This window comes from Eurosta solidaginis, chromosome 1, assembly GCF_040869045.1.
Source record: "Eurosta solidaginis isolate ZX-2024a chromosome 1, ASM4086904v1, whole genome shotgun sequence".
Lineage (NCBI taxonomy): Eukaryota > Metazoa > Arthropoda > Insecta > Diptera > Tephritidae > Eurosta > Eurosta solidaginis.
In genome coordinates, this window is record NC_090319.1 from 377964673 (window position 1) to 378025620 (window position 60948).

Sequence of the window (60948 nt, forward strand, 5' to 3'; positions counted from 1 at the left end):
GAAAGCCACGAGTAGTTTCTGGAATATAGTTCAGTTATAGATTTTTATCAGTTGTCAAACATATACATATATAGTTTCATAATAAAATGTCGTGGCTTGCTCTTTCAATTGTTCATATAAATTTATCACCCGTGTTGCTTGATCCTCTGTAAATGCAAAAATTATATTCTGACATACTTTTCCATATCTAAGTATATACACAATAACGTCAGAAATTCCTGCAATATACTTTTGTATAAAAAAAAGGTTGCTAAAAATATGCAAGCCGGCATGTTACAGTCATGTCAATTTTAATTTAAAGGCAGTGTGTCTACCGTCCATACAAATAAACGCAATATCCTCATTTGCTTACATATATAAAAATATTTATTCAACAACATGTACTTTTACCAATACAAGCCACATATATCTGTACATGTGTGTGTAGCTGGGTAAATGATTATTCTCATTTTGATAAAAATCGAAGCACTACATTTTCCATCCTTACAATGTTGCACTGTTTACACGATCCGCACGATTTGTCACAATGGCGACACATAAATACCACCACGCTTTACATGCACACATATTTACGTGCTTACCTGTTTGTGTGAATATGAAACATTGAAAAAATTTCAGGATATGGGTTATTGTCCATTATTACATTGACAAGGGTTTGTGGGGTTGGAACAAAATGTTCACATTTTCGCTTAGGCTTTGGGACAATTGTCAAGCTCCATCACATTAGAAGCTTTTAACTAAAGCGCGTTACATCAAATATGCACGAACATGTGTGCGTGAAAAGAACGTGATATGCATACACCTACGTATATGTATTTATAATTAAACTAAAATGTCCACTCGCCATTCTACATACAGTGGCAAGTAGCAAAAATGCAACGGGCATGATACAATTTGCGAAAGAATGTATTATTTTTATTACTTTTGAAAATACAATAACAATTTTCCAAAAACCTCCAATGTTCCAATTTTTTTTTGAAGCTCGACCTATATCAGCGCTGCCACCAGGCAAAGTAAACATTATTATTACTAGACCTCAATGCATTGCAACCTTTATTTAGATCTATTGTTCTTAACTTTTCAGCCTATTACTGTATGTGGAGGCTTTAAATATAATTGAGCACCTCTTCAGGATTTTTAATCCATATTACGCAGGGTTTAAAAGTCACACCACTTAGATGTGAGAATGTCTTGCCAGAGCAACACATTGTGAGAATGTGATCCGGCATTTCATTGTCCAGCTCACAAAAGCGACAGAAGATAGATTTAATTTATTAAGATGATAACGTAGACTACAGTGTTTTGTATAGCACCCGCTGAGAGTTCGTAGGTACCCTCTGCTTATATTAGCTTTACATCTACATATATACGTTTACGCTTAAACTATATATGGACTGCTAAGCGTTAAACTTTATCTACTCTTCTGAAATAGCTGCGCAGAAAATTATTACTCCTAAATTTCAAGACGCATTATACTCAGATACCCCTGAAATATGTGTCTATGTTTTTCACCTCTATGTATTACCTCAACAAATGGTGTGTGCCCACTATTCATCGCATCCGATTCAGCTATAGGTTATACAGTATGAACAACGTAGGCTTGTATCTCCGCTTTTCGGTACAACATGTTCTGTAGCTAGTTGCCGCTAGATGGGTCTCCTAAGCATTATCTAAGTGAGGTTAAGCGATTTGTTTACGCGCAAACGTAGACGTATGTACGTGTAAAAAAAAAAACACTGCTATTATTAAGTTTAGTTGATATTCCCTTTGCCGGTAGCATAACAATATTTTCCTGTTTTTTTCCTGGGCATTGAAATCAGTGTTGTGTGAACTGCTTTGTTTCCCAGTTTCTTAATGTTTTCCTTGTTTGCGTCTTCGTGAGTCTACAGAAGGGCTCTGGACCATAGAATGCAACTCTAGCACCCTTCTTGACTAGGTGGTCTACCCAAAGCAAACATACTGGTTATGCATTTTTTTTTAACACCATTGTACACTTTTGTTTCACTAAGTTCAATGATCCACGCTAATGCCTAGCATGTTGAGCATTCATTTTTGTTTTATAATAAAAATTTGTAATCTTACCGTACATGAAAATATTAGATACCACATACACTGCAGTTTATATTTTAATCCAAGGATATAATAATTGCAAATACCATGTCATTGACGTCAAAGGCAGCTAGCAAACAACTTACGTAATTTTTATACTCAGCGTGCTTTGCACACAGAGTATATTAACTTTGATTGGATAACGGTTGGTTGTACAGGTATAAAGGAATCGAGATAGATATAGACATCCATACATCAAAATCATCAGTATCGAAGAAAAATTTGTTTGAGCCATGTCCGTCCGTCCGCCCGTTAGCACGATAACTTCACCAAATTTGGTACACTAGCTTATCTGGACCCAGAATAGATTCGTATTGAAAATGAGCGAAATCGGATGATAGCCACGCCCACTTTTTATATATATAAAATTTTGGAAAACACCAAAAACCGGATAATTTAGTAAATAATACACCTAGAATGTTCAAATTTGACATGTGTACTGATATTGAGACCCTTGATAAAGATTTGAAAATTTTTTTTAAATGGGCGTGGCACCGCCCACTTGTGATAAATTAAATTTTTCAAATATTATTAATCATAAATCAAAAATCGTTAAAACTGCCGTAACAATATTCGGCAGAGAGGTTGCCTTCACTATAAGGAATGATTTGAAGAAAAATTAACGAAACCGGTTAAGGACAACGCCCACTTTTATATAAAAGATTTTTAAAAGGGTCGCGGACGAATAAAATAAGCTATATCTTTGTAAAAAAGAGGTTTATATCAATGGTATTTCATTTCCCAAGTGGATTTATAACAATATATAGGAAAAGCTTCAAATTTAACAAAATGGGCGTGGCACCGCCCCTTTTATGACTAAGCAAGTTTCTATGTTTCGGGAGCCATAACTAGAAGAAAAATTAACGGATCGTAATAAAATTGTATACATATATTTTCTTTATAGCAGAAAATATTTCTAGTAAAAATGGACCGGATCGGTTAAAGGACACGGTAACTTAGATATAAAACAATTTTAAAAGGGTCGTAGACTAGAATAATAAGCTATAACTTAGCAAAAATTGTTTTGAATTAATGATATTTCACTTATCAAGTTTTACTGTAGGAGAAAAGGGGAGACATTTTTCTTTTAAAGGGGCGGTGCCACGTATTATATAGAAAAGTAATTTATCTGAAATGAAATGTACAATTGAAGTCCACGCTGAGTATAAGTGTTTGGCTACACCCGAACTTAGACACATTTACTTGTTTTTAAATGGGATTATAATAAAGTGGCTAAATATGAAAATGGTTTGAAAATTAATTACCTCCAAATTAAATAAGGTCGATAAGGACACTTCCCGAAGTCCTTGGGAAGTGTTATCGATGTTGATGGTTCTTTGTCGGATGCAGATCCGGTACGTTCCGGTACCAGGCCCGACCATATCGGGAACGATTTTTTATGATTACATGCGACCTTCTAGGCCATACCGCCCTCCCACCCCCTAGATCAATGAGGAGTTCGAGGTCGGCAGCTTTCGCCACGGATAGGTGAGGTTGACGATTGGTTTGGAAAAGCTATATATTGCGCTGACAACTTGAAAGGGTTGCGCTACGCAACCCCTTGAATCTTATGAGGTGGGTTTTGTCTAAGGCTGGGGTAACGCTCAGTCAATCCAGAGTCGAGTAAAGGTCCCACAAACCCCTACTGAATAAATACACAATATTTAGGTGTTACGAACACACGCACACACGGCTGGAGATATTAGGCGGACAGCAGCTTTCCGTCGCAAGATGGCGAGGGGGGCGGAGCGTCGACTAACGGAGGCTCGGTAGGGCGGCTGAACGGTCGGGTAACGGACGGACTGGTACGGCGGTACGGAAGCAGCGGCGGGATAGAAGCAACGGCTTAACTGCGGTAGGATGGCAAGCGGCCAACGGTCGTCGTCGCAGTGGCGGGACGGATGCAGCGGCTTAACGGCGGTAGGATGGCGGACGGCCAACGGACGTCGTAGCAGCGGCGTGACGGATGCAGCGGCTTAACGGCGGTAGGGTGGCGAACGGCCAACGGTCGTCGTAGCAGCGGCGTGACGGATGCAGCGGCTTAACGGCGGTAGGATGGCGAACGGCCAACGGTCGTCGTAGCAGCGACGTGACAGATGCAGCGGCCTAACGGCGGTAGGATGTCGGACGGCCAACGGACGTCGTAGCAGCGGCGCGACGGATGCAGCGGCTTAACGGCGGTAGGATGGCGAACGGCCAACGGTCGTCGTAGCAGCGGCGGCACCAGAGGGGCGACGATGCGGCGGTGGGCTACGGAGCGCGTACCAGGGCCGTGGTGAGAGGGGAGATGGGCTGGCGACGGGGTTTACCTGGACAGCGGCAGCGTGTTCCGGGCGGGGTAGGATGGACGTACCAGCGGACTTGTATTGGTCGGTCGGCTTCGGCAGGATCGGGCTGATCGAACGTCTTCGGCAGGCTCGGTAATCGGCGGGGTCAGTCACCTGCGGGAGAAACTGCGAGGACTGGGGTTAGTGCTGGTTTCACCACTGGACACCCCCGCCTCCCTACTTGCACACTAGTAGAAGGTGCGTAAGGGGGGTGGGGTTGTACCAGCCGAGGCGCCGTGGGTCGACCCGTGGCGGAGGGGAAGTGCACCTTAACGGCACAGCGGTAGCCCCTTGTGCGCACGCATCGGCTCACGGCCGAAACCAGAGCTGCGGAGAGGGGGTCGTGCGGTCGTTCCGGCGGCGAGTCATTCCTTACCAGACCAGGACGACGGAGGGAAGGGTAGTCCGAAGACACCACTCGCGTCATCCTGGTGCAGCAGGGGGTGACTCGCGCCACGGCCGCACCCTCTTCTCCCCAGCTAACTAGAGGGAGTGGTTCCTCCGCTCCGGCCAGCCTACTAAAATCAGAGCTGAGGGGGGAGGGGGTTATTTGGTCATTAAGGCAGCGGGCCGCTCAACACCAGGGTGGGCGACGGAGGGAAGGATAGTCCGAAGACACCACTCGCGTCGTCCAGCCCAGGTGAAGGGTGACTCGCGCCATGAGAGCGCCCCTTCCGCTCAGTCCGAGCCGCGGGGGAGGGGGGTTATTTGGTCATTAAGGCAGCGGGCCGCTCAACACCAGGGTGGGCGACGGAGGGAAGGATAGTCCGAAGACACCACTCGCGTCGTCCAACTCTGGTGGAGGGTGACTCGCGCCATGACAGCGCCCCCTTCCACTCGGCTAGCTAGCCGGAGTGGCAATTTTGTCTTTAAAAAGACAACCACTCCCGCTGGCTCACCTGCGAGGACTGAATTGCAAAAATGCAAATTCAATGTTTATATGGGTGGTGCCGCAAACTGGTTGAGAAGTCAACGCACCATTATTGTGCTTTTTCATTCGTTTGCTATCAGTGGTTGTTGACTATGCTATACAAGTGGTTTTTGGCTATGCTATAGAAACTGGTTGAGAAGTCAACGCACCATTATTGTGCTTTTTCATTGGTTTGCTATTAGTGGTTGTTGACTATGCTATACAAGCATAAGTACAAGTGGTTTATTGTAACGCTACGTTACAGTCCCCCTCCCACTTCGGTTGACGGAAAGCTGCGGTGGGGAAAGATGGATCTCCAGGCATGGCCTAGGTCTTGTGCCGGTGTGCATGTGGGCGAAGCACTTTATTTAAAAAAAAATTTTTTTTTTTCCAAAAATATACAGAGTCATTCCACTTATATCTAACAGAGTTAATGTTATTGTAATTGTTCAAAAAAAATGTTCCACTGTTTTGTTGTTGTTGTTTTTTTTTTTTTTTTTTTTTTTTTTTTTTTTTGTCGGGGGAGGAGTCGTACTAAACTGTGTCCGTTGTCGTACTTCTCTTGTTCCCCTTTTAATGTTATGTAGATATGTATGTATTTTTTTTTTTTTTTTTTTTTTTTTTGTGAAAATAATTTACAAATCATTTCTGACTTAAATCTAACAAGTTTTTGTATAAGGTATGAAAATATAAAAATATAAAAAAGAAATGCGGCGGCCTCTTCTCTTGCTGTCTCATTCGACTTGTACCATTCGGTTGATTCCCATCAGCGAGACTTTCGCCCGGTTCTCGCCCATCATCTTCACCTTGACGCGCTGGTTCTTATAATAGAATTTCCAGCACTTTTTGCTCAGTTTTGTCGGGCGTTTTAGTTTTAGTTCCCCGAAAAATTGTTCGGGATCGGGGTGCCCCTCTTCGCATGACGTTTTCTTTGTTTCGATGTATTCGGTGTCGCCCCGTCCCTGTGGCTCTGGTTGTGGGTCTTCTTTTATGGCCATTAGTTGCTCTATTGGTGGCCCATGAAAAATTTGGATTCTCTGAATCTTCGGTTTGTTTGCCGGCCACACTGTTGCCTCAAACGGCGGGCGCCACGGGCGTATCGGTTTCGGTGAGTCCGGTGGTGTGGGTTGCCGCTGTTTTCGACTCATTGTTGGACGGTTGGTTCCTGCAATGAGTGAGCAAAACGAGGGTTGTTTAGAATTTGTACGGCTTTAAATCTTGCAAGTGCGCGTGTTGCTGCTTTGTTTGCCCCGGGTGGCCTACTTTCACCGTGTTCGTGGAAACATATTCCATCACCAAATATGGGCCGGAAAATTTTGGTGCTAACTTCTGGGCGAATTTGTCGGCCGCGGATGAGAGTGGGTGGTCCCTTTTCATCACCTGCTCGCCTATGCGTGGCTTCCATTGCCGTCTGCGTAAGTCGTAGTGTTTTTTCTGTTGCTTTGAAGCTTTGGCTAGGTGCCCTTTTATCTCGTCCCATAACTTGGTGATGGACGGTGGTACGGTTGGTGGCTCTGCTGGTACTGCTCCCTCCGTGCGCACTTGCTGCGGTGCTGTAAGGTCTCTACCGAAGTTGATTTCTGCTGCTGATGCTGTTGTCGACTCGTGGCTAGCCGTGTTTATCGCGAATGCTATTTGCGGAATCTCCTGGTCCCAGGTGCGGTGGTCGTCCTTGCATCGCTGAGCTATCATGGTTTTCACGACTCGGTTGGTTCGCTCGGTGGGGTTTTCGTGCGGGGCGTAAGCTGCCGTAAACTTGTGATCGATGCGGTGGTCGTTCAAAAACGCTGCTAATGCCTTCCCGACGAATTGTTTACCATTGTCGGTGAGGAAGGTTTTCGGGCAGCCAAATCGGTATATGACTCTTTCTTGGAATGCTTTGATTACGCTTGTCGTTGTCGCTTGGCGCACTGGGATCAACTCCACCCACTTGGAGAATTTATCCACCATGACGAGGAGACAAGTATTTCCTTGCTTGGAACGGGGCAGTGGTCCCACGAAGTCAGCGGTTACTATTTCCCACGGCCGTGATGATTGCATGGTTGCCATCAATCCTGCTGGGCGTCTTTGCTCGACTTTGTATTCTGAGCATCTGATACACTTCCGTACGTGTTTGAGGACATCGCGGAACATCCCGGGCCAGTAATAGTTCTGTTGTGCTCTCTTAAGCGTCTTCTTCACCCCGAGATGTCCGGCGGCGGCGGCGTCGTGGACTTCCTGTAGTACGTCCTTTCGTCGGTCGGCTGTGATGCACAGCTTCCATTGCGGTGACCGCGAAAGTTGATTTCTCGGGGGAATGTGGCGGAAGAGTCGGTCATCGACGATCTGGTAATCTGGATGTGCTTGAGGTTTTTCCCGCACCTGTCTTGCTTTCCTCTCGTGCCAGTCGTTTGTTCCGTTGGTTATGGTGTACAAAATGTCGTCATCGGCGTGTTGTAGCGGGCAGCGGGAGAGTGCGTCGGCTACCACGTTCTGTGCTCCTTTTCGGTATTCTATCTCGAAATTATATTGTTGCAATTCCAGTGCCCATCTTGCCAGACGTCCAGAGGGGTTCTGGAGCGAGTGCAGCCATTTTAGTGAGTGGTGGTCGGTGATGACGGTGAAGTGATACCCCTCCAGGTACGGTCTCATCTTACGGATACCCCATAGCACGGCTAGGCATTCCTGTTCGGTGGCCGAGTATCGCTTTTCCAGCTGGGTTAGGCTTCGGCTGGCGTAAGCTACTACGTTCTCGTGGTCGGAATGGCGTTGATAGAGCACGACGCCCAGGCCCTCTCCGCTCGCGTCGGTCTGGAGAAAAAACGGTCGAGAGAAGTCCGGACAACAAAGTATTGGCGCGCTGGAAAGCTTATCCTTGAGTGCTTTGAAAGCGTGATTTTGTTGCGCCTCCCATTTCCAGACTTGTCCCTTTTTCAGCAGTTGGTTAAGCGGCGCGGCGAGCATAGAGAAGTCGACCACGAAGCGGCGGTACCACGACGCGAGTCCAAGAAAACGGCGGAGCTCTTTGAGTGTTTTCGGTGCGGGCATCTCTTGTACAGCGGATACTTTTGCTGGATCGGTGTGAATTCCTTTCGAACTGATGACGTGTCCTAGGTAATGGAGTTGTTGCTGGACGAAGCTGCACTTTTCGAAGTTTACTTGCATCCTGTGTCTTTGTAGGCGCTCGAACACTTCCCTCAAGATCGCCAAGTGTTCTTCGAAGGTATCTCCCAATACGATGATATCGTCCAGGTAGGCGAAAACTTTTGGTTGGAGTTCGGGCCCAAGTATCGAATCCAGAGCGCGTTGAAAGGTAGCCGGAGCAGAGTGTAGGCCAAATGGCATGACTTTCCACTGGAACAACCCTCTGCAAGGAACTGTAAATGCGGTGTATGGTCGGGATGCTCTGGCGAGCGGGATTTGCCAGTAGCCGTTCTTCAAGTCAATGGTCGAGATGAATTTCGCCTCTTTCAGCTGGTCGAGAATGGCTCCAATTTGCGGCAACGGGTAAGCGTCTGGTTCGCTGGCGGCGTTGAGCTGACGGTAATCTATGCACATCCTCCACGTGCCCTGTTTTTTGCGGACTAGCACGATTGGCGAGCTGTACGCGCTTCGTGATGGTTCTATTCTTCCTCCGGCTAATAACTCGTCTACCTCTTCGTTGATTACTTGTTGCATGGCCGGGTTGCGGGGGTAGTATCGTTGCTTCAGCGGTCGGTTGTGTTTGAGACGAATCGTATGCTCGGCTGCAGTGCTCGGTCCGATGATTTCGCCAAACCGCTTTTGGTGATGCGCCAGGAAGTTTCCCAGTTCCGTGTTTTGTTCGTCGCTCAGGTGTTCTCGGCTCGTCAATGCACATAGCGTATCCAGTTCGGGTGCTCTCTTGGTCACGGTGGCCTCTAGCGGCTGGCCATCCAGCGTGAGGATGATTCCCCTCTTTCTTAGGAAGTCCATTCCGAGGATTACCTGTTCGGCCAAGTTTGGGATAACGGACAGCATCGCGTCTGTGGCTCGTCCTTGATACACAATCCTTGCCGGGTAGGAATTTGAGGTAAAGACGCACGTTTGGTCTGCCAGCTGGATACTTCGCTTGTTGGGGCGTGCCTTGATGTTGTTCTTTTCTAGGTGTTTCCGTACGGTGTCATCTACATAGGATAGGGTGGCGCCGGTGTCCACTAGTGCGCGCACGCTCATGTCCTCGATGACCACTGGTATATAGAATCGGCCATCTACTTGTGTTTTTGCGGTTGATTTGCTGGCGGGTGGTTCCCTCGGCTTCTCTGGTCGGACGTACGGTGCTTGGCGGCTTCCTTTAATAGCGTTGGACGGCGTTCGGGATGCGTTCTCGGTAATTGGGCTAGTCGGAGGGCATGGGCAGTCCCTGGAGAGGATGTTGTCTTGGCCACACCGGGAGCAGAACTTCCTCCAGGGGCCCTTACATTGGAAGCGGTGGTGTCCGCGTTCCTTGCAGCGCCAACAGCACTCTTTGCTGTCGTATTCCATGGGTAGGTGGTATAGGCTGTGTGCCACCATTTTTCCCTGTTTCGCTTCCTCGCCTCTTAACAGCTCATACTCTTCCGTTAGCTCCAGGAGCTCCTCGATCGTCCTAAACTCGCTGCGTTTGACGAAAAGGCGGTATTACACGCGTAGACCATCATAGGTCCGTTCGAGGTGATTCTCTTCGCACATCGTCGGGTGTTGGCGGATCAGCGTTTCCAGTGCGAGGATGTAGTCCTTGGCCTTCTCTCGGCCTTGCTGTTTGCGTTGTCGGATGGCCTCTTCCAAATGTCGTATGTGTCGCTTAGGTAGAAAAAAATTTTGCACCTCCCTCCGCAGATCGCTCCAGCGGTGTATGTGTTGCTTACGGATGCGGTACCATTGCAGTGCCTTCCCACGTAGAAGCTCCGGCAGTGTTGGGAGGAGTCGCTCGACGGGGATGCGGTAGCATTCGGCAAGCTCCTCTATCCTCTCAAGAAATTCGTGCAGTGACTCCTCCCCCGAAAAGTGCAAGTCCCAGCGGCGAACGGTATTCATAAGTTCACCGTCGCTCATTTCGTCTCGTTTCGGTAGTGCGTTCTCTCCCTTTCCTCCGTGCGGCTGTGGGCTGTTGATCTGGATTGTAGGGATCGGCTTTGTTGTTGGCTGGGGTAGCGTAGCGAACTTCCCCTCTTCCTCGTTCACTTCTCGTTCCAGCTCTTTCAACAGGTCTTCACTGGATTTCCTGGCGCGGTTCGCTCGCACGTAAGTACTCAGTGCGCGACGCAGCTCGGCTACGGTTTGGCCTTCCACGTCGATTCGGTGTTCCTTACACTCCTCGATCAGCTTCTCCTTCCTAAGTAGGTAGATCCAATTGAGCGAGTCGGGGTTCAGCAGCGTGCCTTCCGGAGTCTGTGTGTGTGTTGTTTCTAGCGATGTGTTCGTTGAACCCGCCCCGGCAGGGTTGGTGGTGGTTGCAGTTGTTTTTCCACGGTCATCTGCGGAGGAGGGTCCCTGCTCGGGCGCCATTTATGAGGTGGGTTTTGTCTAAGGCTGGGGTAACGCTCAGTCAATCCAGAGTCGAGTAAAGGTCCCACAAACCCCTACTGAATAAATACACAATATTTAGGTGTTACGAACACACGCACACACGGCTGGAGATATTAGGCGGACAGCAGCTTTCCGTCGCAAGATGGCGAGGGGGGCGGAGCGTCGACTAACGGAGGCTCGGTAGGGCGGCTGAACGGTCGGGTAACGGACGGACTGGTACGGCGGTACGGAAGCAGCGGCGGGATAGAAGCAACGGCTTAACTGCGGTAGCATGGCAAGCGGCCAACGGTCGTCGTCGCAGTGGCGGGACGGATGCAGCGGCTTAACGGCGGTAGGATGGCGGACGGCCAACGGACGTCGTAGCAGCGGCGTGACGGATGCAGCGGCTTAACGGCGGTAGGGTGGCGAACGGCCAACGGTCGTCGTAGCAGCGGCGTGACGGATGCAGCGGCCTAACGGCGGTAGGATGTCGGACGGCCAACGGACGTCGTAGCAGCGGCGTGACAGATGCAGCGGCCTAACGGCGGTAGGATGTCGGACGGCCAACGGATGTCGTAGCAGCGGCGCGACGGATGCGGCGGCTTAACGGCGGTAGGATGGCGAACGGCCAACGGTCGTCGTAGCAGCGGCGGCACCAGAGGGGCGACGATGCGGCGGTGGGCTACGGAGCGCGTACCAGGGCAGTGGTGAGAGGGGAGATGGGCTGGCGACGGGGTTTACCTGGACAGCGGTAGCGTGTTCCGGGCGGGGTAGGATGGACGTACCAGCGGACTTGTATTGGTCGGTCGGCTTCGGCAGGATCGGGCTGATCGAACGTCTTCGGCAGGCTCGGTAATCGGCGGGGTCAGTCACCTGCGGGAGAAACTGCGAGGACTGGGGTTAGTGCTGGTTTCACCGCTGGACACCCCCGCCTCCCTACTTGCACACTAGTAGAAGGTGCGTAAGGGGGGTGGGGTTGTACCAGCCGAGGCGCCGTGGGTCGACCCGTGGCGGAGGGGAAGTGCACCTTAACGGCACAGCGGTAGCCCCTTGTGCGCACGCATCGGCTCACGGCCGAAACCAGAGCTGCGGAGAGGGGGTTGTGCGGTCGTTCGGGCGGCGAGTCATTCCTTACCAGACCAGGACGGCGGAGGGAAGGGTAGTCCGAAGACACCACTCGCGTCATCCTGGTGCAGCAGGGGGTGACTCGCGCCACGGCCGCGCCCTCTTCTCCCCAGCTAACTAGAGGGAGTGGTTCCTCCGCTCCGGCCAGCCTACTAAAATCAGAGCTGAGGGGGGAGGGGGTTATTTGGTCATTAAGGCAGCGGGCCGCTCAACACCAGGGTGGGCGACGGAGGGAAGGATAGTCCGAAGACACCACTCGCGTCGTCCAGCCCAGGTGAAGGGTGACTCGCGCCATGACAGCGCCCCTTCCGCTCAGTCCGAGCCGCGGGGGAGGGGGGTTATTTGGTCATTAAGGCAGCGGGCCGCTCAACACCAGGGTGGGCGACGGAGGGAAGGATAGTCCGAAGACACCACTCGCGTCGTCAAACTCTGGTGGAGGGTGACCCGCGCCATGACAGCGCCCCCTTCCACTCGGCTAGCTAGCCGGAGTGGCAATTTTGTCTTTAAAAAGACAACCACTCCCGCTGGCTCACCTGCGAGGACTGAATTGCAAAAATGCAAATTCAATGTTTATATGGGTGGTGCCGCAAACTGGTTGAGAAGTCAACGCACCATTATTGTGCTTTTTCATTCGTTTGCTATCAGTGGTTGTTGACTATGCTATACAAGTGGTTTTTGGCTATGCTATAGAAACTGGTTGAGAAGTCAACGCACCATTATTGTGCTTTTTCATTGGTTTGCTATTAGTGGTTGTTGACTATGCTATACAAGCATAAGTACAAGTGGTTTATTGTAACGCTACGTTACAATCTCTTTGGTATTTTAGTCGATTCTTATGATAGGCATACCTACCGCGGGTATATTCTAGTCCCCTAACCCGCTGGCAACAGGTCTTCATTCTCCGTAACTGATCTGAGCTTTAAAATAAGCAACTATCAGTCTTTTTTTTGCCTCGCGTAACTTGACACGATCCCCGAATAAGTCCTCGGCGATCTTATTAACGTCGTAGAAAAAGCAAAAATCAACACATTTATGGGATATCCCGTCGATGGCATTATCGTACCGACTGTCCACATCAAAAAATAATGGTACGTTTGATAATGAATAAAGTTCAGAGCCGCAAGAAAATACTCAAAGTCTCTCGCTAGCAACACTAGTAGGAAAGACAAAGAAACTTTGACAGCTACTTTTGAAGCAATTGATCTGCCCCTTTTGCGCTGCGAAACTGTAGGAGGAAAGCAGATTCCCCATTATATAAACCGGAAATTTGCTTGAATGGCAATTTCGAACCTATTGGATAGGGCGTTATATTCTTATATAAGAAAAATAAGAAGGATTGAAAGATTGGAGTATAATAGATATATTATGTTATAATATAAAAATTTATTTCTCGCTTCTAGACATTAAGTTGTCAGGGAAGCTCAACGTAGAGGAGAAAGTGAAAAAGGCCCTAACGCATGGAAAATAATGCTGCGGTGTAAGTGGGGCTCTACACTCTCTCTAATTCTCATGGCGGAGTTACAGTGATTGTTAAGTCTATCCTATACTTTGGAGTAATTGTGTGCTGGACTGACACACTAATAAGAACCTACCTCACTGGAAGAAAATTGCTTGAACTGCAGCCGCGTCAACTTTCTTATTGACAGTCAAGCAGCAGTTAAGGCAATAATCTCGCATAGCACATCATATAACAGTTTTGGATCCCCGGGCTTCTACCCAGTAAGTCCATTAACTCATCGAAAACTTGCAACTCATGCCTTAGGTAAAAGAAGGTAATTTAAAAGCTTTGTAAGCTGTAATTTGGCAGTCATTGAAGATATCGTGATGAAATTTGGCAGCAACGTTACCCCTATTACTATATGTACGCTTAAGAAAAATTAGCAAAATCGTTAGACGAACACGCCCACTTTTTAAAAAAAATTTTTCAAGTCAAATTTTAACAAAAAATTTAATATCTTTACAATATGTAAGTGAATTATGTCAACATTCAACTCCAGTAATGATATGGTGAGGCAAAATACAAAAATAAAATAAAATTTCAAAATGGGCGTGGCACCGCCATTTTTCATTTAATTCGTCTAGAATACTTTTAACGCCATAAGTCGAACAAAAATATACCAATCTTTGTGAAATTTGATTAGATTCTATGACGATAACTGTTTTCTGTGAAAATGGGAGAAATCGGTCGAAGCCACGCCCAGTTTTTACACAGAGTCAACCGTCCGTCCTTCCGCTCGGCCGCTAACACGATAACTTGAGCAAATATTGATATATCTTTACTAAACTTAGTTCACGTACTTATCTGAGCTCACTTTATCTTTGTATTAAAAATGGGCGAAATCCGACTATGACCACGCCCACTTTTTCGATATCGAAAATTTCGAAAAATTAAAAAAAAAATGCCATAATTCTATACCAAATACGAAAAAAGGGATGAAACATGGTAATTGGATTAGTTTTTTGACGCAAAATATAACTTTGGAAAAAACTTTGTAAAATGGGTGTGACACCTATCATATTAAGTAGAAGAAAATGAAAAAGTTCTGCAGGGCGAAATCAAAATCCCTTCAAATCTTTGCAGGAATATTGTACGTGGTATTATATATATAAATAAATTAGCGGTCCCCGACAAATGATGTTCTGGGTCACCCTGGTCCACATTTTAGTCGATATCTCGAAAACGCCTTCACATATAAAACTCAGGGCCACTCCCTATTAAAACCCTCATTAATACCTTTAATTTGATACCCATATCGTACAAACACATTCTAGAGTCACCCCTGTTCAACCTTTATGGCGATATCTCGAAAAGGCGTCCACCTATAGAAGTATGGCCCACTCCCTTCCAAAATACTCTTTAATACCTTCAATTTGATACACACGTCATACAAACACATTCCAGGGTTACCCTAGGTTCATTTTGCTAAATGGTGATTTTCCTTTATTTTGTCTCCGAAGCTTTCAGCTGAGTATGTAATGTTCGGTTGCACCCGAACTTAGCTTTCCTTAATTGTTTTATTTACATACATTAAGTTAAAGTAAAAAAAAAATAGAATATAAGAGTTTTCCTTTATCATGATTAATAAACGCACTAAACATATTTTGGAAGGCTGGCCTTTGGAATCTATTACATGTTCAACTCAAGGGCTAAATAATCAAGGTAGATGTTTCCTTTCAATTATTCTCAACATGTTCACATATCTTATTCCCGCATTCGTATTCCGATGAGTGCCATAGATTACGCACATATTACAGTATATGTTTAAGTACCACTAAACCCGATTTAGTTTTAATATGGGCAACAATGAAAATTTACTTTTTTGAAAAACTCTTGTATATACATCTTATATATAAAATTCTCGTGTCACAGTGTTTGTGATTGAGCTCCTTCCAAACGGCTCGACCGATTCTCAAGAAAATTTGTGAGTAGGTTTGATAATCCAGTCCCAGTCCCAATCCCAGTCCTAGCGCAAGTTCCAGTCCTAGTCATAGTCGGTCCTTGGCCCATTTCCTGAAAAAAGTACCGTCAATACTAACCTAAGCAAAGGGCTGCCTATACAAAAAATGCCAGGTAAATCAAACCATGAATAGATTTTCTTCGAATAGATCGGTCCCAGGTCTACTTCCTGAAAAAAATTATTGTAAATACTAATCTAGGCAAAGGCTACCTATATACCGAATTTCAAGCAAATCGAACATTTTATAGAATTTCTTCTAATAAATTGGTTCCCGGTCTACTTACCGGCAAGAAACTTGACATGAACACTACGGGTTGCTGTGAAGCTATCCCGTAAATTTGAATGAAAACAGCGGAGTGTTTTCAGAGTCCATAAACTGAATACAAACATACATCCTTCTTTATACATACATAAGTAGATGAGCTAGGACACATGTGAAATTCTTTACCTGTTGCTGGTCTCGCCTGATTGTGCACGAATCCATTGTTTGTCGTCCAAATGCGCTGATTTTCGAACCCTTCATCCATATTGACGCACCCGGAAACATACTTAATTACAAAATTCAAATGCGAGTATTTATGCCAAACAACAAAGCAAGAAACACTTGCGCCGTATTTGCTAAACGGGCGCTCAACTTAACTACAAACTATTACACTGTTATTATGAGACTTGGTAAAAGCACTTCTTTTTTTTTTTTTGTTGCTAAATTTGTTTTTAGTTGCCAATGTCACGCATTTTTGGCAGGAAAGTGAAGCACTTTTGGCATACTAGCCCAATTTCAAGCCAAAAACTAAAACCAAAATCAAAAATCACAAGGTTAAATCACTACTTAAATACACAAACAAACCACGTTGTTGTTGATTTTCAACCGCTTTCATTGTATGCTCGTCACATTGTACCAATAACAACAATAAAATCAGCGCTTTGTTATTTAATATTTGAATTTTCTTAAATTTTTCGCTTCAGCCAGCTGTTCTAGACCTTACTTTGTTCTGCTATTGTAAGTTGACCTAGTCAAAGTGAGTAAAACAACTTAAAGAGGGCAATAAAATAATATATTTATTGATTTTGCCATTTAGGTAGGATTTGCTCCATCCTTTTGTTTACTTTCAATTATTATTTTTTTTTATTGAGTATAAACGTAGCACTCGAGAGTCTAGGAATCGTAGACAAGCTTGCTGACAAACCGTAACATACTAAAATACTTAAATACATTTGGCTAGACACCGTCTGCCATTGAATAGACAAATAGATACACCGAGGGTTTTGGCGACATGCCGAGTCCTGTGAATGCCGGCGCGAATTTAATCGAACTGAATGTCGGCATGGCGTATTTATGAACAGAAAAGGCTACAATAGTCAGTGGAAGATAGTCAAGTAAAAATGGTAAAGGCACGTGTTCAACACCTGCCAGTGGGTGGGGATCTCAGGAAGGGGTTGGATGTGTGTATGAAAGCGAGTACCTATGCACATACATACATATGTGTACACATATTACAATAGATAGTTAATGTTTATCATGGAATAGAGAAATTGTTTATGTATATATGTATGTATGTATGTGAGTAAACAAATCAGTTCATTCATTCTTTCATTATTTCCAATGGAGCGTTAACATGCAAATGTGACCTGTAATAATGATAATTACAGGCAAACATAGATATACACATCATAATCAAATAAGGAAGGAAGTATTAAATATACTTTAAGCATTAGGGTGCCTGCGAGCTTTAAGGAAAAATTGGTTCTGTTGATGTTCCGAATATTGTGCCCTAATTTTTTGGCAATTTAGTGCGGGTTGGAGGAGGAAACGATCGAGCACGTTCCGTGCTCGTCTCCTGCGCTTGCTAGGCTAAGAAGTAGCAAGTGGCTTGGATCCTAGGAAGCTTCTAGTGTTTGCCAAGAGGACGGACTTATTTTATAACTTAGCCCCTGATTTTTGATAGGGTTTTTCAGTTTAGTCGTTAAATCAAACTTCTGGTAATACTACGGACTCATTCAGCCTATGTGAGGTCCTCATGGAGCGGCCAGTTACATGTAACCTAACCTAGTGCTTTATGTCAAAACATAGCCTCATTTTAGGTCGAAACATTTAGTATTGTGTTTTTCTCATTTTTAAATTCTCCAAATTAACAGGATTTCCCAAGGCTTAGAAAACAGAAAATCATCATCATTCATCATTAATTAACGCTTAACCGTCTATGCGATTGTGATCGTTTTGTAGCAAGTCACGCCAGCTATCAATATTTCGCAGTAACTGACGGCAATTGATAGCACCAAGGGAGGTGAAGTCTTCCTCCACCTGCCTCTACCAACTCAATGGAGGTCTTCTAATTTCTCTGATTCCAAGCCGCGTTGCCGTACAAAGTATTTGCATGGCCGGAGCGTCTTCTTTCATTCGCATAATATGACCTAGCCAGCGAATTTTCGGTTCTTATTCGCTGCACTATCGTCATATCTGCGTAAAGCTGATACACCTCATCATTATACCTCGTTCGATACTGGCCGTCGCCACCACGGATAGGACCATAAATCTTCCGATGAACTTTTCTCTCAAACACTCAAAGAACCACCTCATCTTCTCGCGACACCGTTCATGATTCCAAGCCATACATCAGGATAGCTATGATAATGGCGTTTAGAGTATAATTTTTTGTTCGTCGAGGGAGAAGTTTATTTTACAATTGCCTACTCCGTCCAAAGTACCACTTGTTGGAAAGAGTTATTCTCCGTTTGATTTCTAAGCTGACATTGTTTTTTCTGTTAATGCTGGTTCCCAAATAGATGAAATTCTTCACAGAAAACAGGAAATATCTAACGTAGGGTTTTTAACCTGGTGATTGCACACGTACCGTACTTTGTTATAGGTTAGATTAGATTGAGTGGTAGCCACCCCGGCAACGCAAGCTCACTTGGACAATATGAAGAAGCATTTTGAAACCACTTTAGATAACGGCGACGTAAGCATAGTCATTTCGAATTACACCGATCTTGACTCTTTATAATTCCTGCGGAGATCCTAGTGAACCCACACAAAAATACTTTAGCCAACTACTGGTGAAAACTGGACAGTCATAGACACAGATGCAGCAAGTGCAGACTTTCAAAATGTTAAGATCTATTGGATGAACTCCCATTGGACAGTGACCCATCCAAATCACAATCACCATTTCGGTCACAAAGATCTTACAAATCTGCAAGAGGTAATATCTATCCATCTGTCCACTGTTGAACTTGGGCCTTTACTTGCAGAAAAGCTATAGGAGTAGAGATTAAATTCTCATAATTGAAAGTGGCAGCTTCCACTTGAAAGACTTTACGGTGACTTAGGTGTAGCTTCTGGCAGGAAACCCAAAACAGGTTCGTGAATCAGTTGACCCGCGCACTGTCCCAGACTAACTTTTCTCCACTGCTATCTCCAGGGATTGACTGTTGTGAAGCTTGCCCAGGGGGAAGTTGTTGGCGCACAATAGTCTCCCTTGTCCGGAACTAAGTCAAAGTTGGTTGGAACGTTGGAATGCCCCTGGTGAGAAAGCCAACAGCACTCCTTTCTCGAGACAAGACAGACTATTGATCGCACGCAATAGTCTGTCTTCTCTGGGATCAAGTCAAGACTGGAAGGAATGCTGGAATGCCACTGGTGAGAAAGCTTATAGCCCACCTCACGAAGCCTGATCAACGCATTTTCCGCTATATCCTCTGATGCATGTTCAGCTTGAAGCTCAATTTCAAGGTAGATGTTGTTCTAAGCGCGCCGCTGATACCAACCAGCGCTGTTCGTTCTACTGACTTCAACATTTTGGTAGTACTCGCAGGGTCAAGTACGCCAAGGAGAATTCGTCGTTGTCTAAATGTTGTTTACTATTACATAAAGAAAGATACCTCCTTTGGAATTGTTTAAAAGGTATTTATTTTTGTTAAGGTACAACCGTTGTGGATTTACACCGAATATAACCCGCGAAATCCTTAAGATTGCATGCAATTCCGCTCTTTCGATTTTGCCTCGACTTTCCATAGCAGAGTTATGTCACATAAATTATAACCTATGTTTCCAATGTGCCATATGCTTCCCATTTCCAGTATTTACGTTCCTGAGTAAACAAAAAAATACATGGAAATATACTTTTGTTAATAACTAATTATTTACTAATTTTCTTTATTGATTTCCCCGCTTCAGTTTCGTGGCAAATATTGTATGTGAGTATAAACAAGGCTATAGGTCGGCTTTGTTACGTACAGCTGACGAACATATGACAATGGAGACCAACTTCGAGTAATTGCTTCGAGGTGGAATTACTCCACTTATTGTTTCCGTATGTATGTATATAATTTATATACATTTATATCATTTATATATTACACTTTTCGTGCAAGAAACATACGTACATTGTAACTAAATAATCCAGTACCCTAGTACGTGTACTTTCAGGTATGTGAAATTTCCTATTTCTTATTTGACATATGAGCTTTGCGCACATCATATATTAATATGAGACAAATATTTTTATTGTGACAAGTTTACATGAGGATATTCACACATACGTACAAATATGCATGATTATAAGGATATTAACGAAGTTCAACGAACTAGAAAATCAATAGTTTAATTTGTAAAGTAATTGTAAAAATAACAATGCTCAACACCTTTAATTTGTCTGAATGATTTTTTAACCTACACATGACTTAACGCTACGACCTCAACTGTAGCTTAACCTGCGCCTAGAACACGCCCCAGCTGGAGGAGTACAATAAAGTTGTTGCTTCAACTTGACTGCAGATGTTTTATTTTTCATAATCTCCCTTCCGCACTTTATATTTATAATTGCTGCTAAAATCTTAACTATTTTATAATCTAAGCCGGCGCACAGTAGTTATTCAACAAAGACCCCAGATCAGCGCCCAGCCCTTAGAGACTTTTTTCCAATTGCCCCATGGAAGCAGTGGAGGCCAAGCGATGCCTTTCAAGCTCTTTCTTCCACATAAATCTTCCAAAACAACTTGGTAGGTGGTAGCGTGCTCCGCTCACCACACCCAACGAGCTGGGGTCAAGTTTCGGGCAAAGGAATATCCAAAATGTTTAAAAAGTTTTTTTCAATTGTGAAATAGTTTTTCTACGAGGAGTCGCTCCTCGGCAGTGATTTGGCAAACACTCCGGTCCTTATTTTGACATAAAAAGTGAAAAATGCAGTTGCCATTTGGCGACGGCATAATACATGTAGGTCCTGTCCCGCCTATTTTATTTATTTTATTTTTATTTTATTAACCGAGAAGTTGGTCTTATTTCAAGAATCGTGTACCTAGTCGCTACACCCAAGTAATCCTGTAAAACGTACGTCAGTGTATCCAAAAAGTTACTCCTAGTATATACTGCTAGTTCATCAACATAAAGCACCACTTGACAGCTACCGCCAACCCTCCCCCTCTTCCTTCCACCCCTACATTTCGGTCATTCAACAATCTGCTGATGAATTCTACCAAAGTTGATTCGACTCCCAGTGTTGAGGTAGCTCTTTCAATTTCCGCTTCAGGGACATTGTTGAAGGCTCATGCCACGTCCAAAAATTTACACAGCGTACATTTTTTGGTCTCAGTGGATGCCTGTATCTGTTTCACAATCGAATGAATAGCCATTTCCGTGGACCTGCCCTTACCATAGGCTTGCTGATATGCAAAAAATCGCTGTCAAAGAATCCTGCTCCTTATGTCCTTTTTTTTTAAAGAAATGAAAAAGGCTGATTGCTATAAAGTTCTTGGAAGAGACGTGGGTGCTTTTGCTCGCTTTTGGAATGCAGGTGACTTGTACCATTTTCCAAGATTTGGAAGCATAGCAGAACCGCAGGCAGTTGACTTAAATATCAGCCAGCCAGCTGCCAGATATCTGAAGTTGCTCAAGAATTACTGGAAAACTAACCCAAACAACATATTGCCTGCAACTAAGAATTCACTGCTACACTACACTAAAAGAAAAAGACTGGTAAAATCAACCGAAATACAGGTCAATTCAACCAAAATTTCTGTTAATTTTTATACATCGCAACAAGTGGTTGAATCAACTGCGCACAAATCGTTGATTCGTAATTGACCGTTTTAGTAGTCAAATGAACAAAAAAGGTTGTTGCGACAGCTTTGTACGAAAGTACCTATGTTGCCATATACATAAATAAATGTAAGGCGCGATAAGCTCAGAAGAGATCTAAGGCCGAGCTTCTCTTCCAATTTGCGTCGTGCTCCTCTTGATTTTCCCTACAAATTGTCCGGACGGGATATACATGTTTTATGCCGAATCCGAACGGCATCTGCAAGGCAGATGAGTTTTCACTGAGAGCTTTTCATGGCAGAAGTACACTCGGAGCGCTTGACAAACACTGCCTAGGGGCGACCCCGCTTAGAAAAATTTTCGTCTAATTGAAAAACCTTATTTCTTAAATTTTGATGTTGCTTTGCCCGGGGTGCGAACCCAGGGCATACGGTGTGGCAGGCGGAGCACGCTACCATCACACCACGGTGGCACTTACAAACCGAACGTCAATTGGGCTACATCAAATATGCTGGCGCACATTAAACATTATACACTTTAATATTTTGTTTTATTAAACGCACTTTCCCCAAATTTCATATTTTATAATTTATTTAATTTATAGTTTTGAACTTCGCTTTGCAAATAGAAATGAAAATAATAGTCACAAAACTGAATCTCACTTCTTTCAGTTGCAGCTCAGCTCATTCTCAATTTCTTCCCCGCATGTAGTTGCCACACTTGATTGTTTCGAACGAAACTTGTAGTATAATGTTTGACGTAACATTTTAAAAAGAGAACTTGTAAGTTATAGAAAAGTAATGAATCAAATAGCTAAAAGGTAATTGACCACTGGAGTAACTTTACATGTAATTCGGCAAGTTTAATTTTCGTAACACTTTAAGTTGAAACGATTCCAAAACAACTCAAAATTTTATGTTGTCGAAAACATCAACATTAAAAAAGGATGTTTTTTATTATCTTATTAAATTCGTTCGCGTGAGTTAAAATTCGTAAAAACTTGAACAAAATGTTTCTAATTTTGGAAAAATCCTGTTCGTTCAAACAAAGCTTTTGCAACAAGAGGGCGCAATTTTGCATTTCGCTTGGACGAGAAGTTGCAAAATTGTACCCGATAGATAGGTGTCCCGGTATCTCATAATTTTCGCACAGTAAATTCAAAAAAGTGGTTTTTTGTTTTGTATTGATAACTGAAAAACTAGTGTTTTGTTGTTTTTCCATTTTCTGTGTTTTTTTCGTTTTGATGGTTTTCGTATTTTGGTGTTTTTTTTTTAACAAGTGGCACAATCGTCATAAGTACAAAGTAGAGAGCACAGTGAGCGTAAAATTCTCTTTGAAATTTGCTCATGTATTGATAGTTGATCGCCGTTGAAAAGCAGAAAAATCAGTTAGATTGACTAGGAATCTGTCAATTTTACAGAATTTTGTTAAATTAAGAGCGAAAATTTCTCTTCTGTTGAAATAACTAAACTATTTTGTTCGTTTTACAAAGAACTCGGTCGAATTAACCATAATTCGATCAATTTTACCGAATCTCCGTTAAGTCAAGAACAACAGAACCGATTTGTTGATTTTACTAGCACCATTTCTTTCAGTGTAAGAAACTCCTATAAACAACTTATGAATGAGGGTATTTTCTACAAGAAAAGCTTTAAAAAAATACAATACAATAGCATTCAAAACATGAAAAACAAAATGTTTTAACAATCTGCAGTATACAATTATGTCTTAAAACTAATTTGATTTTCGAATGATTTTCCAATTTCGGTATTCGGTACATACATACACTCTCCGTCACTATAATAAAAATGTCTTGTTTGTTTATAGTTTTTAGCGTTTACGTTATAACCAAAATTTTCCGAGCATAATTAAAAACTCAAAAAATAATAATTTAAAATCGAATTGTATAAAAAAGAACCTTGGATTGTATGTAAATACCTTCAACATTTTCTTAGCTTAAATATTGTGTAATTTTGCACAAAACGTTTATTTGCATTTCCAAATAATTTTAATTTGCTTAGACGAATTTACAAAATCCGCTTATAAAGCTTTTGACCCTTAAGCTAGTCAAAGCTAAACAGAGTTTTCATTATTAGCGCTTTCGCCTTATTGAACCCTAAGATTTCGGTTGCCCCTTCGTACTTCGCAAAGCACATTTACAACAGTTGGGCATTTTGACTTGTTCTTCTTTCATTTCACCATTCACCAAAACCACCATTGTTCGAAAAACGTAATGTTGTTTACATCTTGATGTATAGAAACCTGGTAGCGATTCCTCGAACCGACAGGGCTTGTCTTCTGCACTGCAAATAAAATTGTGTTGTCATAAAAATATAATTTTTTAATTTAATTAAATCTTACTCGCACTGCTCAACTAAAATTCCCTGCTTATGCTCCGGCGTTTGTACGAGTAATAACCATTTTGATTCTTTATTTTCAGCACTTTTGGGATATATTAAATGTGATGAGCTGGCACAATAATATTCTTCCAACGGCTCTGAGTTTATGCGTTGTGTTACAGTTTGTGGTTGTATGAGATCATCCCTGAAAAAGTGTTTGAATTGTGCAAATTTCTCCGGCTTAACTCTGTCCAATTTAGTGATTTCCATATAATTTGGTACTTCTGTACAATATGACTTCCCTTGTCGTCGTTCGGGGCAGATATATTCATCTAAAAGAAGAAGATATAATAATCAGTGCTAAGCTGAAATTTTTCGGTACAACCAAGGCGTATTCAGTCTTAGGTGGGTTAACCGAACTTCTTCTTGATAATTTTTAACCAACGCCAAGGTGTCGGTTAATCGAAATCAATGCAAATGCGAATTGGGTTGAGTTCACTTTGCCATCACCTTGTACAAGGCGAATCCATTCAAGGATATGACAAAGCAAATTCAACAAATTCTCCATGCAGAGCAATCTCAAGTCAAAAAAAATTTCATTGGTTTCGAACAACTGACACGTTGTAGTACATGGCGTTTTATGGAAAATAATCAAGAAGAAGAATCAGTTGTTGGGATAAACCTAGACCTGGTACTAAATTCGCCTTGCCTTATATACATACATAGATTAGCATTGGATAGAACTATTCGCCTGGAACTATTTATTTGTTTTTTTTTTAATTACAGCGAAAACAAGTAAGAAAAGCTAAGTTCGGGTGTAACCGAACATTACATACTCAGCTGAGAGCTCTGTAAACTCTGCTCATCTGAGTATAATTATAGCTGCGTTGGCTTCGCAGGGTATCGTAGATGGTTTATAAGTGCTTTTTAATTCCATATCACATACGTTTGGGAAATATGAACCAAATTGTAGACCAAGGGTGACGTTTTTTGGAACGATTTTCCTTCATCTTTTGTCAAATAAAGGAAAATCACCATGTAGGAAAATGAACGTAGGGTAACCCTGGAATGCGTTTGTATGACATGGGTAAAAATGAAAAGTATTAAAGAGTATTTTAAAAGGGAGTGGGCCTTAGTTCTATAGGTGGACGCCTTTTCGAGATATCGCCATAACGGTGGACCAAGGGTGACCCTGGAATGTGTTTGTACGATATGGGTATCAAATTAAAGGTATTAATGAGTGTTTTAAAAGGGAGTGGCCCTTAGTTGTTTATGTGAAGGCATTTTCGAAATATCGACCAAAATGTGGACCAATGTGTACCGCTAATTTTTTTATATATGTAGTACCACGAACAGGAATCTACCAAGATTCCAAGCGCTTTTGATTTCGCCCTGCAGAACTTTCTCATTTTCTTCTACTTAATATGTAATGTGACACCTTACATTTTACAAAATTTTTTCTAAAGTTATATTTCGCGTCAAAAAACCAATGCAATCATCATGTTTCATCCCCTTTTTCGTATTTGGTATAGAATTATGGCATTTTTTTAATTTTTCGAAATTTTCGGTACCGAAAAAGTGGGCGTGGTCATAGTCGGATTTCGCCCATTTTGAATACAAAGATAAAGTGAGTTCAGATAAGTACGTGAACTAAGTTTAGTAAAGATATATCGATTATTGCTCAAGTTATCGTTTTAAGGACCGCGCGGAAGGAAAGACGGTCGACAGTGTATAAAACTGGGCGTGGCTTCAACCGATTTCGTCCATTTTCACAGAAAACAGTTATCGTTATAGAATCTATGCACACACCAAATTTCACAAGGATTGGTAATATTTAGTTGAACTTATGGCCTTAAAAGTATTCTACACGAATTAAATGAAAAAGGGCAGAGCCACGCCCATTTTGAAATTTTCTTTTATTTTTATATTTTGTTGCACCATATCATTACTGGAGTTGAATGTTAACATAATTTACTTATATACTGTAAAGATATTAAATTTTTAGTTAAAATTTGACTTAAAAAAAATTTTTTTTAAAAGTGTGTGTGTTCGTCGTCCCATTTTGCTAATTTTTATTCAGAATCCATAGAGTAATAGGAGTAACTTTCCTGCCAAATTTCATCATGATATCTTCAACGACTGCGAAATTACAGCTTGAAAACCTTTTAAATTACCTTCTTTTAAAAGTGGGCGGTGCCACGCCCATTGTCCAAAATTTTACAAAATTTTCTATTCTGCGTCATAAGGTCAACGCACCTACAAAGTTTCATCGCTTTATCCGTCTTTGGTAATGAATTATCGCACTTTTTAGGTTTTTAGAAATTTTCGATATCGAAAAAGTGGCCGTGGTTATCATCCGATTTCGTTCATTTTAAATAGCGAACTGAGATGAGTGCCCAGGAACCTACCTACCAAATTTCATTAAGACGGACGGACGGACATGGCTAAATCAATTTATTTTTTCGCCCAGATCATTTTGATATATAGAAGTCTATATCTATCTCGATTAGTTTATGCCGTTACGTGGTACCGTTATGCAAACAAAATTAATATACTCTGTGAGCTCTGCTCAGCTTAGTATAAATTTAAAAGGCACAGGAATGTGCATAAAAAAATTCCTAACGAATAGCATAGCCGATATGTTTTGCTTGAAAAGAAATCATCATAATATAACGTACACCTAGATTAGTATGATGCCTAAACGCACTGCGACCTATATTCGGATCTATTTATTACTGTGTGTAATGTGTTTGGGTACCTCTTCAGCCTTTTATCTCCATATCACAAGCGGACTTAGAGTCACGCTTTCTAGGTGGAAGAGTCTCTAACTTGCTAGAGCGACACATTCGCAGAGAATGTGAGCCGCCGTTTTACTCATAAGCTCACAAAAGTGACAAATTATGCATCGGATAAATTTGACTTACTAAGGCGATATAGTAAACTACAGTGCCTCGCACTGTAGGAGTTCTGTCAGACTTCGTAGGTAGTCTCTGCTTAGATAAATTAATTTGGCTGATATCCTCGTTGTTAGGAGTGTAAATAATTTGGTCCTACTTTGTCTTAGGTATTAAATCCAGGTTTCTGTGAACTGCTTTGTTTCCCATTGTTGTTTTTGTTCTTGATAAAGAAACTCCCCGAAGATTTTGGGTACTAGTATCGATACTGTGCGTTCCGGTGACAAGCATCATTCAGGTACAAGCCCGAGTATCTCGGGAACGTTTTAATATTACCACAGTGGACGTTTTAGATCAGCCCGCCACCCACTCCCTTCTTGCTGGCGAAGCTTGGGTTTGCCAGGACCTCGCCTGCTAAAGAAACAGGGTTCGCTACGAGTAGGTGTGGTTGAAAATTGGGTTGGATAAGCTATAAAGTACGCTGCAAATCCTTGAAAGGGTTACGCTACACCACTCCTTGAATAATTTGGATACTTTAGTTGTCCTTGCTATAGGCATACCTGCCGTGGGGATGCTTTGTTTCCTTGTTACTTGTGGCTTCTTAGAAGGGCTCAGGACCTTAGAATGTATTCATCCTATTTCTTAGAAAAAGTGACATAATTAGGCTACTACTGGAAGACAAGCCTCCCTACAGGCATTCTCTACCGCGAACGTCTATTGCATGGTTTTCTGCCTGAAAAATAGTAGGATAGTATCCCATCGGTATCAATTCCTTTAAGTTCGGCCCATGGAATACAGCTCCCGTGATCCAATTGTGATCCAACAGTGAACTAGACTTCTGAGCCTAGGATTGAGATATAAAGTTTCCCTGTTTTTGAAAGAGTCCCCAAAAAGTCCACAGTAGACACTTCAAAATTTCGTGAGATTCTGAACGTAGGGCCTTTACATCACGAAGTTACGATATGGGATTTTCTATGAATTTTTCTTACTACCTTCAGTACATGTTTGAGATCTTTAGCTCTGAAATATTTTGAAGTTTTAGTGCAGCAAGCCTCTTTCTCTATTAGAATAGGGAAGGGAGGCACTTTGCTCCGTTTTGTTACTGCTAGTTTATGCGCGGTATTCGGCCACCAAACTAAAAATGCATAGGTAACTTTTATTTCGTGAGGCTCCCATGTTATTCCATTTAGTCGAGTGCAGCTGAAAAAAGCCTTTTTGCTTTATTTAAAGTAACATCCAGATGAGGAGTCCACGTGAGGGTTCTGCCAGTGCAACCCCAAGGTATTTTGGTGCCATTGAAAGTCAGATTTTGGTGCCACCCATGGATGGTTCTGGCATAGATAGTTCTGCTTTCTATGGATGTTGTTGTTACGTTAAAGAGATATAGACACTCCTTGAAGGTTTTGGCCAGTGCTCTCGATGATGATGGTGCTTTGCCTCATATAGATAAGGTAGGTTCCGGTACAAGCACCAATAAGGTACTAGGTCCGTTTTTTCCGTTAGGCTATTAATTGCTGTTTCGGTGGATTTTCCTGACTGGCAGGAAAGTTGATTCCTACACGGAGGGGTTAGGTTGACCTCTTTAATACGCTGAAGGGGCTAACTCAAAAATGTTAAATTTAGAAGTTATGAGTAGACCAGGGCGTCCCTAGCCATTACCTGCAACACTCGTTTATTTAATTCACTAATAACCTCACTATTTAGCGAAAAAGGCCTTGCTAAAAATAAAAATTGAATTTACGCATACGTAGTCGGGGTGAGCAATCAGTATCTGGATTTTTCTGGGTATACCGATTTTTTTTAGTTGAACGCAGTTTTGATCTATGTGTGCAATATGTTCATATAATTACCATCTGGAAAGAGAAGTGCATCCGGATTTCTGCCAGGCGGTACGTTATTGTTGTAGCTATTATAATTATTGTTGTTATTTGTAGGCGTAGCAGATGTTGTCGTCTGGAAAATAAGATTATCATTAAATACGACATTAAGTTTGCCATCGGGCGATCTTTGCACTTTAAATGTTGGTTGTGATGTATCCTACAAGTTGTGCATCGAAAAGCAGCAGAAAAAGAGCGAGAGATAGAGAAAAATGGCGTGCATTAGTAAAACTAAAAGCTGAAGATGGAATGCAATTAAAAAAATATATTATGCACACAATGTGCTTAGCTTATTAGTAGAGACTTACATTGAAAATTACAACCCCCGGCCGATTACCCACAATAAAAATGTCTTCCAATTTCCTTTGATATTCAGACGATGTCTGTTAAATTTGGAAAATTTTTACTGTTGACACTTTTAAGTTTAAAAATTTGTTCTTCAAACCTTTTTGGCGTCTCCCAATTGCGTTTGTCCCAAATCGCCATATGGTGAACGTTTCCGACGAATCTCTCGATAATCATAAGAACCACCTGTATATGGAGCTGTTATCTGAAAACGTCATATAAAGAGAGCTGTTAATGTAACAAGGTCACACCTTATAACAAAATGATTTTTTTTTTTCGAAATATTTTATCTCATTGTTGTTGTAGATGTAGGTTTCCAAAACTGTCTCTAATAAACGCCATTTTTATATGATTTATTCTAAAATAATTGCGGGAGTCGTTTTCCTTAAAATTTTAAGATAAATACTTCATTTGGCAGTTCGCTCAACTCGCCGGTAAGAGAACAAATTTTCTATCACTCAGCTGAAGGAAACATATTTAAAGGCTTCCCAAAAACAAGAATTGCCATATATGTATATTAAATTGTTATCGGTTTCAGGTACTCTTGTTTACTTGCCCTTGTTGAAAATTTGTGAAAATAAAAATTATATATGCGCTATAAATTTTTGATTTGGGACCCGTGTGCCAGGATCGGCAATTTAGCTGCAAACTCAGCGAAGCAAAGAGCATCGGTGTATCGTCGCCACTGAAATCTCCTTTTTCCCCAAAACAGCTCAATTTTAGTATCGAAGCACCTACATATGACCATCAAAAAATAACCCGGATTTCTCTCATTTTAATTTCTGAATGCATGTACAAATCATGATTCATATAAAAATTAATGCAATTAGTTGATTTTTTTAGTTGCACTGCCATTTTCATTGCACTTTTGATTTTGATCTTCCGCTTGGATTTTGTGGTTTTTTTTGTCAACAAAAGTGTGACCACAAAAACAGCTTTTGAGATTTTTTTATAATTGCTTATAGAAAAGGCATGTATGTATGAATATTAACAATAACACAAAAGCAACAGAGGTACGGGAAATTATTAAAATGTTGAGACCGCGATCAGACAAAGCTTGGACTTCTTCATCCAAGTGGAACTTTTATAAAGTTTAATAATTATTTCGTGTGCGAAAATACACACGTGTCTGTAAGTATGCACATCACACTTCTAAATGTGCATATTTATGTGTGTGCTTCGCCAATCACATTTTAATTTGGTATAAATTCTTTATTAATTTTCAACAGCGGATGCGATCGATTAATATATTTGATGTAAAAATTTACTTTTTAATTGGACTTATTTGCTTTACGATTATTTAATAAAGCGTATTTAGCTACAAACAGCTTACCGAATAATCTATATATTAATATTAATACGCTAACTAAATTTCAATTAAAATAAATTGGCCGGCTGTTTCGCATACCTAGCATACGCAAAATCATATAAAAATTATATGAATCGATTCGTATGGATCAGCCGCAATGCATAGGCCTATTTTTGTTAACAAATATTACTCTATTTGTTTATAATTAATAGAAAAATAAATTCGAACAATCTCTCCAAATATCGAAATTTACTTTCGTGCACAAAAGCGCGCCATCTAAATTAAATAAATATTATGTAACCCCGCTGAATTAGATATTCGAAAAGCTGCATAGTCGTGTTGCTCAAATGTTTCACTTACATATACATTTATGCGTAGGGGCCAGACGGTGAAAGAATAAAACATGGTATCCCATTGTTGCCACTTACCTATAGTGGCCAAATCCTAAAAAATTGTTCCAAAATAATTTGTAGCCTACAAAAAAATCTTGAATAGAATTAATTTTTGACCGGCACATTTTTAGTGGAAAATTTCACTTACACGTAAATACATAGGTCTTTATTTAACAAATTCTTTGTTATACTCAGTTGAGCAGAGCTCACAGAGTTTATTAACTTTGTTCGCATAACGGTAATCCGTAACGGCATAAACTAATTGAGATAGATATAGAATTCTATATATCAAAATGATCTGGGTGAAAAAAGAAATTAATTTAGCCATTTACGTCCGTCCGTCCGTCCGTCTGTCCGTTCGTCCGCCCGTAAACACGATAACTTGAGTAAATTTTGAGGTATCTTGATGAAAGTTGGTATGTAGATTCCTGGGAACTCACCTCAGATCGCTATTTAAAATGAACGAAATCGCCACGCCCACTTTTTCGATATCGAAAATTTCGAAAAACCGAAAAAGTACGATAATTCATTACAAAAGACGGCTAAAGTGATGAAGTTTGGTAGGTGGGTTGAACTTATGACGCAGAATAGAAAATTAGTAAAACTTTGGACAATGGGCGTGGCACCGCCCAATTTTAAAAGAAGGTAATTTCAAAGTTTTGCAAGCTGTAATTTGTCATTCGTTGAAGATATCATGATGAAATTTCGCAGGAACGTTACACCTATTACTATATGTGTGCTAAATAAAAATTAGAAAAATCGGATTACTAACACGCCCACTTTTTATAAAAATTTTTTTTTAAATTCACATTATTACAAAAAATTGAATATCTTTAGTGTATATAAGTAAATTATGTCATCATTCAACGCCAGTAATGACATGGTGCAACAAAATACAAGAATAAAAGAAATTTTCAAAATGGGCGTGGCTCCGCCCTTTTTCATTCAATTTTTCTAGAATACTTTTAATGCCATAAGTCGAACAAAAATTTACCAATCCTTGTGAAATTTGGTAGGGGCATAGATTCCATGACGTTAACTGTTTTCTGTGAAAATGGACGAAATCGGTTGAAGGCCCGCCCAATTTTTATACACAGTCGACCGGCTGTCCTTCCGCTCGGCCGTTAACATGATAACTTGGGAAGAATCTTTACTAAACTTAGTTCACTTACTTATCTGAACTCACCTTGTATTGGTATAAAAAATGGCCGTAATCCGACTATGACCACGCCCACTTTTACGACATCGAAAATTACGAAAAATTAAAAAAATGCCATAATTCTATATTAAATACGAAAAAAGGGATGAAACATGGTAATTGGATTGGTTTATTGACGCAAAACATAACTTTAGAAAAAACTTTGTAAAATGGGTGTGACACCCACCATATTAAGTAGAAGAAAATGAAAAAGATCTGCAGGGCGAAATCAAAAGCCCTTGGAATCTTGGCAGGAACAGTATCGTAGTATTACATATATAAATGAATTAGCGGTATCCGACAGATGATGTTCTGGGCCACCCTGGTCCACATTTTTGTCGATATCTCGAAAACGCCTTCACATATACAACTAAGGGCCACTACCTTTTAAAACCTCATTAGTACCTCTAATTTGATACCCATATCGTACAAAACGTAATAGAGTCACCCCTGGTCCTCCGTTATGGCGATATCTCGAAAAGGCGTCCACCTATCCCACTCAGCATTTAGGTGATTAATTTTTGAATTTCCCTACTTTTCCACACAAGTTGATTACTCTTTCTGAATAAATAATGAGTTATCATACAATTGAACAAAAGAAATAATCAAATATGAATACTTTTGATGATGAAGAACGAAAAAGCATTTTTCGATCACTTTTTGGAATCATTTTTGAAGTCCTTTGATGATTAAATTTTAATATTTCATAAAAACCAACAAAAAGAATAATCAAATATGCTTACCTTTAATGATCAAAAACTGAATATAGTTTTTCAATCACATCTTGGAATCATATTTGAATCAAATGGGTTTACTTTAGGTAATAAAAATTTTTAATCATTTTTCATTCAGATTTCTGAATCTTTTCTGACAATCTTTGTTGACTGAATAATGAATTTTATACTTGTTAAAATTTTACTTTTGATTGAAGATCTTATTTTTTCACACACATTTTTTCAATCATGAAGTTCAGAAAAAATATATTAAAATTTTATTCTTCAAGACAAAAAATAATGTATATACTGCTCCTAACAAAAGATGTCCCCAACCATTTCTCCACCTTCGGCTTCCCAGAAAATACAAACCCAACCATTAGACAATACAAAGGTTGTGAACTATTTGAACCCCAGGTAAGTGAAACTTTCTTAACATATGTACCTGGATATGGCTTCAACATCCCGTACCATATCGTATTTTAGGATCTTGGCAATCATAGCTGATGCTGGATGTTGTAGTCGCAGGTGTATATTGGTCTAGTTGGTTTGCGAATTACCTTTGATTCAAATAGCTCAATTCCGCATGCTTTCTTCCCCCGATGAAATAAGATTAGCATGAGGTATTTATTTTGTATGAGATATGAAGAATAAATGCATGATAATTGCATTCAAAAATGATTCAAAAATCTCAACCAAAATGGTTGAAATATGTTCACGGAAAATGGCTGTGAAAAGCATTCAAATATTACGCTAAAACAATTAAAGCCGAATTTTACAATGATATCAGATATGAACAAAAAGCGTTTCGAAATATGAACCATAAATGATTATTCAAGAATAATCACATTTATGGTACATTTTTCTCCCGACGATACGTTAATTTTCGAACAGAAAATGCTTTTAAATTTGAGCGTTTTTAATAATCTTGGGGTATGATATTTGAATATTTTTTGATCAAAATTTTCAAAAAATGCTAGCTGGGATAGAACTAAGGCCCACTCCCTTTTAAAATACTCATTAACATTTTTGGTAATTTTTATAGCCTTATGCGTTTACGTTATGTTAATAATAATGAGCTTAAAGGCCGTGGTTAAATAAAACACAATGTTTAAAATTTCATTGGTTTTTTTAATTTGTCAATATTTCGGCTTCAGTCTGAAGCCATCTTCAGGACTGTAAGTAAACACAAATGTATAAAAAGGGGGGCATTCATTTCAGATACATGGTCATTAAAATTTACGTTATGCAACTAGGTATACATATAAACGAGACACAACTTACACTTGTGGTTATTCTTTATCGACTGATCATATGTTCGGAAAACAAAAGTAAAATAAACATCAAAAATGTATACAATTTTAAAGTACAGTAAGTGTAAACTAAAATATGCACAAACAAATATATAGGGATACAAACAATAGATCAACGAATATGTCGTCATCCAACATTATGATTTGCTGATCCCAAGTATGCTGCTAGCGGAATAATTTCTGTACGCTGCTTTCTTTCATGTGCGCCGTGAGACTTGCATTTTGTGTTGTTGCTTAAGCAATAAATTGCGATATGCATATGCGCATTGGTCTGTGTCACCTTTAAAATTAATTCTCTTATCATTAGGCGTGTTCATAATGTGGAGCATTTCCATGGTGAAGCGCTTATTATATTGTTTCTCTATGTCCAATATAGTAACATTCTGGAAATCGGGATAGTGGCCCGTATCCTTACAGTGGGCCGTTAAGGCCGTTTTATTTTCCGAAGCGTTGTTTCTAAGTTTAATATTGGACTTATGGCCGGAAATCCTTGTCTTTAATTTTAATTTTGTTGTCCCCACATATACCTTCTCGCATAAGTGAGACCCGTCACCGTTGCATGGGATTCTGTATATTAGGTTGGATTTCTCATCCTTTGGAATTCTGTCCTTTGTATTACTGTAAATTTGTTTCAATGTATTGTTGTATGTGAACGCTATTTTGACCTTTTCTTTGTCATATAAATCCGATCTCTTGATCCTCTCTACAAAGGACAGAATTCCAAAGGATGAGAAATCCAACCTAATATACAGAATCCCATGCAACGGTGACGGGTCTCACTTATGCGAGAAGGTATATGTGGGGACAACAAAATTAAAATTAAAGACAAGGATTTCCGGCCATAAGTCCAATATTAAACTTAGAAACAACGCTTCGGAAAATAAAACGGCCTTAACGGCCCACTGTAAGGATACGGGCCACTATCCCGATTTCCAGAATGTTACTATATTGGACATAGAGAAACAATATAATAAGCGCTTCACCATGGAAATGCTCCACATTATGAACACGCCTAATGATAAGAGAATTAATTTTAAAGGTGACACAGACCAATGCGCATATGCATATCGCAATTTATTGCTTAAGCAACAACACAAAATGCAAGTCTCACGGCGCACATGAAAGAAAGCAGCGTACAGAAATTATTCCGCTAGCAGCATACTTGGGATCAGCAAATCATAATGTTGGATGACGACATATTCGTTGATCTATTGTTTGTATCCCTATATATTTGTTTGTGCATATTTTAGTTTACACTTACTGTACTTTAAAATTGTATACATTTTTGATGTTTATTTTACTTTTGTTTTCCGAACATATGATCAGTCGATAAAGAATAACCACAAGTGTAAGTTGTGTCTCGTTTATATGTATACCTAGTTGCATAACGTAAATTTTAATGACCATGTATCTGAAATGAATGCCCCCCTTTTTATACATTTGTGTTTACTTACAGTCCTGAAGATGGCTTCAGACTGAAGCCGAAATATTGACAAATTAAAAAAACCAATGAAATTTTAAACATTGTGTTTTATTTAACCACGGCCTTTAAGCTCATTATTATTAACATAACATACTCATTAACACTTTTCATTTGATACCCATATCGTAAAAACAAATTCTAGAATCCCCCCCTGGTCCACCTTTATGACGACATCCCGAAATGGTGTCCACCTATAGAACTATGGCCCACTCCCTTTTAAAATACTCTTTAATACCTTCCATTTGATACCCATGTCATACAAAGACATTCCAGGGTTACCCTAGGTTCATTTTCCTACATGGCAATTTTCCCTTATTTTGTCTCCAAAGCTCTCAGCTGAGTATGTAATGTTCGGTTACATCCGAACTTAGCCTTCCTTACTTGTTTATTTTAGGTGCCTTCAATAAAACATGAAATCACAAATAATGAGTTAACTTTTGTTGAGACTAACTAAATTTATTTATAACAATTAATGGCAAATTTGCCCCAAAATCTTTTTGCATTTGCAAATTTATTATAGATAAAGTACGTCTTATACTGAACAAAAAGAAAAAATAAATTTGCTCATATATACATTATTTTATTTATTTAACGTTTCTTATATTGTCTTTTATTTCATTTTATTAGAAATTCTTTTATTTCAACTTAGTTTAATATTATGTAAATGCAACTTGATTGAATGGAATAATTTCACGTTGAATATTAAACAAAAAAAAAAAAAACGTCCGAAAAACGTTTTTGATTTTAGGTCAAAACCACAACCGGCATCATAGCGGCCGTATTGCATAGGCCGTATACTACCTACTATCTTATAATTTTAAACGAGCAATTATTGTTTGTTTGTATAGCCGACTGATCTCGGGAACGGCTCAACCGATTGAAATAAAATTTGGCACAGAGATAATCCATCACCTTCTAAGACTTCCTACCTAGGCGTTTCCACTCAGAATGTTTCACAAGGTTGCCACCTATTCGAAATTAAAAAAAAAAATGCGTGAGATATGCCGATATGGGAAACAAACGAAAAGGTATTTCACTCCGCATTACAATAAGGAAATTTTTGAGTAGGGTTGCCATTTAGGGTTGCCACCTTTTCGAAATTTAAAAAAAATTCCATGAGATAGGCCGATATGGGTATCAAGTGAAAGGTATTTCACTTCGCATTACAATAGGAACATTCTTTAGTAGGGTTGCCATTTAGGGTTGCCACCTATTAGAAATTTAAAAAAATTTCATGATATAATATGCCCATGTGGGTATCAAACGAAAGGTATTTCACTCCGCATTACAATAGGGACATTTTTGAATAGGGTTGCCATTTGGCGTTGCCACCTATTCGAAATTAAAAAAATTGCATGATATATGCCGATATGGGTATCAAACGAAAGGCATTTCACTCCGCATTACAATACGGACATTTTTGAATAGGGTTACCATTTGGGGTAGTTAGACGAAATAGTACCTTACTTACTACTATTAAAGCTTTAAAGGAGAATATTAAAGTTAAAAATCTTTGTAAAAAAATCTTACACATAATTCGACTTAATCTTCTAAATTTCATACACGCTAATAAAATTGAATTGGCGGCCACCGTGGTGTGATGGTAGCGTGCTCCGCCTATCATACCGTATGCCCTGGGTTCGCACCCCGGGTAAAGCAACATCAAAATTTTAGAAATAAGGTTTTTCAATTAGAAGAAAATTTTTCTAAGCGGTGTCGCCCCTCGGCAGTGTTTGGCAAGCGCTCCGGGTGTACTTCTGCCATGAAAAGCTCTCAGTGAAAACTCATCTGCCTTGCAGATGCCGTTCGGAGTAGGCATAAAGCATGTAGGTCCCGTCCGGCCAATTAGTAGGGAAAATCAAGAGGAGCACGACGCAAATTGGAAGAGAAGCTCGGCCTTAGATCTCTTCGGAGGTTATCGCGCCTTACATTTTTCTATTTTATTTAATAAAATTGAAATGCAACATCATGCACCATGGCAAATTCTACCAAAATATATTTAAATGCATATTTTTGACAAATATGAAATGAATAATTGCAATTTCTGACAGATTACTATTGGAAAGATTTCTCGCCGTAGCAAAAAGATATCTCACCAAGGTAATTTTCAACCGTTGAACACTAGAGGCATATGTTCAAATTGAAAACGACATCTAACCATTTAACTACTTACCAACAGATGGCGCTTAGGGAAGTAAGTTGACATTTAATTAAACTAACTGATAGTTGTCATAACTGATAGTTGTCATTCGTGAAATTTACAAGTTTTTGGAATGTAATAAAATTGTGAGATTTACATAGTGTATAACTAAAAAATGTTTGAAATTAATAATTCGGCGCATGAAGATACTCGACCTAAATAACTTAGTTATCGATTTCACTAATTGTCATAACAATTCCTTATACTATAGAAATGAAATGTAGAACAAAGTAAGTTATACGGCATAATCGAAGATTGCCGAGCAAAGCTCGGTCGCCCAGGTACTATTTATTATTAGGCTAACTTTGTTGGATTATATGCCCATTAATTGGATGCTTTGTTTATGTCGCTTAAAGTTATGAAATTAATTTTATTTTAGTAAATATGTTTGCGTGAATAATTTCAATGTTTTTCTTTGTTTTTCTTTTCTTTTAAATTTATTCTGCTATTGTTATATCTTAGTATTATATCTTTCACAGAGAATATTTTATGGTCATATATATTCATGAAGTGGAGTGTTTACAAATAATTACGTACATAGATCTCAATGGGATTGCGTTTTTATATGGAACTGTTTATTTACTTCATTTAATTTTTCTTTCATTTAAAATTTTTAGTAAACTCTTCTTTCTTTCCCATTGCATAATTATACTCAGCTGAGCAGCGCTCACAGAGTATATTAACTTTGTTCGCATAACGGCAATCCGTAACGGCATAAACTAATCGAGATAGATGTAGACTTCTATATATCAATCGGGGTGAAAAAAGAAATTCATTTAGCCATATCCGTCCGTCCGTCTGTCTGTCTGTAAACACGATAACTTGAGTAAATTTTGAGGTATTTTGATGAAATTTGGTATGTAGGTTCCTGCGCGCTCATCTCAGATCGCTATTTAAAATGAACGAAATCGGACTACAACCACGGCCACTTTTTCCATATCGAAAATTTCGAAAAACAGAGAAAGTGCGATAATTCATTACCAAAGACGGATAAAGTGATGAAACTTAGTAGGTGCGTTGACCTTATGACGCAAAATATAAAATTAGTAAATATTTGGGCAATGGGCTTGGCACCGCCCACTTTTAAAAGAAGGTAATTTAAAAGTTTTGCAAGCTGTAATTTGCCAGTCGTTAAAGATATGACGATGAAATTTGGCACGCACGTTACTGCCATTACTATATGTGTGCTAAATAAAAATTAGCAAAATCCGATGACGAACACGCCGACTTTTAAACAAATTTTTTTTTAAGTCAAATTTTAACAAAAAATTTAAAATCTTTACAGTATATAAGTAAATTATGCCAACATTCAACTCCAATAATGATATGGTACAACAAAATATAAAAATAAAAGAAAATTTCAAAATGGGCGTGGCTCCGCCCTTTTTAATTTAATTGTTCTAGAATACTTTTGATGCCATAAGTCGAACAAAAATTTACCAATCCTTGTGAAATTTGGTAGGAGCATAGACTCTATGCCGATAATTGTTTCCTGTGAAAATGGGCGAAATCGGTTGAAGCCACGCCCAGTTTTTATACACAGTCAACCGTCTTTCCTTCCGCTCGGCCGTTAAACCGATAACTTGAGCAAAAATCGATATATCTTTACTAAACTCAGTTCACGTACTTATCTGAACCCACTTTACCTTGGTATGAAAAATGAACGAAATCCGACTATGACCACGCCCACTTTTTCGATATCCAAAATTACGAAAAATAACAAAAATTCCATGATTCTATACCAAATATGAAAAAAGGGATGAAACATTGTAATTCGATTGGTTTATTGACGAAAAATATATCTTTAGTAAAAGTAGAATAAAATGAAAAAGTTCTGCAGGACGAAATCAAAAGCCCTTGGAATCTTGGCAGGAATACTGTTCGTGGTATTACATATATAAATAAATTAGCAGTACCCGAAAGATGATCTTCTGGGTCACTCTGGTCAACATTTTGATCTATATCTCGAAACCGCCTTTACATATACAACTAAGGATCTCTCCCTTTTAAAACCCTCATTAATACCTTTAATTTGATACCCATATCGTACAAAAACATTCTAGAGTCACCCCTGGTCCACCTTTATAGCGATATCTCGAAAAGGCGTCCACCTATAGAACTAAGGCCCACTCTCTTTAAAAATACTCATTAACACCTTTCATTTGATACCCATGTCGTACAAACAAATTCTAGAGTCACCCCTGGTCCACCTTTATGGCGATATCCCGAAATGGCGTCCACCTATAGAACTATGGCCTCCTTTTAAAATACTCTTTAATACCTTTCAATTGATACTAATGTAATATAAACACATTCCAGGATTACCCTAGGTTCATTGTGCTAAATGGTGATTTCCCTTTTTTTGTCTCCAAAGCTCTCAGCTAAGTATGTAATGTTCGGTTACACCCGAACTAAGCCTTCCTTACTTGTTTCAACTACTTATTTCACACAAAACTTTAAGAGGTCATCATTTAAATTAATATTGATGTGAGCTAAGGATCTTTTAACACAAATTACTTCATCAACACGGAAAAAACAATAGGTAAATGTATCCTATTGATAAGTTTATTCAATGTGTCTGCTAATTTATTTTCTGTCGCTTCGCCAAAAAAAAAATAAGACTTATGCGAAAAAAGTTTTAAGTTAACCTATTGGTCTGAAGGCTCAGCCTCATATATTTTCTTACAATATGGCTCATTTGAATGGGGAATTGTTACGAAATTTGTCATACCACTTATTCTGACTAATAGTAAAATTTCTACAAAAAAATTGCGAGATCTGTAACCACGTCCACTTTTATGATGTATCAAACAATTCTCGCAAACAAAATTCTTTGATATTTCACTTCGCATTCGATCTCGTATCTTCAATATGGTTTGTGGGTCATCTTCGTGGAATTTAATTTTCCCGAACCCGTATCGTGATTTACGAACACCATCAATTAAACGTAATAGCTCGAGAATGGTTAATTGAATAACGACACATGTGAGCCAGTGGAAAAGCTAATTTCATATTTATCGTTTGTGTAAAAATGGATTTTGATCAGTTGTCTTAAAACACAATATCAAATCTCTATAGGAAATATACTTTCTCTAGCGAAATTTTCAGCACTGTTAAAGCACTGTACATTTGTACTTGTACGAGCTTTGCGTCGACTATCCATTTTCAAAAGGAAACTATTCTAAAGAAATAACGGAAATCCGTAAATTTTATTGTAATACAATATGTTATGCTGCATAACATAGCATACCATAACATAGCACCATAACATAATACTTTAACATTAAAAAAGATACCACAGCATAACGTAACATAATATAACCTAGTAAACATAACTATATAAAGAAAATAAAACTTTATTTTCTTCAGCGCTCTGCTACACAAGGACTGTGTTGAGCTTATGAGTAAAAAAAAATGTTCTCATACAATCAGATTTGTACGAGCATATATTTTCTAACATAAAATAATACAACAACATAACACAACAAGACATAAAAAACCATAACGTAACTTAATATTACATACCTTAATACAACAACAATAAAATACAGAAGCATGCTATAACATAACATAACATATCACAACATACATAACATAAAAGAAGAATCGACACATTCGCGCCTTTCCAGAAACATTTCTTTCTGACGTCTTTCGAGAGTGTAGGGACTTCATCTATCTGGGAACCAGTACTAGCATTCATCACATTACATATTGTAGCGATTACAATTCAAACGGCTTCCCTGCCAAGGGCGTGTTATGGAAATTGATGATGACATTTCGTCCCAGAAAATATTCAACACCTGCATTTGGAAGCTTAGGAAGAGGGAGACCTACCCTGAGTTGGTTGGGACAGGTGGAGGGACACTTGGTCACCCTTGATGGTCCCAAATTGTGCCAATTATTCTATAACAAAATATGGATAATTTCGTATTATCAATACCTACAATATAAGCCTATTTTAGTATGCATGAACGGTTAAGTATTAACAGATTCGATGTGCAATACACAAGTTCAAGCGACTTTATGTATATACTAGGGCGGGTCGATTTAAAAATCGCTCATTGCTCTGTGAAAATCGTATTCTAAGGATCAAAATAAGAAACTTTGCCGAAGGAATTATACCTCTAAAACAAATTCTGGTGTCCCCCAATTTGGTTCGAACTTTTGGGAAATGGTAATTTCAATTCTACCTGCTGTGTCTTGTGGTGGCTTAAAAAAAACAACACAAGCAATTTTACGATCTGCAATTGTGTCACAGTGATACCTTCATTTTTTAAAACGGTTGAATAAAAACCCACATAACTATGTTTACGACATGCAAATGCATCACAGTGATGCCTTGGTTTTAAAAGGGTTGTAAAAACGCTAATTTCTAATAATTTTTTTTAATTTCTTTTCTATTACTAAGTTAAATTCATTTTTTCACTTACATATGTTCTGAGTAAATAAATTTATAAAGAGAAAAATAAACTCCAAAAAGAAAAAACATATGCATTTCAAAGTTTGATTTTTCAAAATTTGCCCCTACCCAAAACTTCGACCCAAATTGGGGGACACTAGAATTCGTTTTAGAGGTATGTTTCCTTCGGCAAAGTTTCTTATTTTGATCCCTAGAATATGATTTTCACAGAGCAATGGGAGATTTTTTTGCCTCCCGACAAATCAACCCGGCCTAGTATGTACATATGTAAATATTTTCGAATTAGTTATTCCTGTGCAAACCTATCGATATGATATGCAAAGCTTTATTTATTGTAGTTTTTACAATCGGCATGCGATTTAATGAGATGGCTTCTTTAACTAAAACACGTTACCATTTAACACCAACTTGTACTTGTATGAATTTCACTGAGCCTAGGTAATAAGTATCTTTGTTTATGCGAAAGGAATCACTGTGCAGCTTATACGATTTGAATACGATGGTTTTCTCAAAGAGTTTACTTTAAAATAAGCTACAGTTGAATTCGGCAACGTATGTATGAATGTACGTCAAGTGTGCTAATTTATTGTCAAACATGCTATTTTATTTATTTGTCGGATCTTTCAGTAAGTTTAGAGTATGAGGACATACTTTGATGCAGTGACGCGCAATGTTTCATAAAACGCTTGTTGTAAAGTTTGCATACTAAAACTTGGTAGGCGAAAAAAACAATAATGAAAATATTTGAGTAGTGAACATGATTCAATCACAAACGGTTTGCTCGACAGACACATTTTTTGACAATTGCAGCCATTTTGCTCCCAAATCGAATTGGCATCCGTTAGCTGTGTTGTTTCTTTGCGAATTTTCCAAAAATATTAGTAGTAGAAATAGGAAGCAATCAGTTTACAAATATCCGATAAGTACTTAACAGCATAATTCTTAGAACATTTATTTTAATTTTATGATGAATTTATTAACTATGCCATGATCTATTAGTGTAGCTGAACATAGGTTTTATGAAAAGTACGGACACTAAGGAAGCGCACACTTTCGTAAACCTATGAACATACGAAAGCTAAACCAATTCATAATTCATCGTTCAACGTCAAAACTTCGACTATTAAATTGATTCACGTATAAATATCATTAGTAAATCATGGAGATGCCATAACGAAATGTACTCATTGGGCATGTTAACTTATTCAGGTAAAAGTTTAGAACAGGAGTCTCATGCTAATACGCGTTCAAAAATATCGAGAGAGGTGACCTCGACAACAATAATCCTAAGGCGGAAAAGAAAAATTGTATTTCTGTCCGGAGATATTTGCATTTGAAGTTGGCTATTTTCATGTGGTTGTTGTAATTTGTTTGTGAACTGAAAAAGATCTTGTATACAAAGAGATTTTACACGCATTTAATTGTGATCCCACCTCATGGATGGACCGGACAGGATAATTTTTTATAAGCTCGGCTGAAGCCCGCCAACGTAACCCGGGGTCATTTTTCGATTTTTCGTCAATATCTTTTGAACGAGTTAAATTTTTTTTTCCGCCTTCGAATTTTTGTTATCGAGGTCAATACGGGTATTTTGACTCTGCTCTCGACATTGTTGGGCGCGTATTAAAAGTTGACCTTCTGTTCTATTAATTCCGTATGTTCGGAACATTCGTCTCCATTTAAGAATTTGGAGACTTGGTTTATATTTGGAATATTATACATATTTGAACCTCGTGAGGTAGTATCAAATGAAGGTATTCCGAATATTCTAAATTAACGGTTTATCCGGAACGCTTCCATGAATACTTAACGGAAAAGGACTTTCCGAAATTTCAGAATAAAAAGGTGAATACTCCCTGAGTAGCAGGAACGCACAAGAGCCTAACTCTTCTGTCAAAGTCAAGGCAGGAATATACAGTTCTAAGACAATACGCCATTTTCTTTTATTTTTGTTTTTGTCAGTTCATTGCGGCTGCGGAGTAGCGTATCACCCCATGTCGGCTGCCTGTTCAAAATCATGCTATCTCAAAATCTTTTTCAAAAATTTACCAATTCAGGATTTGTCACAAAACCGCGCTATATTAGAGTTAGATTGAAGAACACTTCATCTCAGAATGCTTTTCATTAACTCCCTCTTATGAACTTATGCTCGTGTAGGGAGTTATGGAAACAAATTTTGTGATAGTGCATTTTTGAATAAAATTCTAACGTACGGCATTCTTCAAACAATTTCTGAAAGAATGACCAAACCAACAAAATTTTATCAATTCACGAAATATTTAGTAGAAAATGAATTATTTGCCCAAAAACTTTTGGCATTTACAAATTTATTATCACTACTAATATACTACCAAAGATACTTGTCTACTACAAGTTCACTGAAGGGGATTGAATTATTCCACGTTTTTCTTATTTCGTAAAAGCAACCCGTCCAGATTTTTCAATGTGGGAGTGTCAAAAATCTGTCATCATTGAAGAACAAACCTCTAGTAATTGAATCATGAGTAATGAAAAATATGAGGCAGAGTGAAATTATTATTTGTTGAAAGTGCGTACGCGTCAATTCGTCTTAGACTTGTGATAATGAATTCGCATCCTGCTTCATATTTTTTAAAATTTCAGAGGTTTTTCGTTACAAAATATCTACTGATATGTATAAATAAAAAGATAAGTAGTTGCATAAATTTAGATCTTCAAATGCTTTTTACTGAAGGCCCTTCTTACGGATGTATCTTAGTACCTACGACGTACAAATCATTGTAGTGCTGACATGTGTCGTGTTTAAAAAAATACTCCTTAACACAATAGGGAGTCTTGTGAATTGAGTCATTGTTTGGATAACGAGCACTTTTAGAAAAAAAAATTCTTCTTTAAAGACACATCAATTCTTAGAAAAATAAAAATGATGGAAAATTTTGTGTGACATAAAAGTTTTTGTATTTGACACTTCAAAAAAACACAAATGAAGAAGCATACTGACGAAGAATTTCCAAGAATTATTTTGTTAAAATAAGTATAACTAAATGATACAAAACATTTAAGTAAAAACAAACGTTTTTCTAAACCTCTGCCAAAGCTTTGAAAAAACTGATTTTAATTGAAAAAATTAATTTGATTTTGCTTTTCCCCGGACTTGAACCCAGGGCATTCGGTGTAGTAGGAGGAGCACGGTACCGTCACACCGTTACGGCCGCCGTTTAAGTTTTTAAAATAAATTTTAATATTACTTACCAAATTTTGAATTTTATTTTTTCACTCATACTATATTAGTTTAACAGGCAAACATGTTTTGTTTCTTTGTTAACAACAAACGGGTTGTTAAAATTATAATCAGACCATTACACCTTTTTAGTTATATCAATAAATATGACACCAATTTATTGGTATTGGATATTTCTTCCTTTCACTCTTATTCCTGTGATCAATACGATTTTACAAAAATGTTTAAAATTCTAAAAAAGAGTTAGGTTCGAAAAGTTATGATTTCTAAAATGGTACAAAGTTTCAAACAAGATCAATAGAACTAAAAGTCGAAGTTTTAAAAAAATGTTACCAGTTTCAAAAAACAAGTAACTTTTTCAAAGAAATAATAAGCGGTTTTAAAAAATAAAAGGGTTTCAAAATAAAAGGTAACAAAAAGTAGATAGCCGGTTAAAAAAAAGTAACAGTTTACAGAGAAGGTACTGGTTCCAAAATCCTTTGAATAAAAATTACCAGTTCTAAGGTTACCTGTAATAAAATCGAGGATTTCGAAAAAAGTTACGGTTCTGAAAATTTTAATTGTTTTCGAAAAGTTTTCAAAATAAATTACCTCTTCTTGAAAAAGTCACCACTTTCATAAGAAGAGGTAACCGGTTAAAAACAATAGTCGGTTTCAAAAAACTAAACCGTTTCAAAATATAAATGTACACAGTCAGTTACAAAATGAATATGGGCGGTTACAAGAATGTAGCTAATCGGTTTCAGAAAAGTAGTAACCGCTAAGAAAGAGTAAATATCCCGGTTACACACATTGTGGTCAATTAAAAGTAAATCGTAATCGGCCACAACAAACTAACCGCCTAAAAGAAGTTCCTGGTTACAACGAAGTATGATCCTATGAAGCTAATAAGAAAATCCTAAATTATAACAATGTTATGCAATGGCCCCTATACTCAGAGTCCGTGAAACTTTAAGGTATTCATTGGTGTCGGAACTCTTTAGCAATTTATATAATGATCCTGGACTCAGAGGTATAGTTCACGAATGAATCGAAGTTTGATGACGAAAAAAATGGGAGCTTGTATCTATGAGACGAACTTAAAGAATTCGATAGGAATGGGCTGTTACCCCACTACTTTTCAGGCAGAAATCCATGCAATATAAGTTTACGGTTGGGAATGCCTACGGAGAGGCAAATTTTTTAGGAGTACCTTCATTATGTCAGACATCCAGGCAGCCTTCATGCCTTAAAGTCTTAAGCATCTAATTCTAAGGTAGTGGATTGCATTGAAGTTCTAAACATTCTTGGAACTAAAAACAAGGGTGGGTTCACCATCATCAGGTAAATGAAGCTAATAAGCAGGCAGAATATCCAGCCAAGCTGAATGCTACAGCAGCATTCTATGGTCGAGAGCCCTTCTGTAGACTCCCAAAAGCACACATTAGGGGAACCATAAGTAACTGAAAAACAAAGCAGTTCAGTCAACAGCGGTGGACTGCCCAAATCATACACTGGCCAAATTGTTTATACTCCAAGCAACGAGAATATCAGTCAAACTCATTAATCTAAGCAGGAGGATCTCTCATTGGGTTCTGTACGGGACACTAGAATCTACATTGTTATCTAAGTAAGCCAAATATATCTAATAGAGGAATCTGTCGCTTTTGTGAGCGGGTCATCTGAAGAGGTTCTTAAATACCTTAAAATCCCCAACATACAGTAATAGGCAGAAAGGTAACCACAATAAATTTAAATAAAAGTTGCAGTAAATCGAAGACTAATATTATTATAAAGTTTGGTCAACATCTCCGAAAAAATTAAACAAATATTTCCCATTTCATTTTAGTAATTTTTGATTGGCCAATTGGTTGAATTTTCCGCTAATGTTTGCTACTAAACTGTGACTCATAACTCACACTTCTTCATTCCCATGAGCAAACCGCCGTGAAATGTTTAAAACAAACTCTCATAAAAGCAAATACATACAGTCATATGCCACAAAATATATGTGCAAATATGCACATACATCAACAAATTATTTTATATGAATGGAGTCTTTTCATTATTCATATTAACAAATGACTCTGCATGAGGCAACATTTTAACTTCAAAGTAGCAAATATTAAAAACAATTTGTTTTTTTGTGTTCTTCAAAAGAGAATAGGGACTTAAGTGCAAACAAATAGTTTGCAAAATTAAACAAACATATTTATAACAATGGTGTGATGGTAGCGTGCTCCGCCTACCACACCGTATGCCTTGGGTTCGCACCCCGGGCAAAGTAACATCAAAACTTTAGAAATAAGGTTTTTTAATTAAAAGACAATTTTTCTAAGCGGGGTCGCCCCTCGGCAGTGTTTGGCAAGCGCTCCGGGTGTATTTCTGCCATGAAAAGCTCGCACCTGCCTTGCAGATGCCGTTCGGAGTTGGCATAAAACATGTAGGTCCCGTCCGGCCAAATTATAGGGAAAATCAAGAGGAGCACGACGCAAATTGGAAGAGAAGCTCGGCCTTAGATCTCTTCGGAGGTTATCGCGCCTTACATTTATTTTTGTTTTTTTTTTTAAATTATTTATAACAATGTATTAATCATTTTGTTAATAAAAGTTGCGGCACAAACAAAATACCTAAATAAGAGAGCTCAGAAAGTAACAGCTGTTGCGAAAACTTGCAATGTATGTTAATTGGAAAAAAATAACACAACGTATTTTACCGCTTTGACGTTGAATATTTAGCTTAAATGAAGTTTGGATAAAAGTGAAAATAAATAGCAAATATGATTTCAATTATTATCTTAAACGGGTTTCGAAATTAAGAAACAAGAAACCAAATTCATAATATTGTGTGAAAGTGGAAATACCTTTACATACTTCCAACTTGGAATGCATTCACGAAATCTCATGTTAGGACGCAAACGCCCCTTTTTGGTAGGTTGGGAAATATTTTAGGGTGGGCCAACAAAAATTTTGTTGGTTCCTTTTCGTATTGGAAATTGTTGTTCAGGACATTCAATAGCGTAGCTTTTTTTTAAATTTAAGCGTTTTCTTTTAATGTTTAGAGGTACCTCATCGTAGTTTAGTTCTTCATTATAAATCGCTTAGGAAATTTACAAGTTTTATAAAAAGTGTACCAGAGCTCTAACCCTTATTACCAAAGTCATTACCTATACTTATTCATATAGGAAATTTAAAATTTTCTGCCAACTTAACTCGTCTAGTAGTTATTCGAGGTTAGGTTAGGTTAGGTTGAACTGGCCGGTTCATGAAGACCTCACATAGACTGATTGAGTCCGTAGTATTACCAGACGTTTGTTTTACCGACCAAACTGAAAAACCCTATCAAAAACCAGGACCTATGTTATAAAATAACTCCGTCCTCATGGCAAATACTATAAGCTTCCAAGGACTTAAGCCATTTGCTGCTTCTAAATCTGATAGCTGTATCACTCCTAATAGCTGGAGTCTCAGCCTGGCAAGTGCAGAGCACGAGCACAGAATGTGCTCGATCGTTTCCTCCTCCAACACGCACTTCCTACATCTGCTATCACTGACTAAGCCTAATTCAAAGGCATATGACGCCAGAAGGCAGCGTCCAGTCAGAATACCCGTCATGAGTCTACAGTCCTCTCTTTTTAATGATAGAAGCAATTTTATTAGTCTACGGTTGTAAGACCTACACATAATCTTCGACACTTTACAGCCCCGCGCTTGAACCCACGCCTTTCCCACTTGGTCGATAATGTGAACCTCTTGCCTTCGCTTAATCTCGTCCAGTCTAATTGGGGCGTCTACGGAGCAAGCTTGAAGGGATGCTGCCTTTTTAGCTAGTTCGTCCGCTTTTTCATTCCCTCTATTCCCATATGCCCTGGGACCCAATATGATGTATGCTTCTCCGTGTCCAGATTCGAGGTTAAAGTTCAACCTAAAATTGTATGAGATTTCCCAAACGATAAAAAAGTAAGGAAGGCTAAGTACGGGTGTAACCGAACATTACATACTCAGCTGCCAAATTACAGCTTGCAAAACTTTTAAATTACCTTCTTTTAAAAGTAGGCGGTGTCACGCCCTTTGTCCAAAATTGTACTAGTTTTCTATTCTGCGTCATAAGGTCAACCCACCAACCAAGTTTCATCACTTTATCCGTCTTTGGTACTGAATTATCGCACATTTTCTGTTTTTCGAAATTTTCGATATCGAAAACGTGGGCGTGGTTATAGTCCGATTTCGTTCATTTTAAATAGCAATCTGAGATGAGTGCCCAAGAACTTACATACCAAATTTCATTAAGATACCTCAAATTTACTCAAGTTATCGTGTTTACGGACAGACGGATGGACGGACATGGCTAAATGAATTTCTTTTTTCGCCCAGATCATTTTGATAATATAATTCTATATCTATCTCGATTAGTTTATGCCGTTACGGGGTACTGTTATGCGAACAAAATTAATATACTCTGTGAGCTCTGCTCAGCTGAGTATAAAAATATTGGCGCTATTTAAACCAGGAGATTTAGGCACAGCTTCAAAAAACATATTTATTATAGTGGAATTATGACACATAACTTTTTGAAAAGTAATCGATTTGTTATCGAAAAGTAATCGATTATTTATCGAAATGTTATCGATGACTTATCAGCTTGTTATGAAAGATGCTGTTGGTATCTCTTCAAGGTAAAATCGATGGCACATCTGTCAAACCTTGATAACAAACCTATGAGAAACCAATCAGAAGCTGATGACCTCGGCGATAACAAAGAAAAACGTCGCTACCGATAATAAAACAATTACTAGTCGGCATCAGCTGATAAATAGTTTAACCGCCTAAGATTTATCGTTTCAGTACAAATGAATTTCTCTATCTAATAATAACTGCCGATGTTTTTCAATTTTGTCGCTAAATTTTGAGGAACATTTAAATAAAATTAATATATGGTAGCGTAACTTCCCAAACATCGCACATCACAATGCAATACCGAAACACCAGGCACAGATAAACAAAAGGTCGCCACAACAACAACAACGTAAATATAACGATATCAAAGAAGCATAGAAGCAAATTGGTGCGCGAGCCCAGCATGCTGATAGGTTATCTAAGCAAGGCTTGATGATCAATATAATGTTTGCGTGATGCAAGTGAAAAAGAGTGAATTTATATTGAAGTAGTTTTAACTCTTTCTTCACACAATTTAAGTATATTTTATTTAGAACATAATTTGTAGAAACTGGCTCGAGATCAGGTGTATTAAAAAACAAAAAGTGTTTTGTTTTTCCCCCGATATATTTCAACACAAGAGACCTCGAGCCAGTTTTTACAAATTATGTTTTATAGGAATTTATAGGTCGCTGAAGAAATATGTACAGATTTATATATTTTATTTGAAATATCAATAAATCAAGTTTTCATTCACGATACTAATATACATATAAAAAAGTACACACATGCACATATATTATTTTAAAAATAAATAGCAATTTCCTTTCGCAAAAAATAAATTTAAAAATGTTTAAGGCTAGTTTAAGTAAAAATAAATTTTGGGTTAATATATTTACAAAGAACATGCAAATTGATTTTGTAATAAAGCATTAGCATAACAATGAAAGAGCAAAAAATAAAAATAAACAAAACATAAATCATCAACAGGTGCGGGTTGTTGCTATTACTATGACACTCACCAACAATAAATAAGCCAGCAACATAAGCGGCATTACCGGTCTCAAAAGCCAGGAAGTCTGTTGCATTTTGAAGCTTATAGCACTATACGCTCGCTCTGAAAGTAAACCCAGTAGCTCTCTCGTAGATACCAACGTCGTTGATAGGAGGGCGATTTGGAAAAAGTGACTGAGAACCTGCTCGTTTATTTCAAAAGATTCACTTCTTCACACAGCTGTTCGTTTATTTTTATTTGTATTTATATACTTTTATGTATATATTCTCTTTTGGATTTATTGGATTTTTTTTAACTCTGGATGGTAAAACACTTTTTGAGAGCCACAAAAGAGGTTTGATTCATGTATATAAACATACATATACTTATTTATACATATATATAAATATTTTGGTCACCTTTTCATTACGTGCACTTTGCTCAACGAACTGTTAAGTCGCGTCCAAGAACTGAAACCAATTGCTTAGAAACACTTGTTTACTATTTCAAATAATATATTACACCTATGTATATATATGCATGTATGTGGATACTATAATTATTGTTGGACGTGTACTATCTTTCTTTATATTATTTTGAGATAACTGTGTGAATTTTCAGGTTAATTAATTCCCATTTTTCTGTATGCGCCACTTTTGCTTTCTGTTTTTTATTTTTATTTATTATTTTTTTCTCTTATCTTGACAGACATCAAGTCGTTTGCTCAACGTTAAGCGCGTGTCGATGTTCCGTTGCCGTTTATTTGGTTGTTGAACTGTCACAGCAGTATCCACGACTGATAATGGTTAAGCCATCAGTAACAAAAGCTTTGCTTGAGCTTCCGAATGTCATGTCTATTTATTGTTGTTGATTATTTTTTGTTTTGCGCAAATGCCATCCCATTTTGAGATCACAATCTAACTAGCTCCCACGTTTAAAGCCGCAGCACAAAAGAGAGGCTTTTCTCAGACGTGTTCTCTTCGTCAGCTGTTCATTTAAGTTTTTGTTTATTTTTATACTCAGCGCGCTTTGCACACAGAGTATATTAACTTTGATTGGGTAACGGTTGGTTGCACAGCTATAAAGGAATCGAGATAGATATAGACTTCCATATATCAAAATCATCAGAATCGAAAAAAAAATTGATTGAGCCATGTCCGTTCGTCCGTCCGTCCGTCTGCCCGTGAACACGATACCTTGGGTAAATATTGAGATATGTTCTCCAAATTTGGTACAAGATCTTACCCGGACCCAGAAGATGAAAATGAGTGAAATCGGGTGATAACCACGCCCACTTTTTATATATATAACATTTTGGAAAACACAAAAAGCCTGATAATTTAGTAAATAATACACCTAGAATGTTAAAATTCGACACGTGGACTGATATTGAGACTCTTGATAAAAATAAGCTATATCTTTGCAAAAAAGAGCTGTATATCAATGGTATTTCATTTCCCAACTTGATTTATAAATAGGAAAAATTTCATATTTAAAAAAATGGGCGTGGCACCTCCCTTTTTATGACTAAGCAACTTACTAAGTTTCCGGAGCCATATAATAAAATTGGGTACACACATTTTCCCTATAGCAGGAAAAATTTCTAGGGAAAGTGGACGAGATTGGTTAAAGACCACTTTTTTATAAAAGATTTTTAAAAGGGTCGTAGAATAGAATTTTACTTTCTAAATTGAATTATATCATTAAATTGGAAAACACTAAAATTTCTGAAATTGATGTGACACCGCCCGTTTTATGACTAAACAATTTTCTTGTTTCGGGAGCCATAACTCGAAAAAAAGTTAACATTCCCTAATGAAATTGTGTACACACATTTTCCTTATAGCAGAAAATATTTCTAGTAAAAATGGATGGGATCGGTTAAAGACCACGGAAAATTAGATATAAAACAAATTTAAAAGGGTCGTAGACTAGAATAATAACCTAGAACTTATCAAGAAATAGTTTTGAATAAATGATATTTAACTTATCAAGTTTTACTGTTGAAAAGTAATTTATCTGAAATGAAATGTACAATTGAAGCTCACGCTGAGTATATAATGTTCGGTTACACCCGAACTTAGACACCTTTACTTGTTTTACTATTTTTTTGCCCTCATATGTATTTTCAGTATATTTTTACTCAAATCGTTTTAATGTTGTTCGTTTTTAATGTACCCTTAGTTAGTACAACACAATTGTTTAGTTATTAATAAATAAATATTTGCATAGCCACCTACGTATGTTGGTTTGTACGTTTGTACTTAGGTTTTTATTCATTTCATTCCCACAAAAACTTATGAACTCACACAAAACGCTAATCGCAATATTATAGCACGCTATTGAAATCACTTATCTTTTCAAATATATTAATAACCGGTGCTTGCATACATATATATTCCTATGTGTGTATTAGGCCGGGTCGATTTGTGGGGAGGCAAAAAAATCGCCCATTGCTCTGTGAAAATCATATTCTAGGGATCAAAATAAGAAACTTTGCCGAAGGAACCATACCTCTAAAACGAATTCCGATGCCCCCCCCCCCCTTTGGGTCGTAGGGGCAAATTTTGAAAAATCCGACTTTTAAGTGCCTATGTTTTTTCTTTTTGGAGTTTATTTTTCTCTTTAAAAATTTATTTAGTCAAAACATATGTAAATGAAAAAATGATTTTAACTTAGTAATGGAAAAGAAATTAAAAAAAATTATTACAAATTAGCGTTTTTACAACCCCCTTTTAAAACCAAGGCATCACTGTGATGCATTTGCATGTCGTAAACATAGTTGTGTGGGTTTTTTATTCAACCGTTTTAAAAAATGAAGGTATCACTGTGACACAATTGCAGATCGTAAAATTGCTTGTGTTGTTTTTTTTTAAGACACCACAAGACACAGCAGGTAGAATTGAAATTGCCTCTACCCAACAGTTCAACCCAAAGGGGGGGACGTCAGAATTCGTTTTAGAGGTATGGTTCCTTTGGAAAAGTTTCTTATTTTGATCCATAGAATACGATTTTCACAGAGCAATGAGCGATTTTTAAATCGACCCGCCCTAGTGTGTATATACTAGGGTCATCATGACAGGTTTCCAGAAATTATAGTATAGTATAAAACTTTTTTGTTTATAAAATCAGCATGCAAAGTAAAAAAAAGTATCTGCAGGCATAGTCAGTTTGATGTGATGAATATGAATCTGAGATCGGTTTAGCTCTAGCACAACCAAGATTTCGTGTTAATTTCTGAAATCGTAAAACAACATCTGAAGTTTAATGGTGTTTTACTAATTAACCTTTATAAGGTTTTTGGGTCAATTTTGACCCAGGTTTTTCTGGACAGAGTTCTTTATTCAACAATCTCATTGAAGATTTTTCATGTGATTTAATTTCTGCAACAAAACATTTTATTTTAATAAGGTGTTAAATAATTTGTATTCAATAAATTAGCATACCCAGTAGTTGATCAAACATGACGAAAGAGTGAAAGTTAGTCGAAAATAAAGTGCTAAATGAATGAAATACATGACTTGAATTGTAAAAGCAATATATAAATTCTCAAACACTGAACAGCAGCATTATTTAATGTATTAAAGGCCCACAGTAAAAAAACGCATTTATTTAAATTTGTATAATTTACAATCCACAATCATTAACTGCAATAGATTTGATTATAAGGACTCAGCTTATCATAAATTTGATTTAAATCAATCCAAAGATGCAATCAAATTGTACGATTGAAATCATCAAATATGCAGACATTAAAAACTTAAATGGCTTCCGAACCAGACATCACATATACAGGAGCAATTAATTTTTATTTTATATTAAGTTTAGCGAAAAATATTTAAACCAATCTCATAAGCGTTTTAAAATATATTTTGATGTTGCTTTGGAGCAGGCAAAATACTTCCTTTTTGAGATAATTATGATTTGTAATCAGATTAGACAGCAAAACTTCATACTTGCAAAATTCATAGAACCCCAGAAAAAAAATTTGGTATTTTCGTAAAATGTGCTGGAATTTTCAAGTTTTACAAAGCATTTCTTAAGCAGAAGTTGTTTGTTAAAATATCGAAAATAAAGTAAAAACAATTATATTGCTCAAATTTTATATTTTTCTGTCCGCTGCTGTACAAATATTATTGGTTTATTATAACTAGAAACCAACACGAAATGGTACAATTTTGGATGGTTCGACCAAGAAACCATTCGCAGAAATTCAAACATTGTCAGATGCGTAAAAGTAGGTCTTAAGAAGAACGAAAGTGCTATTATTTTGGAATTGATAGCAATCACAACCTTTTTACAATCAATGATTGTACACAAATAATGTTTGCCATCATTAATTATAGCAGATGAGTATTTGAAATCATTAACATGCAAATGATTTCGAAAAAATTTCGATTTCACAATAAATGACTGTAAACAAAAAATGGTTGCAATTAATTTCTCTGAAGTAATTGTGGGTTGTAATATTTCAATCATAATAAATACAATTGAATTTGATTAAAATATTAAATGATGCAGAATTAACTACATTTTTAGATTGTAATCATACTTAATTGCTATTCGAATTCCGGTAAATGTACACTTGAGGTTTAAGGACGATACTTCTGAAGAACTTTGTAAGCACATTTGGTTTTAGCTAACGTTTCAAATAATTTTATTCTATTAATAAGTAACGCTCTAATGCTAACACATGTATGCACATCCTATACAATCCAAATTAAATTCAATAATTGTAAAAATATACATTGAATGTGAATAAGATGTTGGCTGATATTAAATGATTGCTTCCAACCTATACTTACAAAAGGGTAGCTTTTTTTTTTTTTTGTAAAATCACGGAACAAACACATTTTACTATGAAATATCTATATTTTTTTCGTAAAAAGAAGTTTACTGTGAATGATTTAGGTGAGATCACATATATGGCTTTAAATCATTTGATTACAGTATGGACGATTTCTTAGAACTTACTGATAGGACTGAGTTTTGTATGGATTTAAAAACATGTTTGGCAACCCATTTGACAGCCCATACGACAACCCGTTGGATAACCCATGGGACAACCCATTCGACAACCCATTTGACATCCTATTTGACAACCCATTTGAGAATCCACTTTCGTTGCAGCTATTTATTGCGGGCGATCAGAGCTAAAAAGTTTCGTGATTAAAATCAACATTTTCCCTTATTTTTATTAGACTATCCAAAAATATCGCCTTTGGATCCATAGGAGGTAGTTTTAGAAAATGTCAAGAGTTACATAAAACTTGCGTAAACTCTGTATGTAGTTTTACCCAATTTTTCAAATAGGTGCTGAGCTACTGGTTGTTTTGGACTGGACCGACCTTCTGATAACTTTTGTGTGAACGATTACATTTTATCACTTTGAATATTCTAGATAATTTTAATTTTTCCTTCTGCTATCCAATAGAATGCCTAGAATTAATTTCTGTTTGCAGAAAATCCGGTTTTAGTAAATGAAACAGACATTTCAATAGCAAGGAGCAAAATGCAAGAAGATTTGGACTCATTGTATAGATGGCTTTGCATTAATGAACTCAAGTTTAACGTTAACAAAACTAAGTTCATGGTTTTATGTAGGACAAACAATAAAGAATCAGTTAATTAAGATCTAAAAATAATTAATACGAGCATTGAGGATGTCAAAATATTTAAGTACTTAGGGATCCTGATTGACAATAAGCTGAGGTTTATGGATCATATTGATTATATTGTTACCAAAATGGGCAAAAAAATTGGATTTTGGAAGAGATCATTAAATTAATTAGTAAGAAATATAAGTTGAAAGTTTATAGATCCATCATAGAACCGCACTTCTTATATTGCCCTACAATATTCTTTATTGCCAATGAAACACAAGTAGACAGGTTACAAATTATGCAAAACAAAGCTATGAGATTTATGTTGAAAGTGAGGTACGACACTTCCATAGAGGGTATGATCGATGCATTAAACTGGTTGAGTGTGAAACAGTTAATATGTTACCATAGTATGAAATTTGTATTTTATATCAAGCATGGTAAATTACCAGCCTACCTAAGTGAAAAACTTGTTTATGTGAATGAAACCCACTCTTACATAATCAGGGAAAATAATAATTTTAGATTACGTCTTTTCAAAACATAAATGGACAGCAAAATTTATTTTACAAAGGCCTGAAATATTTTAATGAACTACCTAATCATGATAAAAATTGTGAAAACTTAAACACCTTCAAAAACAGTTTATTAGAATATTGCAAAACCCTTCCAATAAGCCGAATTATTTTGTATCTGTATTTCATGTTACTGATCCTTCAGCGTACATGGCAATCCAAACAGACACAGAGGAACCTAATGCATCAGGTCAAATACATATATCGCTCGCAATCAAATTACAAAGAGTTCCTGAAAATATCGTCCCAGACAAACAGTTGGAGTGTTCATGTGAATCACGTCTATTCCTGCAAAAATAATAAAACAATAGTATATTATAATTAATTAGGTTTACATAAAAGCTGGTACAGGGAGGATTGGAAACACGTCCTTTCCAACCGTCCGATAAGAGTGGCTCATTCTCCTGAGCTGCTAGCTTTTGGATTGACCGGAATCAAATGCATTCCGACAGCATAAATAATAAAACTGTGTAATCATACGTATTGGAGTAGGGCAGGATTGAAAACACATTTCTTCCAACCTCCCAATGAGATGACTCCAAAAGTCGCCCGTTGGGACCACCAGTCCTCGTGCTGATCGGAATCTCATCCATTCCGACACCCCAAATTCTAGAAATCCTATTATTATTAAAATGTACTTATAATTTGTAATAATCTAAGTTTTAGGCTTAAAACGCCGTAATAATAAATAAATAATAATAATAATAACAATCCAAAAAGGTGATAGCGATAGCTGAAAAGGGTCAAACCCGTAGATCAGTTACCAAGTTGCACGTCACCACTGTTCCCCACACTCAAACGACACTCAGTGACATTGTAAGCTGTTACTGCTTTTACGGAGTATGGCTACTAAAATACATACTTTAATAAAATAATGTTTTTATAAGCCAAGTGTGAAGATGAGACAAACCCACAATAGCCGCGTGAAAATTTGATTAAAATTAAAATTCACTTACATTTTGCAGACATCAGTTGAGAATAACACAAAACTGTGTGATTATAGGCGAAACAATAACGGCACTTTGAATCTGTGAGTGCAAATAAAAAGCTCTTTAAACGCTTTTAAGATAGATTTGAAGTGAAAGAAGCTTTTTTATAATTAGGAGCTTGGTTTAGTCAATGCTTTGAAGCTCGGTGATATTAAAGCTGAATAAAATTTAATACAGTGGCATACCCAGTAAACATTATTTGTTGAGTTCGCGTTAAACTGCAACTAATTTTTTACTTATATACATTAGGCCAGGTACAAAATAGTGGTACAAAATCTGCATTTGCAGTTATAAACCAATTAAAAGTCTAGTGGGCGCTGGCCTGGTTTCGAACAGGCTTGACCCTGATTTGAGTGCTGTGCTCTACCCACTGAGCTATCACATCTGTTTAATAAAAGATATCATAAACTTCATATGTAAAACAAATTGTTGTGAAAAAGAATCTCTGACTTGCTACACTTTTCACATATGAAAATTTCTATTTTAAAATTTACACCAATAAGCTTAAACTCTGGGTTTTTTTTTTTGCAAAACTAAATTTATTCAAGTTTCAACATTTAGATTTTTTTAAATTTTTGGGTAAAAAAATATGTTTAGATCTCCGATTAATTGATTAGTTAAGTTTTTATTTCAACCCGAATACAATTAAACGTAGTAGTAAAGTCGGACGTTGCCAATTTAGGTCAGTAAAATTTGAAAAATTGCTTGAAATTTGGGCTTAAACTTTTAAGCGTGCAGTCAATATGACTTTTACATGTTGGACTAGTTGTTGCTACTTAGTGTGTTTGTTGTGGGTAATAAGCTGATACGAGATGTGTGAAACAATTTTCTGTAAACTTCATTTTCAAGGCACTTAGCATGAATAACTTCAACTGATTTTCTTAAAACACATGCAGCCAATCGATGCTAATGCTGTGGATTAGATTCAGTGCTCTTCAGAATGAGGAGATATGGAGCAATACACTAGCAAGGTGCTATTAGAAGGATGAAAATTTCGATAAGGAACGTGACGTACCTAGAAGAAGTATTACATCAAAATTACAGCCCACTACATATATCCTTAATAGGTTCCCTATTTATAAAAAAATTTTAAATTATAATTAATAATTATTAAACGAATATTTTTTTTATTTAATTTTTTAGATCAAGAATATTATTATGTAAAAATTAGATCCCTGGGCGGAATTTGCTACCGTGCCAGTTATGTTATAGCGAACTTATAAAAATGGTTCCGAAATCAGCCAGGTTCAGAATGTGCGGAAGAAATTTGATTTGGTTCAGTAATGATTTCGAATAAACCTTGTTTCTGAAAAAATTGGCAGATAGCTTCTATCCTTGCACCACACAAGTTTCTATCACCTTTTTGAAGAAATGTTACCACATGGGGTTGCCTTATTATATATTTATATTCCTTTGTTTATTCAGTACGATCTCGAAAACTTCTCAAACTGTTCGTATAAAATTTGTGTTCACTTTTTTCAGGGATTTGGAAAAGAAAACTGGAGACACAGATTTTTACTATGTAAAAATTTTTTGGTGATATGAGAAGAATGTGACCCAAATGTTGAGTTGAATATTACTGCATCTCAGAAAAATTTTGAAAAACACCCTAAAAAATTTAATATATTCTGACATAAGATGGGCATTTAAGAAAAAACGTCAGGGATAGGGTATTCTTCAACCGACGTTTCTGAAATAGAGTTATATTCCCTCTCAACAGTCGAAATAGAAGACATTTTAGGGCAGTTGTTGGCGCGCCATAGCCCAATTGAGCCCGACTTGCTTCCCACATATTAGTAAGTCGTTAGCGAGACAGCTACAAATAAACACTGCGTACGGCTGTCGCAAAAATTTTAAGGTTCCTTGTGAGAAATATTAAGATGGGATAACGTAACTGGTATGACGGTCTTTCCATATGCGTATCATCTTCCATACACGTTTAGGTTTGGGTTTTTACCTTTTTGGGAATGTTATATTAAATAACTTCAATATCAGTTTTTTAAATTATTTTAACAAAAGTTGTAACAATTTCATTCTGGGCTCCTTTCTAACAAATGCTATCCGAATCGGTTGAACAGCTTCTGAGATCGTACTGTATATACAAAGCAACAAATATAATGAGGCTAAGTGGTAACTTTCTTCAGTAAATAGTAAAATAGTTTTCATTGATATAAGTACATACAAAACAAAATTTAGAATCTTTCCAGGATACATTTGCACTACTCTCCCATGCACCAAGTGCAGTTATGTAACTAAAATTTTAATAGAACTATTTACACCATTATCGTACATCACAAAAATCGGGGAAAACCAGCGTAGCTTTTTTATTCCACAGCTTAATTTATGGCGACAAAATTTTACATTCTGAAACTTGGTGCAATGGTCGGAGTATCTGTCATAAATCATAAATCAGAAATTCTGTCTATATTATTATAACTTCCTTCTAATGCCATAATAATTATTATTTTGTATTACTATTATCATTTCTCTTACAGGACTATACCTGCTAGTGCACTTAAAATAATTGTCAAACAAACTCTGTCCAAATGCATGACGAAATTCCCCACACACAATGCGGCCTTCACACACATTAGACCTTTAGCTCTATTAAAGTGATGAGCTCGATGTAGAAAAAAACAACAGAAAATTAACACAAACTTAACACATCATTTAGCCGGTCACAAATAACTACGAATGCAAATTAAAATTTAGTAATTAATGCTATTTCTGCACTAGAAGCACAACTGAAAGCAAAAACAACATAAATAAAATAATATCGAATGCATACGGCCATAATTAATCAAATTCCTTTTTTTCTAAGCAAACGAAAATTAATGAAAATCGGCAAACTCACATAAAATGATATACACAAAAATTAAGACTAGTACGCTAAATGGCATAATGTGTTTGAAAAAGATACGGGTGAACATATCGCTCATTTACTTCAATAGTGTCATAATTCAAAAAACACAAGTTTCCAGGAGAGCCATTCAAAGATTT

At 37.9% G+C, this 60948-nt stretch overlaps 2 protein-coding genes across 7 annotated transcripts in view; both read right to left on the reverse strand.

The window, feature by feature from the left end:
• The window catches only part of Nep5 (Neprilysin 5), a 31966-nt gene extending 16026 nt beyond the window's left edge, over positions 1-15940 (reverse strand). Inside the window, exon 1 of the mRNA XM_067768776.1 lies at positions 15862-15940. Within this exon, the coding sequence (XP_067624877.1) occupies positions 15862-15940 (79 nt within the window). The remainder of the gene's footprint in view (positions 1-15861) is intronic.
• Positions 15941-23396: 7456 nt separating this feature from the next.
• spz (Spaetzle domain-containing protein) lies at positions 23397-51598 on the reverse strand. Of its 6 annotated transcripts, none has more exons than XM_067763190.1 (7): positions 50810-51593; positions 29006-29110; positions 28869-28943; positions 28697-28720; positions 28534-28636; positions 23812-24121; positions 23397-23753 (listed from the first exon to the last, which is right to left on the reverse strand). In XM_067763190.1, the coding sequence occupies exons 1-7, from the start codon at positions 50873-50875 to the stop codon at positions 23567-23569; spliced, it is 870 nt and encodes a 289-aa protein (XP_067619291.1). In that variant the 5' UTR covers positions 50876-51593; the 3' UTR covers positions 23397-23566. The 6 variants fall into 6 exon arrangements, with proteins under 6 accessions (XP_067619291.1, XP_067619290.1, XP_067619292.1 ...); XM_067763189.1 differs by having other exon boundaries at positions 28534-28720; positions 50810-51114; positions 51201-51592; XM_067763191.1 differs by lacking the exon at positions 28697-28720 and having other exon boundaries at positions 50810-51592.
• Between the last annotated feature and the right edge of the window lie 9350 nt (positions 51599-60948).

What these genes read in the sequence shown, in the direction of transcription:
- spz (XM_067763189.1), bottom strand. Translation starts at nt 50,875, where the DNA reads ATGCAACAGACTTCCTGGCTTTTGAGACCGGTAATGCCGCTTATGTTG. An exon ending in TGCTGGCTTATTTATTGTTG is followed by an intron (nt 29,111 to 50,809) that starts GTGAGTGTCATA and finishes TGACGTTTTCAG; the next exon opens with ATAACAGCTCCATATACAGG. An exon ending in AATTGGGAGACGCCAAAAAG is followed by an intron (nt 28,944 to 29,005) that starts GTTTGAAGAACA and finishes CAAATTTAACAG; the next exon opens with ACATCGTCTGAATATCAAAG.